Below are 70,572 nucleotides of genomic sequence, written 5' to 3' on the forward strand. Positions count from 1 at the left end.
ATAAGCTGCCCTAAAGACCGCCCTAAGCATTTTCTTTATTTGAATATTTAAATAACTACAAAAATTGGAAAAAAAACTTCATTTCATTTAAAATTAATACATTACAATACGAATAAAAAAATACGCATTCTCAACGACGATGGTTACGGTCCCAAATATTCGTATGGAAAGTGAGAGATGAGAGATGATCGAAATATTCGTATGAAAAGTGAGAGATGACAGAAATGTTCGTATGAAAAATAGAATGAGAAACGAGGTTTAAATAGACAAAAATTCAAAAAAAAATTAAAACGCGTTGCATCGTCCGCGTCGCCCACAGTGGGCGGACGATGGCGTGGACGATCTATAGGGTGCGGATGATGCATCGGGCATCGTCCGCACACCCACAGTGGTGGACGATGACACATCTGAGGCATCGGGCGACCTATCTTCCGCCCCATTACGGATGCCCTAAACATTATGAGCTACTTTGCTTCGCAATTTATTAAATTTGCATAATAAACAACACTAGTAAAACAATATATAACATTATGAGCTACTTTGCTTCGCAATTTATTTTGGAGCATCTCTAAGAGCATCTCCAATGGCGGACGTCCGCCATTGTGACGTTTCAACTCGGATACGGACGTCCCGTAAGGACGTCGGATGTCCTCAGACGTGCGGGCGACGGGCGGGCGGACGTCCGCCATTGTGGCGTGGGTCGGACGTCCGATATTTATTTATTTTTTTAAAAAACTCTATATATACGGCTCGTTGAACTTCATTTCATTCGCACCACTTGTGTTAACAAGTTTCTCTCTCTACATCTCTATTTTCAAGTATATCTAGAATGGCTAGTGACAGTGATAGCGAGGATGAATTGGAGGTCGTTGTGGAAGGTGCGATAGATAGGTTGCTACACCAGAGGGAGCAGCGGCGGCAGCAGGCGGCGGTACATCGGCCGATCCGTCGTCGAACTACAATACCCCGTGACCACATTGCAGCACATATTCAGTTGTATCAGGACTACTTCGCTCCGCAGCCGCGTTTTGGGGATGCCTTATTCCGGCGACGTTTTAGGATGCATCGTCTGCTGTTTATGCATATCGTGGGTGCTTTAGAGAGAAGATATCTGTATTTTAGGATCAGGGAGGATGCAGTTGGCAAACCCGAACTCACGCCCTTACAGAAGTGCACTGTCGCAATCAGACAACTGGCGTACGGAGGCGCGACCGACATGTTTGACGAGTACCTCCACATTGGCGAGTCGACAGTCGTCGAGTGTCTGCAGAATTTTTGCGCGGGCGTGAGAGCGATATTCGGGGAGCGGTATCTTCGGAGTTCGAGCCCCGAAGACTGCCAGAGGCTGATAGATATGCATGGGTCGGTGCACGGGTTCCCTGGGATGTTGGGCAGCATAGATTGTATGCATTGGGAGTGGAAGAACTGTCCCGCCGCCTGGAAGGGGATGTACACTACCGGCTTCAAAGCCAAGCATCCCACGATGATCATTGAAGCTGTAGCTGACTACCGGCTGTGGATATGGCATGCTTATTTTGGAGTCGCCGGGTCGAACAACGACATCAACGTTCTGCAGTCGTCGCCCCTGTTCAACGCTCAGTGCAATGGCGTTGGTCCCGCCATCAGTTTCGTCGCCAACGACAACCAGCACAATATGAGATACTATTTGGCGGATGTGATATACCCAAACTGGCCTGTCTTTGTGAAGACAATCAAGCATCCGCTCGGACAAACGAAGTCATACTTTACGAGCCGTCATGAAGCAGCGCGCAAGGATGTGGAGCGGGCATTTGGTGTGCTCCAGAGTAGATGGACAGTAGTAAAGGGTCCTGCACGGCAGTGGTATATTCCCAAAATCGGCGATGTCATGTACGCATGTATCATAATGCACAACATGATTGTCGAAAATGAAGCTGCGGAACTGACTCAGTGGACCAATGAAGATGATACGGGTGCAGGTCCAAGTCACGGCGTGACCACCGCGAATGTGAATATGGGGGTACCTCATGGAGAGGTCGAGCGGATGCGTGCATTTGCCGACATGCGGCAAACGGATGCCCATGTTCGACTTCAGCACGATATTATCGAAGAGGTTTGACGTTGATGTTATTACTTTTTATTTTATTTTATCACTATGTAATTTTTTTTTCAAATCATGTATGTTTTTTTAATGAAGTTGATAATTTTTCCCGTTCGTATTCGTGTTGAAATTTTATTTCCGTAACCGTAAATTGCTTTATTTGTGAATTTGTGATTTTTTTATTGCGGGAAGTCCTAGTGGGAAGGGCGATGGGAAGGGCGGATTGTGAAGGGGATGTCCTAGTGACGTGGCAGTGGGATGGGAAGTCCTAGTGACGTGGCAGGAGGTGTTTTTGGGAAGTTCTAGTGGATGTCTGAATGGGACATCCGTGCATTGGAGATGCTCTAAGTTACTTGCTCTATTTTTTTATGCCCACAATTTTGTACTACTTACTCAACTTTAATTTCTCATTTTTTTTCTTCTACCCTAATTTTTTCCCACTTTATTTTTATTCACTTAACCTTTAAATATCAATGGTCTTAAACCTTGTACCTAAAATAAATGCATCAACTAACACATAACTGACTGAATATATATGTTTTCATGGTATTACAAGATTACATCGGAGGACACTCAATTTAGAAACTCTAAAATACTCTTGGTAGTAAAAAAAAATGTAAAAAAGCTTCACACGCAATTATATACGAGTCCCCTCCTTACAAGTCGAGGCCGACTCCCAAGATCTACAGACTCAAGTCTCTCTAGACATGCATCTCTTGATCACATGAATTGCACGTAATTGTTGATTGATTATCTATCCTAATCATACATTTCTCAATGACGTAAATTGGACTAAGATGTATTCCAAGTTCCAGATACTGCGTACACACAAACTGCATAGTTAGAGATCATTTATTAAAAATTAATAAACTAAATATGTGACTTTTACTTATATAGTTATACACGCTCTTAAGTCTATTTCATAAATTTGATAGTAGATGAAATATTTGTTAATATAAATTTGATAAAATATGAGAAAGATATAGAAAAAAATAGATTATGACATTATGACCCACTTCATTAGATATATTATAAATAGAGAAACTTATAAAAAATGAAATGCCATTTATTTATATAATTAGCTTAAAATGCAAAAAATATAACTATCCCCTAATAGCTAATTATCCCCTTAAACTCTTAGCTAATACAACAAAACATAGTATTTCAAGTCATTTTTTTTAAAAAAAAGAATTGTTTTGAAGTAAATACTACTAATAGTATTAAATTCCCTCAGCTCGAAGCCAAAAACCACCTTTCTCTATTTAATGATATTAAAGTCCCCAGAGCTTATAGTAGTAAACTAAAAAGTGCCATGATACAAATATTCTTCTAAAATGGGACCATGAAATCTAGGAAAATATTAATTAAAAGGAAAAAAAAAGTAGTAAAAAAATACTCAAAAAAATTAAGGAAAAAAATTGGAGTCGCTTTGAATCTCTGTCATGGTCAGGCGTATCTTACCTGATCGACGCTTCTTCCCCAAATACAGACAACTCCATGATCTCTCTCTCTCCTCTCTCTCTTTGCGTGTTAATCTTTCCTTTTTCCAAATACTTTCTTCATTCAATTGATCATAAAAACTGGGGTTAACAAAATCCAATCGCCATCGGAAAACAATTGTTTTCCCCGTCAAATTTCTACCTCAAACCCTATACAGATTTAATCGGATGCTTATTCCCCTAATGCACTCAACTGCATGATATCTGTTTCTCTCTCTCCTCCCTCTGCATGCATCTATTATTCCCTTTGCATTAATTTTTAGGAAACTTCCTGTGATAATTTTGATAGAAAGGGAAATAATTGTTTTTTCCCTCTAATTTCTAGTTTTTTTTCCCTTACCTCAAACCCTTAGACTTAGAATTGATCAATTCTCTACTGTTCCACTTGCTTCATAATCCTCCTTGAAGATATAATTCATTACCCCTGTTAATTGAGCTCAATTCATCGGACATTGCAGCAATTTACTGTTGGATTGTTGTTTGAGGGGTCAAAGCCTTAGCTGAAATTGCATGATCCTGCTTGCATATTGGTCTTGTGTGTGTCAAGTGTTTCTAAGGGAACCGAATTCATACTGCATTATGGCGGTGATTGGCGCGGCAGTGAATATGTGACCACATTATGGTGCTAATCAGTGAATTATGGAGAACTTTTCGTTAATTGTGATTGGCGAGAACAGGATCCAGAGATTGGATTGGGAAAAGGAGTTTTGGATCCAATCAGGGATAAGACAGCGCCACTAGAATGGCGCTGTTTAGAAGGTTCTTCTACCGGAAGCCGCCGGATCGACTTCTGGAAATCGCTGAGAGGGTCTATGGTATGCTTCGAGTTAGTTTTTCTTGCCTTTCAATGGCATTATAGTTGATAATTTTGTGATGTGGTTAATGTAGTATAAGCTATGAGACTGAAATTGTGCAAAATCCTTGCTCAAGAGAACTATTTCTTGGCTTCTGCCCTATAATCTTGAAGTTTTTAAAATCCTGTGATGAATTTGCATTAAGACTGAACATGTTGCTGAGTAGAGCTGATCCATACTTTCATGTGAGGAGATAGGTGTAAACTGTGCGACTCAATGTTATGTGGTGTAACAAGTTGTTTAGGATATTTTGGTAGCTTGACAATGTTGTACTACCATGAAATGCTAGAAAAGTTTGCATTCCCGTCCTTTGGTTTTTTGTTTGGTTTTGGTATTATTTGAAATAAAGGATTGAATGACACGGTTGATCAATTTTGTTGCGGACGACCTTTAAAGTTTCTTCATGACATGTTCGTTGTTGAACTGTGATCTCACCTTTTGCATGCTGGAAACAGTTCACATTTGTGGATTTGCAAAATTTGGTATTAATGTTACTATGTAAATTACATGATGCCATTTGTTTTGTTCTCAATGCAGTGTTCGATTGCTGCTTCTCTACTCAAGTGCTTGATGATGACGAGTACAGGACATACATGAATGGGATTGTACCTCAGCTACAAAGTCACTACCCTGATGGCGCTTTCATGGTTTTCAATTTCAAAGAAGGGGACAGTAGAAGCCTATTATCTGATTTGTTAGCTCAGTATGATATGACAGTCATGGATTATCCTCAGCGGTATGAAAGGTGTCCACTGTTACCTATGGAGACAATAAATCACTTTTTGCTATCAAGTGGGAACTGGTTGTCGTTTGAGGGGCAACATAATATTCTTTTAATGCTTTGTGAAAAAGGAGGATGGCCTGTGCTTGCATTTATGCTAGCTAGCCTTCTTCTTTACAGTAAACAATATACTGGTGAGCAGAAGACACTTGAAATGGTATACAAACAAGCGCCCAAGGACCTTCTTTCCCTTTTGACTCCTTTGAATCCACAGCCGTCTCAGCTCAGGTATCTTCAATACATCAGTAGAAGTTCTCCGTTGGATTGGCCATCATCAGATGCGCCTTTGGCTTTGGATTGCATGATACTTCAAGCCCTTCCTCGATATGACAATGGACAAGGATGTCGACCAATAGTACGAGTATATGGTCATGAATCTTCTTCCAGATTGTCCAATATAACTACAAAGCTTTTGTTTTCATCTTCTAACATGTTAAAAGATATACCTTACTTTCAAAAGGTAATAACATATTAAATTTTAAAGTTACATTGGATTTGGCTACCACAACTATTTACTTTAATAATATCTTTGGTTCACTAGGCTTTGTTGATGATTATGATCTTTTGTTGCAGGAAGAGTGTGATCTAGTAACAATAGATATCCATTGCCGTGTTCAAGGAGATGTTGTCCTTGAGTGCACCCATTTGGAGGATGATCTAGTGAGCGAGAAAATGATTTTTCGAATTATGTTCCATACTGAATTTGTTCGAGCAAATGTTTTGATGCTGACCCGTAACGAAATAGATGTTCTTTGGGATGCAAATGACCTTATCTCGAGGGAATTCACAGCAGAGGTACAATTTTGCATTGCTTGTGCCAAGTTCCTCAGTTTCTGGTACCTTACTGGTTGAAAATCTACTTCTCTGTATCAGGTACGCTTCTCAGATGCAACTTCTCTCCTGTCAATCATCGCCACAGAAGCTGTGGACGAAGCTGTGGACAAAGCTGACGAAGATGACAATGAAACAGAAGTTGCCACTCCTGAAGAATTTTTTGAGGCAGATGAGATCTTTAGCAGTCTCGTTAATGCGCAGGATGGTAAGGTGGTATCGGATGACTATCCAATTGAAGTTAGTACCCATGTTGATGAAGCCCAGGTTGATGAATCCATGGTGGACGAAGCCCAGATGGATAGTTCTCTGGTTGATGAAGCCCAGGTGGATAAATCTCGGGTTGATGAAGCCCAGGTCGATGAATCCATGGTGGACGAAGTCCAGGTGGATAAATCTCTGGTTGATGAAGCCCAGGTGGATAAATCTCGGGTTGATGAAGTCCATGTTGATAAATCTCTGGTTGATGAACCCAATGTTGATAAATCTCTGGTTGATGAAGCCAATGTTGATAAATCTCTGGTTGATGAACCCAAGGTTGATAAATCTCTTGTTGATGAACCCAAGGTTGATAAATCTCTTGTAGATGAACCCAAGGTTGATAAATCTGTGGTTGATGAAGCTTGGGTTGATGAAGGTCGTCATGAAATGCCCTTGGAGGATGAACTGGAACGACAGGCATTTCAAGAGTGTACTATGGATGAGGCCAGCAGCATTCATGGCAGCCCGGATCCTCTTAGTAACTTGATGCAGATTGGGCAAGTCCAACAAGAGTCGAGGTATGTGTTTTCCGAGGTTGTCACCGATGCAGAAACCTTGTGCGAGAATGATGGTAAGCTCAACAAGTTTGGAGAAGAGGACAATAAACAAATAGAAGCAGTGCGCTTGATGGTGAAAAGTGAAAAGGAAGGTTCAAATGAGAAATTAGGTTTTGATAATAATGAGCACATGGGCCTTTCAATTGCCCATATGAAACAATCGGTGCACAGATCAAGATCTGATCCAGATGCAGTTGTTACCAGTAAGAAAAGTAAGAAGCAAGATTCACCGATAGCCAGAAAGGCTAAGCCAAATACTGTAACGAGGTGGATACCTTCTAACAAAGGTTCTTACATGAATTCAATGCATGTACATTATCCTCGGTCAAGACATAACAGTGCTCCAGAATTATTAGCTCTTTGCAAGGATTCTGTATCTGGAGGGAAAAAAAAGCCCCAATCTGCTCCTGTATCCCACACTGCTTCTCCATTGTTTCCAGATTTATCAGTAGCCGTAGCCAAACCGGCTCTTGCCCCAACTTCTCCCTCTAAAGCACAAGTCATACAAGAGCCCAATGAACTTAGTCTAATAGAGCTGCCCACTAAACATACTTCTTTATCTTCCATCTTCAATCCTGCATTGGAAGCACCTCCATCACAGTCGTTATCAGAAAAACTTGCTTCACCACCTACATCAATTTCTCAGGACGAAGAACTAAGCTTGTCGCTTCTGCCTCCACCTCCACCCCCACCCCCACCCCCACCTCAACTTATAGCCCTGTCTATATCTCCATCCCCACCAGTGCCTCCGTCTCAACCCACGACCACACCTATTTATGTGCCTCCCCCTCCCCCTTCATCCAAGCTTACAACCATTCCTCCGCCCGTGCCTCCCCCTCCACTTCCACCTCCATCTCAGCCCACTCCCATTCCCACAACTTCGCCTCCATCTCAGCCAATTTCCACCCCTGCACCCCCGCCCCCGCCCCCGCCTCCGCCTCCGCCCTTTCCATCTACTCACACAGTTACTTATTCATTGCCACCACCAGCGCCACCTGCACATGCATCACCTCCATCATTCCAGAATGCAACTTTTCAAGTATTATCTTCGTCTACCCATATGCCTTCAACTCCCTCACCATTGTATGTGGATTCTAGCTTAGCCATCAATTTGCAAGGGAACATAATTCCTCCTCAAATACCCATACCTCCTACCTCGTCTAGTGTGGAGAATACCAGTACGGTTATCCCACCACCCCCTCCACCTCCACCACCCCCTTGGTGTACTGTTGTTCTAGTATTAGCAAATTCTTCAACTACAGGTCAATTTCCATTTACTTGTTACTCTGCTTATCCATCACTACCTCCTAATCAGGGCGTTTATTATTTCCCTCCTAATCCTGGAATACCTCCCGGTGTTCCAGGATTTCCACATCCCCTTGCTTTGTTTGGAACACCTACTCAACCTTTTCCGTCTCCTTCTCCTGCAAGTGGTGTTACACTAACTCAGCCTCCACCTCCACCTCCCGCTAGTGATCCTTCTCCACCAATCCCACCATCTATTGTTTCTAAAGCAGCACCTCCACCACCACCACCACCACCAACGCCAACCTCTTCCGCTGCTGAAACATTAGCTCCTTCAACATCATGTGCTCCACCCCCCCCACCGCCACCCCCACCGACTCCTCCTTGTGCTACTGCACCTCCCCCACCCCCTCCACCTATTGGAGGAGCACCACCTCCCCCGCCCCCTCCACCTTTTGGAGGAGCGCCCCCTCCACCACCACCTCCGCCTGGAGGAGCACCACCTCCACCTCCCCCTCCTCCTGGAGGAGCACCACCTCCACCACCCCCTCCTCCTGGAGGAGGAGCACCACCACCACCCCCTCCGCCCGGAGGAGCTCCACCTCCACCACCTCTTCCTGGGGGTGGCCCTCCTCCGCCCCCTCCACCTATGGGAGGAGGCCCACCTCCACCACCCCCTCCTGGTGGTGGTCCACCCGGCCCACCACCGCCACCAGGTGCACCGGGAGGAGGAGGTCCACCACCGCCACCAGGTCCACGAGGGGGTCCACCGCCCCCACCTGGAGCAGGTAGAGGAATGGGTGCGGGTAGAGGGCAGGCACGCCCCGTAGTGAAAAAATCCAATTTAAAGCCACTTCACTGGAGCAAGGTGAGCCGGGCACTAAAAGGAAGCTTGTGGGAAGAATTACAAAAACAAGGAACCCCTCTAGTGTATTACTCTTCCTCTCTTTGTTAAATTTCTTAAGTTAGAGATGATCCATTAATTTTTTATCTTTTGTAATTTCTTTCAAGTTCTTATAAGGAATCAACTGAATAATCATCTTTTTAATGAATTTATTCCATTCTTGATTTCTTCAACTTACTTATGTACTGCCCTCTAATTCTACTGAATAATTATTTTATTTAGTCATCTATATGAACTATGCCCTGTTGCTTGGTTTTGAGATATTATACTGTGTGGATTTCATATCATCAATGAGCATGGAGTTTTAATGAATTTGCTGTTATCTCTCTTAATTATTTGAAGTTACTGATTTCTTGTCCACTAATTCTAGTGCACCAGAATTTGATGCGTCCGAACTTGAGACTCTTTTCTGTGCAACAGCCCCGGTAAAAGATAAAGGCAAAGGTGGGGGCAAGAAGGCTGCTGAAGCTAAGCCTACCAAAATCCAGCTGGTAATGTAGTAGTGTCAATCCACTAATTTGTTTTTCTTATTTTTGGGGGCATCTATTGCAAGTTTTTGAAAGTCTATCTGGTAATTTGTTTTCTTCAAAATACTCTTTTTGGGATAATCTTTGCAAGTATTTTCAAAATCTCCCAGAAACTATAGAAAAATGAAATAGAGGCTGGTATATATTCTTGTCACATTGTGTGTTTGGATAAGCTACTATATATATTTTCTTATTCTATAATCTCATGCCATCTTGTAGATTGACCTAAAGAGGGCCTATAATGTTGAAATCATGCTTACAAAAGTGAAAATGCCACTTCCTGACATGATGGTAAGCTAAACTAGTGCATCTTTTTCTGTCAATTGTTTGTTTTTGCATTGGTTAATATTAATAACAAATTTATATGTTCAAGCCATTTTTTGAATGAAATTTTGTGTGGCTACATTGGAAATTTCTTTTAATATACTGGACGGTTTGCTTTCACAGGCCGCGGCACTTGCTCTGGATGACACAATTCTGGATGCTGATCAAGTAGAAAATCTAATAAAATTTTGTCCAAAAAAGGAGGAGATGGAGCTTCTCAAGGTGAAATTTCAGAAAGACAAACTAACATATACTCAATTTATTTAGGGAATTTGTAATAACTGTTATACTATCACTTTAATTGATTTAGCATTATTTCTTTAGACGTACACAGGTGATCCAGAGATGTTGGGAAAGTGTGAACAGGTATTTTAATTTGTTTTCTAATAAAGTCACATGATTTTTCATTTTTTGTCTGAGACATTTTTCATGTATTAGTTTTTCCTAGAGCTGATGAAGGCACCACGAGTGGAGACTAAATTGAAGGTTTTCCTTTTCAAGATTCAATTCAACTCTCAGGTTTGGTTGATGTTAAGAATTACTACTTGATAAACTGTGCATAATTTTCTTGGATTTCACTTTCATTTTTTGTCCTCCCAGCTTTCTGATTTCAAAAAAAGCTTGGTTATCGTACACTCTGCCTGTGAAGAGGTAAACAGATAGATTCTAGTGAGTTTATGATTTACCCTTTTAGTTACTTAGAATAAATTTGACATCTTCAGGTCCGTAACTCCACCAAATTGAGAGAAATCTTGCAGAAAATATTAGTTCTTGGAAATACATTGAATGAGGGAACTGCTAAAGGTATGCATGTTTTGAGTAAATATTGTTTAAATTTAGGATATTTAATTTTAATGTCCTGTCATTTAGGTGCTGCCGTCGGATACAAACTGGATAGTCTTTTGAAACTGACGGATACACGGTCAACCACTTGCAGGATGACACTTATGCATTATCTTTGTAAGGTATCTGCATATACCATTTTTGACACTAGCAGAATTACTTCTTCCTTCAAGAAATCTCATTTACTAGTTACCTATGTTGATATTCATGTTTTCTGATTAATAGTACATTATACATCTTCCTTGAGTCCTACCGCATTTTTGATTTACAGGCACTTGGCGCGAAGAATCCAGATCTTCTAGACTTTTACAAAGATCTTCCTAACCTGGAAGCTTCCACCAAGGTTCTTATCTTAGCTACAATACAAGATTTATGACTTTTACAGCCTTTAATTGATTGGAAATGACTTCCTTTTCTGCAGATTCAACTAAAGTCATTGGCAGATGAAATGACATCTATTTCCAAGGGTTTAGAGAAGGTGAAGCAGGAAATGGATGCTTCGGAACATGATGGTCCTGTCTCCGAAATTTTTCACAGGGTACAAATTCTAGACCATCTTGTACATGCTAACACAATTTTCTGAACCAAAATTTTCGTGTCGCTGTGTTTGGCAGACGTTGAAGGAATTTGTTGGTACTGCTGAAAGTGAAGTGACTGCTGTGATGAATACATATTCTCTTGCGGTAAAATTCCACCTATTTTTTATTTCCTTTGGTAATGTGGTTATTATTCATGGTTTGAGCCATTTGGTAGGGTAAAAATGCTGAAGCAGTGGCTACATACTTTGGTGAAGATCCTAACCGAACCCCTCTCGAGCAAGGTAACTTGAAAATTCTGGGGTGTGCCATTCACATTTCAGACTGCTGAGCCAGTGTGTTTTAATTTATCCAGTCACTGCAACCCTCTCAACCTTCGTGAAGCTATTCCAAACAGCCTGCGATGAAAACATCAAGCAGGCTGAAGCAGACAAGAAGAAGGCTCAAAAGGAGGCTGAAGCTGCAGAGAACGCGTCCAAGAATTAAATATGAACAAAGAAAGGAAGAGAAACATTGGAGCACAGCCACTGCTGGATCAACCAGCAATGCGCATCCGGAAAAAAAGAAGAAGCCGGAAGGGCGCTGTTGAGGCTTTGCAAAACCTCAAGGTCTGCAAATGGAGCAGTTATGAGAGTGCCAGCGGCCCTTTCCTGGCTGCTTTAGATGACGCAGGCAGCTGATACGCTAGTCTCGGGGCTGTACTTAATGGAGAAGGGCTTATTCACAAACCAAGTCATCAGAGGCAGGGGCCGGAGCTGGGGGAGGCTCTAGCACCCCCAGCAATATTTTTTCTAAATTTATTTATTTTCGGAAAATTTTGGCTTCAACACATAAGTAGCTGGAATTTTTCGACTTTAGCTCCCTCCAAGCTCTATATAAATATGGTCCTGCTTCTGATCAGAGGTATGTTCGGTCGGCCCTCTCATCTATCTCCGAGATAAATGTTCAGCACAGGTGGAAATGATCGGGGGTGCTCGAGCTCTCATGTCCATGTCCGACCCACCCGTGTTCCGACATCAGCTACGCGAGGACATCCTGGAACTATAATGCAGATTGCTGATACGAAAATGCTTCATGTACAGAGAGCACTAACCATCTAGTTAGAGATTAACACTGATTCTTTGCTGTAGCATAGAAAATGGCTGGGTTCCTCCTTGTAGAGGGAAGAGAACCTTCCAAGAAATTTTGTTGTACAGCAGTTAAGGTAAATGGGATAGAGTTGATATAGAAAGTAGGATGTGTTAGTCAAATATAGATATAGTAACCTTTTTTACAGGAAGTTTTAGAATACATGATTCATTCATTAATGAAAAAGCATTCGTTTTATTGCGTTTTTATATTCTTGTTAATTGATAACTAGTGTTTTTTGTTATAGAGAAATATTGGATTTTGATGGATTATAGAATATTTCCTTTATGTTTTATTTTTTAGGGTATTGTAATTATAATTAAACTTGTCTATTCCTATGCCATTCTTTTTTTTAAAGGAAGTAGTCCTTTTATTTCTATGGAAGCCCACTCTTCACTGAACATAAGATCCTCTATTTTAAAGGAAACAATAATTTCTATATATGGAATGTTTCACTTCCAAGTTATTGATTTATTTTTGTTCATTATGTTTATATTAGGCTAATAACATGGCCCAATATGTCCAATTTCCTCATTATTGTAGGTTTTCTGTATCTCCCAATTCAGCCATGAGTAGAAGAACTTCATCTCTAACATAATCGACAGATCCAAGATGTGGATGAGAACCGTTGTCTATCTATGGAACACTCCGAGCTAGCTCAATCGTCAAATTACACCATCGGATAAGTGACAAAATTTTACATCTCAAGAGAGGGAACTTCGTTCGTCGATATACTACTAATTCTTAGCATGGCCCCATGATTGAACTTTGTTATAACACCATCTCCTTTGTCATGCAACATACAAATGAATGGCCTTCATCTCACATGCTTTGGGATTACTTAGACCAGTCCATCTTTTGTGACAGCAAAAAGTGAAAAATAATGCATGTGAGGGATGCATTACATATTCGGACACACATCCATTTCGTCACAACCTTTATGATCATATATAGAACTATCGAAGACTATTTAATCGACTTATTTGGCATGGTCCAATGTAGCTTCCAAGTAGAGAGATGGGAAAGATACCTAGCTAGTGTCAACTTTATCACAGAGAGTGCAATTTTTTCCCCATCTTATACGGCAACTTTTTTTATAATGTTATTCCAAACAAAAATGAAGTACGGAGTATCTTAAATTCTTAGTATTTCTTTCACTCTTTCTTCAATTCCATAAAATAAGTCTAATTAATAACTATGATTGATATATCCATCCACAGCTACATAATTATGAGTTACTATTATTTACTCCTTTACTTGTAATTGATCTCACAATTAATTAAGGTATATAGTCTTTAAGCTTTACTTTTTTAGTAATAAATGTCAATCAAAGATCATTAATAATAATTATAATAATAAATGCTATTAAAACAATAGAATTAACAGTATAACACGTAAAATTGTGTGACTAAGAATCGGACCTACCAGTTAAGATGATATAGCATTATAGCCCTAATTCCAGGTTAGCATTAACTAAAATGAAGCAATTAAATTATTTGCAGAAATGTGCTGGTAACAGAGAACTTAAGAGCTTGATCACAGAGTTTAAGGAAATACTAGTATTATTTGTATTTTCTTGATAAATAAACAATCCTAAACATTTGGTATTGCAATACAAAGCCGACTAAAATTTACTTATAATATCAAATTCATCATCTCAACTATCTCTCCAATCACCCAATTCCCATTTGGGAAAGCAATGAAGCTTTTGGCTAAGAATGAATTAAAATAACCAAGATTCAATTTTTTTCAAATGACTGCTAAAAATTTCCTCTCCCTTATCTCATCTTCAAAAAACAATCAAGATTTATCATATTTCCTCTGTTTCTCACCTTCACCACCTCTCATGTTGTCTGCATCTAGCAGCATTCAAGAATCCCATTTGATCACTAAGGAAAAAAAAAGAATTCAAGAAAGCAATCCCAAAACCTTGGCTTTTGCACAAAACTCATCTCCCATTACATGGATTTCGATGATGTGAGAGAATTCTTGATCAATATGGTGATCCCTTTTGCAGCTTCTCCAAAACAAGTAGCCAACAACTGTATCAAGAATGAGTGTCAAACCATACAAGTAGGCAATCAGTATTCCCTCAACAAGAATGGCTGACTGATTTAGGCCTTGATTATAGCCTTTAACAACTCTGTATTGAAAGAGGGCTTCAATGGCAGCCAATCCCAAGTTGATAGGCAGAGCCAACGACAATGCAGTTGCACTTCTGCCCTTGATCACGAGGCACGCCTTGATGATCGCCATGAATCCACCGCGCCTCTCCACTGCAGACGAGACCAAGGCCAGGTTGCAGATGATGTACGCGTGAGCAAGGATGATGGAGTAGAGCATGACCCCAACGGCCGAGAGGAGGATGGAGGAAGAGGGCGACGAGAGGCCTAAAAAGTCGAGGCAGTTGAAGAAGATGGCTATGAGGAAGAAGGATGTGGCATTTGATGCAATAATGAATAGTGTGTTGCATAGTTGGGTGATGAGGAGTGGTTTGAAGGGTGTGTTGTTGTTGATGTTGTTGTTTGGGTGTAGGGCTCGGATCACGGCTGCTTTGGCGAGGAGGAGGGACGAGTAAGAGAAAGGGGAGACGAAGAGGAGGGCGAGGATGGTTTGGGAGAGCTTGAGGTTGAGGAGGTTGAGAAGAGGTGGAGATGGAGGGAAGCCAGCCGCGAGGAAGAGGGCGGTGAGGCGGTTGTGAACTAGCGGGAGAAGGCGGGAGGAGGATACGAGGGCAGGGGCGAGGAGGGATGAGACGGCGAAGGGGAGGAGGAGGAGGGTTGGGGTGGAGGTGAGGTGTTGGTAGTTTTTGAGGAAGGTGAAGATTGATCTTCTTATGATTGTTTTTGCCATTTCTTGATGTGGGAATTTTGGTGGAGAGAAATGGGGAATGTGATATGTGATAGTTTGAAGGTGTTGATGTTTGGTTTTTATGGATAAAATGGATTGACCAACAACTAGAAGCATAGGTGGAGTTGTCTCATCTTTGTTTTCATCTATTCTTCTTGGTTTGGAGTCCTTTTGTATGTGTCTTTGTGATCATCTCCATTCACTATTATGATGTTTCATCTCTTATTTTTTTATGTGATGATAGGAAATGGCTATAAGGAAACTTTTTATTTCATCTAAGCCTTTAGACTTTAGTGGAATTAGATGAAACCTATGTGACTTAGAAGACATGAAAATAGATGAACTCATTACCTTATCTATGATGATATAAACTATGAGTTGTCTGTCAGCTAATGGAAAAGTATATACAACAGTTAGGTACAATGATTAGCATATGCTTACACATTATTATACATATCATATGCATATATTATTCTTGTGAGTGTGTGTGAGAGAGATGAATATATTTGGATGAAGAATTTTGGAACAAGTAATGTTACATGATAAAAGGTGAGAGAGCTTAGGAATTAAGGCAAGAGTTTTCAAGCATTGCTTCAGGTTGAAATTAAAAAGAGTAATAGAGATTCCTTGAAATAGACTCGTAGTATAAACTAGTATGATGATAGAATATTACAAGAATTCAAGGTTTTAATTTTTCAATCACATCATAATTACATAAAACTTTTGCTAAAAATAAGAATATCTCACAAAACTGCATGATGCCAATTGCCAGGTAATCGAGATGACATGGATTTCAACTTTCAATTATGTTGAAATTTCAAAAAATAATAATTTTCTGATAATTGAGGCCATCAAGGAAAATGATTCAATATTATTATTTCCTGTAATCAATTCATTAATTTTAAGTCCTGCGATATTTGAGAAACCAAAATTTGAATATAATTTTAGTTTTTCTTTATAACACAAAATTCATTTAATCTGAAAGAGGTGCTGTTTGATTTTTTGAATTTTAAAATTGCAATCAAAATTCAATAAGTAAATAACAGTTTATTGGTTTTTTTAGAGGACCGGTTTATTATAGTATCTTACAACTGAGGTGACTATATACAATTGCCATATGTTAAATTCAATTGAACCATTATTGGTGTTTCTATGATTATTACGTTGTTATAAAAAAACAAAATTATTGAAATATAGATTACAATTATCAGAAAGATACATAAAATGCATTATCAGAAGATGTATTATTATAAATAACATGGAATTGAAGGTTTCTATTTGATCATACATGCCCTATACTTATTGACAATAATTTGTGTGCATCTGGATATAGGGCGTCTCTCTCCTTATAAAATCCAATTAGATTCCAATGATCTCAAACAATGAAGTACTACTACATTTTTATCTCGATCACTTATAAAATCCAATAGGTTAGTAGGATCGAAGATGTATTTGAATTGTAAAATATAAAAAGTATAGTAATCTCAGTTAAAAGCCTTAAATAAAAATACATAAAATAATAATACTAATACTAATAATACTAATACTAATACTAATACTAATAATAATAATAATAATAATAATAATAATAATAATATTATTATTATTATTATTATTATTATTATTATTGGGTTGAGTTCTACGATTAACAAAAGAAATATTCTCCTACTTAGTAGTTTTAATGATAAACCCTTTTGGGAGTGAAGTGATGTAATATTTATAAGAAAAATACACTCATGTAGCTTCATAAATTAAAATAATGGTAGCTTTTAATTTAGTCTGAAATTTTAATAAACAAATTATTGAAGCCTGATAAATTATTTTTGGCATCGAAAAATTCATATGCCACTTGACAGTTGAATTTTATGTGTGATATTTCCATCCACACAAATTCAATAATGTAAAAAAATTGAGATGCATGTCATTGTCTGATCAAAACCACGTAGTTTTATTTGCATCCGATTGTTTTATTGCTTTTTTTGGTTATAACATAAAACCAACAAAAATTCTGGGATAATATTTCAGTTGATGTACAACTCATTTTGTTTGTGTAGGAGAAAGTCAAGACATAAAATAGCACACAACATTTGGATTATCCAACCAACTATTGAAATATACTGTATTCTGCTACATCATATCATAATAATCGCATAATCATCGATCTATGTTGATTTATTATAAGTATTCAATTGAATAATGCATATATATGATATATAATGCACAAATGATAAAACATTGAACATTCCACCAATTGGCTTTCAATTATTCTTGATTTTAGATAGAGCCCAAATTCAACTGTACATTATTCTGTATATTCAATTACTAATATGGGCAGACTGACACAAGTGGATGTGGGACGGCTCAAGTCCTTATTAAACTTGTTTTTTATAGTTGTTAAATTTGATGAAATTGTTACAAATTACTTTTAGCCCTCGCTAAATTATGCTGATGAACATCAAACTATTAGAGGTTGAGGATTATGAAACATTGAAGAAGTGGATTCAAAAGAAAATATTTGAATAATGAATAAAAAGTAAAGGAAACACTAAAATATTTTAAATTTTAAGTTAGGTTACCCGTCTTCGTCTTCAAAAGAGCTTCTCGCGAGCACCTTGCACAGAGTATGAATGAGAGAGTTATGACCAAATAAGCGAAGAGCTATGCTAAACCAGCGAGTCGGTGGATACGCACCCAACGATCAGTTGGCTCAGAACCTAGTCCAGTCCTAGCGACCCACTAGTACGCGAAGAGTCTTCGGGAGGGATTTTGAATTATTTTGAGTGTCTTTTCACCTCCCAATCCCCCCATCTATAGATATGGTTTTTGCTTCATTTGTAATATAAAAATAGTGGAGTTAAAAAGTGTTTCCATGGAGTGAGTCCCTCCCCATATTGGGTAAGATGAATGTTAAAAAACTCATAGTCAGACTATTGTTTGCTTTGTGGTTAGCTTAGAGTTAACCACTTGGTAAATTTCACGACAACATATAACCAATGGCGGAGCTTGAGGGGCGGAAAAGAGTATACATTTAGTGGCAGAGCTTAAACGAAAATGTACTCTAAGATTGTGTAGCTAGCAGGGGAGTTTGATAATAATGGTTATTTGTGGCCATTTGTTTACTCCCCCAATTTCTTCAATTTCGATTATTATGTCCATCCTTTTTGGTTTTTCTTTTTTTTTTTCGTGGAATCTATATAAACATGAATTTAGATCCTTCAACGCATTGATGTTGGTTTCTGGTGATTACAAGAGATAACAAAACCGGGCGTAATACAACCCAAAAGAAAGAAAAGGAGAAACTGAACTAAATGAAATTACAACGTAAGAATTCGAAACAAAGAACCGTGAACTAAGTTTAGCCGAGTCGAGGAGGCCTCTTCCCGCAAGACGAGATACGCCCCGGTAGTGCTCTTCGGTTTGGCGTGTCGTCCCCAAAGGTAAAACGGCTACGTCTCTATTGATGCAGCATCGCAATCACTAGAGCTCCGGCGAACTGGATGGAGGAGAGAGCAGAGCTTCGACAGAAAGACAATGCAGAGAGAGGGAGAGAGCTTATGCAGAGAATGCTTGTATGTGTTATATCCTAATGCAGTGGTATGGCTAGCCTATTTATAGGCCAAGCCACCATGCAGGGTCAACCAGCCATTGAAGGCTCATCATGGCCAATTCGTAACCGACGTCGGTTACAAGCGTAATTCGTAACCGACGTCGGTTACAGGCGTGTGGCAGGAGTGTGCCATCCGTGTGTGGAGCGTGTGGATTTCTCACGTGGCAGCCGTGACTGTGCCTCGCTTGACGACGTGTCAAGCCACTTGGATTGCTGACTCGGCGGTGGTCCAAAAAGAATAGTTTGGGCCAAGCCCCAAGCCCAAAGACCACCCAAAGACCAATTGCCAAGATCCAAGTCCAAGCCCAAGATCGAGATCGAGATCGAGATCGAGATCGAGATCGGGATCGGGATCGGGATCGGGATCGGGATCGGGCTCAGGCTCGGGCCCGGGACCGAGCCCACGCCCACGCCCACGAGCACGAGCACGGGCTCGGGCTCGGGCGGGGCGGGCGGCGGCGGCGCGCGCGTGTGGGCTTTTTCACCCATCTTGATCCACTATAATTATTAAGTAACATAAAGTCACTTAATTTAAACACATTAAAGATGTATTAATCTTCCAATGTGGGATAATTAACACTAGTTAATTATTCCCTAAGCACATGCTCCAAGCTTTAATTAAAAGCTAATTATGCCCAACTTTAATCCACTATTTCTCACTCACCGGAAATCGGATTTGAGAAAGTGAATATACTACATTTATCTACGTAAAATGTAGATCGAAGCTATATCATTTAATTTCACAAAATTAAATGTCTCGTCACATTTATTCTTTGGTCAAAACCATTGACCGGGCATATTTAATCCATGATTTTTACAATCCCCCACATGAGTGGAAATAGCCAAATGCATATGCATGCAGACATAAGCTCAACCCTCGAGAGGTATATAAGCATAAGGATAGGTAGTTGTTGACTTTGAACCCTCCATAGTCGACACCATCGGATACACAGGCGGCTTAGTAGCGCGATGCTTTGAACTAATCCCCCACGGCGTGCACCGAGACAATGGTGTTAACGCTTAAACACCTCAACCTCATCCGTTCTCACGTTTTGTGTCCATTGCGGTCTTGGACACCACTTTGGATTCATAAGTACGTTTTATGAAGCGACCACACTTCGCACTTACATAGGTGATTCTTAGTCAAGTACCTTGCCATACTTGGTCTCTTTGAGAACTCCATCTCTTTGAGATCTTTAAGAACCATTAAAAGTCATAGACTTAGCCTTTACCACTAGGCAAGCTCTCCAACACTCTATTGCTCTCTAGGGAATAGATATAGTTGAGTGTTTCTCATGAACTCTCATAGCTTAGTTGTCCTTTGAACCAAGTTCTTGGGATCTCCAGTCATCATGGTTGGGTTACCACTGTGATAGTTCTTTAGTTTGTGGATTTCAAGCCCATTCCCTCTAGCAACTTATTCATTTGATCACGGTTTAACCCTTTGGTTAGCGGATCCGCTAGATTATCTATTGACTTCACATAGTCAATTGTAATCACGCCAGTTGTGATCAAATGTCTCACGGTGTTATGTCGTCGACGTATATGTCGAGACTTACCATTATAGAAACCATTGTTTGCCCTTCCAATAGCCGCTTGGCTATCGCAGTGGATTAGCACTGGTGGCACTGGTTTAGACAGAAATGGAATATCTTCAAGGAAGTTCTTAAGCCACTCGGCTTCCTCACCAGCCTTATCCAAGGCAATGAACTCCGATTCCATTGTTGATCGGGCTATACATGTCTGTTTTGTGGATTTCCACGATACAGCACCACCCCCAATAGTAAAGACGTATCCACTTGTCGAAAGTGAGTCTCTATTATCAGATATCCAATTGGCATCACAGTACCCTTCAAGTACCGGGGGGTATCTCGAGAAGAGTAGCCCATGATTTTGAGTATGTTTTAGATATCTCAAAACCCTCACAAGAGCTCTCCAATGCTCTTTGCTTGGATTGCTCGTGTAACGACTTAACTTGTTCACGGCACAAGCAATGTCAGGTCGAGTGCAATTAGTCAAGTACATAATGCACCCGATGACCCGTGCATACTCTTCTTGAGCAACGGGCTCGCCTTTGTTTTTGCTCAAGTGAACGTCGAGTTCAATTGGAGTTTTAACCGGCGCGCCATCATAGGCTTTGAATTTATTCAATATCTTCTCAACATAATGAGATTGTGTTAAGATGATTCCATCATTCGTTCTTAGAATCTTCATTCCAAGAATTACATCGGCTAGACCCATGTCTTTCATGTCAAAGTTTCTCTTTAACATGGCCTTTGTATCGTTAATTACTTGAGTGTTGCTACCCAAGATTAACATATCATCAACGTAGAGACACACTATAACATGACCGTTATTAGTGCTCTTGATGTAGACACATTTGTCACACTCGTTGATTTTAAACCCATTTGATAACATCACATTATCAAACTTCAAGTGCCATTGCAATGGCGCTTGTTTCAATCCATAGAGGGATTTAACCAGTTTGCAGACCTTTTTCTCTTGTCCAGGTACTACAAACCCTTCAGGTTGTTCCATATAGATTTCATCTTCTAGTTCACCATTTAGAAACGCAGTCTTTACGTCAATTTGGTGAATCTCAAGATTGTGCAATGCAGCAATCGCGAGAAGCACGCGGATGGAAGTAATCCTCGTTACAGGTGAGTATGTATCGAAGAAGTCATGTCCTTCCTTTTGTTTAAAACCCTTTACTACTAGTCGGGCTTTATACTTATCCACTGTTCCATCGGCCTTAAATTTTCTTTTAAGTACCCATTTACAACCCAGAGGTTTCGCACCTTCAGGTAGATCAACCAACACCCACGTGTGGTTTAGCAAAATTGAATCAATTTCGCTTTGAACAGCTTCTTTCCAATGCAACCCGTCTGGGCCATCGAAAGCTACTTTTATAGATGTCGGTTCTTCATCTAGCATAAAAGCAATGTAGTCAGGACCAAATGTTTTTGGTGTTCTGACCCTATTACCACGTCTTAGTACTGTATCATTAGGATCGGGCCTTGCACGCTTGCGCGATTCAGGTTCCGCATCCGCTGATTTAGAACTAGTGGCTTCTTCTTCCACTGGTTTAGAACTAGTGGCTTCTTCTTCAATTCTTGTCTCAGAATTGGTTACGACCTTTTCTTTGTCTTTGCAAGGAAATGTATTTTCGAGAAATACGGCATTCCTTGACTCAATTGTTGTCCCCACTGTTATAGTCGATATTTCAGACTTGTGAACAACAAATCGATATGCACTACTGTTAAGTGCATATCCAATGAAGATGCAATCAACCGTCTTAGGTCCGATTGTAACTTCTTTGGGCGGAGGAACCATCACCTTTGCCAAACACCCCCACACTTTGAGGTATTTGTAGGATGACTTCCTTCCCTTCCACAACTCATAAGGAGTGACATCTTTTCCTTTGAGAGGGATCTTATTCAAGATATAGTTGGCTGTCAAAACAGCTTCCCCCCACATGTTATGTGGTAATCCTGAAGTTAGAAGCAGTGCATTCATCATCTCTTTTAGAGTTCGATTTTTGCGTTCTGCAACACCATTAGATTGTGGTGAATATGGAGCAGTTGTTTGATGAATTATACCACTTGCGTTGCATAACTCCTCAAACGGGGCTACATATTCTCCTCCTCTATCGCTTCGAATCATTTTGATTTTACAACCAAGTTGATTCTCAACTTCGTTCTTATAATTTTTGAACGCCTCTATTGCTTCATCTTCACTTCTTAAAAGATAAATGTAGCAATATCTTGTGCAATCATCTATGAAAGTGATAAAGTACTTTTTACCACCTCTAGTTTGCACCTTCTTTAAATCACATACATCCGTGTGAATTAATTCAAGGGGTTTTGTGCTTCGTTCAACCGAGTGAAACGGCAACTTAGTCATTTTTGCTTCAAGACAAATTTCACATTTATCTTGATTATCCACTTCATTAGCCTTTAGTAAATCTAAATTCACTAATCTTTTAATGGCTTTTGAATTTACATGTCCCAATCTACAATGCCACAAATTTGAAGACTCGGTCAAATAAGAGGAAGTAGATGCTTTATTATTATTGGCCAATGGCTTTGCAACACTGCGAGTTGCTACACTAAGCTTGAAAAGCCCGTCGGTTACATAACCTTTTCCGAGGGATTTTCCAAACTTATACAAGACAAACCTATCAGACTCAAATACAAGTTTAAACCCCTTATTAACTAGTATTGATCCTGACACTAGGTTCTTGCGGATGTCCGGGACATGCAGCACATCCTTCAACGTGATAGTTAGGCCAGACGTCATCATGAGAATCACGTTGCCAACGCCGAGGACTTCGGACGATGCTTGATTCCCCATGTTGATTTTCCTCCCTTCGACAGCAGTGTAGGAGGCAAACTTGCTCCTGTCGGAGCAAACATGTGCAGTAGCGCCGGTATCAATATACCAGCCACCATTGTTGTTGTTAACAAGGTTGACCTCTTCAGTGACCACAGCAATGAGGTCGTTTTCATCCCAGTCTTTGAACTCCTTCTCAACGACGTGGGCAGCCGGCTTCTTCTTCTTGCTGCGGCAGTCCTTTGCAAAGTGGCCTTGTTTGCCACACTTGTAGCAGTCGCCTTCAAACTTCTTTGAAGGCTGCTTTCCCTTCCCCTTGTCATTTGGACGGTGTGGGCGAGGGCGTTTGTTGGAGGGTCCGCCCCGCTCCAACATATTGGCCTTGGCTTCATTTGGGGTGAATCCCTTAGCCTTTTGATCACTTTTGCGCACGTCGGCCTCGATGCGCAACTTCACGATCAAGTCTTCAAGGGTCATCTGCTTTCGCTTGTGCTTGAGATAACTCTTGAAGTCCTTCCAACTTGGAGGGATCTTGTCAATGATCGTGCACCTTAGGAATTTGTCGGGCAAGGTCATCCCTTCAGCCACTAATGAGTGGATGATCATTTGGAGCTCTTGGACTTGCTCCATGACGGGTCGAGAGTCGACCATTTTGTAGTCCATAAATTTGGAAGCTACAACTTGCTCCGTCCCTGCAGCATTATCTATGCTATACTTCTTTTCTAGGTTTTCCCACATTTGTTTAGATGTGGTTACATTGGAGTATACATTGTACAAACTATCATCTAAAGCACTTAGAATGAAATATTTACAAAGGTAATCTCCTTTCCTCCAAGCTTCATAATCTGCCATGACTTCGAGCCTAGTCTCTTGGTCGCTTGGTGCGGGCGGCTCGTTCTCCGTGAGGAAGTTGGCGACGCCCAATGTTGTCAAGTAGAACAACATCTTCTGGTACCACCGCTTGAAGTCAGATCCTCCAAACTTTGGTGGCTTCTCGGCAGGTGGCATCATTCTTGGTGCCAAAGGTGCCGCGCTTGGTCCTTGGAAGGAACCAATTCCGTTGCCCCCGAAGGAGCCAACAACATGGTTGGGCATAGAGCCCCACCATTCATGTTGGGCATAGAGCCCGCCATGGTCGTACCAGCCCCGAAGGGACTAGCACCCGCATGAGACCCGAAGGCCCCAGCATTCGTGTGAGACCCGAAGGTCCCAACACCCGTGTGAGACCCGAAGGCCCCAGCACTCGATCCATTAAAGGACCCGAAGGAACCACTGAAAGTGGAACCAACCGAACCACCAAAGGTGGAACCAGTGGACGCCCCGTAAGGGTTGTCCCAAACCCAAGGGACAGTGGATGAAGCGGCTGGGAAGCCGGGAGTTGGCATCATCGAGGGAACCGATGAAGTGTTGATCGGTCCAGTGGTCGCCATGGTTGAGGGAATGGCGGCGGTGGCGTTGGCAGCAGCAGTGTTGGATTCCGTCGACATCTCCAGCAAAAGGTGTTAATGTTTCGAAAGTTCTTAGGTTCAGTTTAGAGTCCAAAATCCTGCAAAGGCAAGTTATCTCGTCTTGCGATTGTTGGTTTCTGGTGATTACAAGAGATAACAAAACCGGGCGTAATACAACCCAAAAGAAAGAAAAGGAGAAACTGAACTAAATGAAATTACAACGTAAGAATTCGAAACAAAGAACCGTGAACTAAGTTTAGCCGAGTCGAGGAGGCCTCTTCCCGCAAGACGAGATACGCCCCGGTAGTGCTCTTCGGTTTGGCGTGTCGTCCCCAAAGGTAAAACGGCTACGTCTATATTGATGCAGCACCGCAATCACTAGAGCTCCGGCGAACTGGATTGAGGAGAGCGCAGAGCTTCGACAGAAAGACAATGCAGAGAGAGGGATAGAGCTTATGCAGAGAATGCTTGTATGTGTTATATCCTAATGCAGTGGTATGGCTAGCCTATTTATAGGCCAAGCCACCATGCAGGGTCAACCAGCCATTGAAGGCTCATCATGGCCAATTCGTAACCGACGTCGGTTACAAGCGTGTGGCAGGAGTGTGCCATCCGTGTGGATTTCTCACGTGGCAGCCGTGACTGTGCCTCGCTTGACGACGTGTCAAGCCACTTGGATTGCTGACTCGGCGGTGGTCCAAAAAGAATAGTTTGGGCCAAGCCCCAAGCCCAAAGACCAAGATCCAAGTCCAAGTCCAAGTCCAAGTCCAGGGCTCGGGCTCGGGCCCGGGCTCGAGGCCCGAGGCCCGCGCCCACGCCCACGAGCACGGGCTCAGGCGGGCGGCGGCGGCGCGCGCGTGTGCGCGCGTGTGGGCTTTTTCACCCATCTTGATCCACTATAATTATTAAGTAACATAAAGTCACTTAATTTAAACACATTAAAGATGTATTAATCTTCCAATGTGGGATAATTAACTCTAGTTAATTATTCCCTAAGCACATGCTCCAAGCTTTAATTAAAAGCTAATTATGCCCAACTTTAATCCTCTATTTCTCACTCACCGGAAATCGGATTTGAGAAAGTGAATATATTACATTTATCTACGTAAAATGTAGATCGACGCTATATCATTTAATTTCACAAAATTAAATGTCTCGTCACATTTATTCTTTGGTCAAAACCATTGACCGGGCATATTTAATCCATGATTTTTACAATTGAATATTTATCAAATGTATATCATTGGATCCTTATAAAAGTTAGATCATTTAAAAAAATGAAATTCTACCATGCCCATCCAATTTCGTCCAAAACCTGCATTAATTAAAAAAAATGTTATATGCATTGGACAACAATACGTAGCATATGAATAACAAACACACCAATTTGAAAACCTAATAGCATCCATAGCGGCGCAGAGCACACGACTGTCCGTCCGTACCAGCGGCACGGTACCGCTGTCCGCCGCTGCGCTCTTGCTGCTGGCACGGCGCTGCTCTTAGCTAAGAGTACTTTCGTGCCAGCGAGCAGGGCAACGTGACGCGTTTCTATTGGTCGTTGGCATTTTAAAAAAAAATCAATAATAATACCAAAAATTAAAAAAATATATATTTTTGGATTCCCAAAAATATACAGAATTTATTACCATTCTTTTGAAATTTTTTTGAAATTTTTTAAAAAAATTAATCCCAAAATCATCTATAAATACACACATTCATCATCCATTTGCGCGAAATTCGACCACAAGTAGTGGGTTTTTTTAATTTTATGAATTTAATTATGTAATTTTTAATTTTTAGGATTTAAATTATGTAATTTTTAAGACGTTAATGAAGAAATTTTTAATTTTTAGGATTTTAATTATGTAATTTTTTTTTTTTTTTTGTAATTTGTAATATTATTCCAGTTATTTTTAATGCATTTTAATATTGTGGAAATATTTTTATTTAAATTGAATAATAGAACGGTGGGACCCTTGAGCATATCCTTGCGGAAGGGCATTCTTGCGGAAGAGCACGGATACGAGGGTTGTGCTCTTGCCTAAGAACAGAGAGTAAAAGTGGATCCGGGCCCACATCCGTGCTCGTTGGCAAGAGGACGGATGTGGATGCTCTAACCCAATTCCCCATTAACTCACCAAATTGAAATAATTTGATATGCAGTATGGACCATTCAAACAGCAATTCTGTCCCAAAATCTCGTTTTTTTTGACAAAATCCTAATTTTTCATTGGTGTTGAATTAAACTGTAAGAACCCCAATTCAGCAAGGAAAATTCGAGGTTGCTTTAGCAGCCACCGTCTTCTTCCTCCCCTCCGCCGCTGCCGTTGTTTTCACATGTACCCTTAAATTTTCCAACATTCCCAATTTTGAATCTGACTTTCCCTCTCTTCACCAGCACTTGTTCCACATCTTCATCATAGCATTCCCTTTTCAACTTCTTCATCTCACTGCTCCCCAAATTCACCGCTTCTTCCCTTTCCAAACTCTCATCCCACTTCACTTCCCCTCGCCTCTTCTCCTCCTCCTCCTCCTCCTCCTCTACGCGCACCTCCACCGCAGGCAGCCACCGCGGCACGTGCTTCAGTTTCCCCTCATTGTACCACAATCTATTATCCCTAGTATTCAACACTCTACCTACACCGGAGCAACTCATAATCGGCGGCGACGGCTGACCAAACGGAATTTGATCCATGTGCTTCACGCACTTCATCAAATCTCTAATCGCGGCTGACCTCCACACCGATCGTGATCGAACTCTCCACGAGCCGTCGAATCCTTGCACCGATGCCAAATCTTCGATCGCGGCGGCGATGTCGAAAAGGTTTGATTCAGTGCGCCCGCTCGAATTGGCGGATTCCGCGCTTAATTTGGCAATCGCTTTCAAATACCTGGTGGCGATGTCGGTTAGGGCTTCGAGTGCCGGCATCTCGGCTCCTTTGTAGCCTATCGATTGACAGATCTGCGCCACCGCCACTCGCGCTAGGGTAAATGAGAAGTCCGGCGCCGCTGTGACGGCGCAGATTTTGTCTTCTCGCTAGGGTAAATAAGGGGGAAACTAAATACTCCCTCAGTCCCGAGTCCCGGTCACTTTTACAACTTTTGCACTCCATTTTGTAAAAATCATACTCCCTCCGTCCCGCACTACTCGCACGTATTTCCTTTTTGGGCGTCCCAAGTTACTTGCACTCTTTCCATTTTTAGTAAAAAATTTCACCTACAGCCGTCATTTTTGACTTTCCTATACACTCATTCCTTAATCTCCGTGCCGAAAAGGAAATGAGCGAGTAGCTCGGGACGGAGGGAGTAATAAATAGTTAAGTGAAGAAATGGTAAAATAAGAGAGATTAAGACTCTTCTTAGTCTTATTCTTTCTTATTTTATCATTTTTACATTTTAACGATTTTTATAAAACGAGTATGCAAAAGTGACCGAGACACCTAAAATGGGAAGGAGGGAGTATATTGCAACCACTCCATCACAACGGGCGACGGTGGTGGAAGGCTTGATGGTTGCGGGAGAAAAACAATTAGAGGCGCTTTATAGTGGCGGCGGACGCGGTGGTGAATGTTATAGAGATGCAGAAAGGCGGTGGCGGCGGCCGCGGATTGGGCGGAATTTAGCGAGGCCGAGGGTTTCGGAGGCTGTTGCCTGCTGGGGAAACTTAGTATTTATTCGTATAATTAATTACAGTTTCGAGATTAAATAATTTAATTGGGGATTAATTTTTATTAAATAAAAAATCTTGAGTGATCACCTGAACCTCTTTTGGTTAATGAAAGATTGAAAGTTTGTGGCTGATTAGATTCAACTTTATTTTAGTTTGATATGCCAGGAGTGTGGGTGTTATGAAAAGTAAAAATGAGGTAGATTATTGTTCATATTCACATAAGAAAAAATGTCACGTAATACGATTTGGTTTTCTTTTCTTTCTCATCAGTTACAATATGGATCCATTATTTTTCATATCAAAATAAACGAAAACGAACGAAAGTGGAAAACTCATGTAATTCTCACTCTTGAAACATTTTCATTATCATACAAGGATATTATCACATTTTGATGATGTGGGATGAACTATATCGTTTTCTATTGATAGGCTAAAGTTATAAGGTGAAAAAATTGATTTCTTATCAAAGTTAAAATTATAAATTGAAAAAAATTAACATTCAGGCTATATAAAACAAAAATCAAAGCTATTACTATTATGAATTGAGAAAAGTTGAAATATATACCTGCCCTCTACTTGTCTACCATCAACCCCACAAAGAAACTGAAATAAATAGTCTTGACTAATTAGACCCTAACAAGGCCCATGCATGCAAAGCAAAACGCTAAATTTATTTCATGGGCTTTAGTCGATCATAGAAATTTATACACGCCAATGCTTCTACTTTCTACAGTTGCATTTCATCTACCTGACGGAAATAGTATTAAGACTTTCTTAAATTTGTGTCACCCTTATCTATTTGGATTCTTTGGGAAAATGGTCAATGTAAATGAAATTTACTATATATAAGTAGCAATTTTTCATCACACTGGAATAGTGAAATGTAGCATAAAGTGGTTTTCAAATACTTCAAATAACAAAATGGTTTTTTTTTTTTGCTTGGCAGCAGGAATCAAATAAAGTTAAGTTCTACTCAATACTTTTTTGAGCCGTTTTACTACTACTGTCACAGTAAAAAGAGTTTGTTATTTTGATTTTAGCATAAAGTGAATCCAGGGGAAGCTTAGGCACCCAAAAAATTACTCCTATTTTTATTTTAATGCAATAAAAACATTAGTAAGAAATTATCCCTACTTAAAATGATCATCATTTTCTGGCTTGTTCATTTATAGTGTACTCCTACCATTTTTGGATAATAGCAATCACTGTGGACAAAGATTCACCATGATTCAGGGAAAACGTTTTGGAAATTTTTGTTACAACGGTGATGTTTTCATATTGAGGAGCAGAATCGTACTTCATTTGCATTTTAGGAAGCCATATATGAATGCATGAGTCTCTCTCTTTGGAGCCACACCATAAAAACAAATTTATGTATCTGGAAACAATTTTTTGTATGAAAGCCTGTAGTTTTCTAGCTACTAGATCTTGCATTTATTTGCAATGCCCAGGTGCTGCCCCAACTCACGTGTATATAAGTAGGTAACAATTGTCTCTATGTTCATTGTTTTTAAGATGCTCTTACCAAAAAATAGGTGTTTTTTTAATAATCATTGTGGGTTACTAGAATTTTGATTTGTACATTGTAACATTTGATGTAGGGGTGAGTGTTTGGAGACAAAATGTCCGTTCCTATCAGAAAATCTGAAATTTTATAAAAAAAATGAATCCGATCCGATATAAATTATCCAAGACTCTGAATTTGAAAATCCAAAATTTGAATTATGAAATCTGATCCGAACAATACGAAATTACATAAAAATATAAAAATTTAATAATAAAATTCTGATAATTTAAAAATCTAATGTCAAAATCCAAAAATCTAATATTTGTACCCCATTAAATGTTCCAGATTTTCTTTTTTTGTTCTTCCTCCTATAAATGTCTTATTTTTACTTTTACCATTTATGATAGGTGGACTTCACATTCAATTAACTCATTTCATTCAACTAATAGTATTATAAAATTAATATACTCCTATTTCACTAACTTTTTTTTATCCACTTTCTTTTATAAAGTCAAGCAATTTTTTAAACTGCGAGTAGATAAAAAATGATGAGACATCTATTGTGGGACAGAGAAAGTACCAAATACCATTAGAATTGTTCACAAATGTTTCTTTTTTAATACAAGCTCTAACAAATGCATAGATGAGTAGGGAAATAGGTTATGCTTGATTTTTATGTACTTAAGTTGATAAAATGATGAGAAAACATAAGAATTATGAACCATTAATAATAGTAATACCTAAATCATACTAATACTATATAACTGCGATTACAAAGAGTCGTCGAGACATATTATCAACCAATAATACCCAATTCCCGGCATCGAATGTGGCTCTTTGTCCTCAATAAATTTGAGATTACACCATAGAAGATGAAACCTAACAAGTCAAATCATAAACTAATCCTTTATCTCTTCCCAGCTGGATACGCGTTTGAATTTCTCAATTTCCATATATTCCATTCTAGTAGTATATGCAATCCAATAAACTGTCTTTGATTCCTTCATAACAGAAAGTCTTCTCTTGAAATAAAACAACCCTTGTTTTGTGATTACAAGATTGCACGTTCTCCCCAACATGCTCCCAACAATCATTCTCACCTCTAAAAAACACTCCCATTTCTACTTTCTCATAAACTAAACCAACTCTTTTCACACCACCGCCGAAATGGGCCGCCCTCCTCCCATTCCCCTCCTCCTCCTCCTCCTCCTCATCCTCACCAACGCCGCCGCCTTCACCCCCGCCGATAACTACCTCATCAACTGCGGATCACCGGATTCCACCCCTCTCGACGACGGCAGAGCCTTCAAATCCGACCCTCAATCCTCCCCCTACCTATCCACCGATGAAGACATTCTAGCTTCTCTTCCCAATATCTCTTCGCCGTCGTTGTACGCCACCGCGAGAATCTTCCACCACCTCTCCATGTACAGGTTCCTGATTTCAAATCCCGGCCTCCATTGGATCCGCCTCCACTTCTACCCCCTCCCCCACCCCACCTACAACCTCACCTCCGCCACCTTCACCGTCACCACCGACGACACCGTCCTTTTGCATGGCTTCTCCGCCGCCACCTCCAAAACCATCATCAAAGAATACCTCATCAACGCCACCTCCGACAAGCTCACCCTCAAATTCTCCCCCATGAAAAACTCCGCCGCCTTCATCAACGCCATCGAGCTCGTCTCCGCCCCGGACGACCTCATCCCCGACACCACCGCCTCCGTGTCTCCTGCCGGCGAACTCTCCGGCGTCAGCAAACACTCCTTAGAAGTCTCCTACCGCCTCAACGTCGGCGGCCCCCTCGTCACCCCCAAAAACGACACCCTCTCCCGGACTTGGCTCCCCTCAGACGCGTACCTCGCCCTCCCGGAGGGCGCCAGGAACGTGTCGGTCCCCACCGACATGATCACCTACCCCATGGGCGGCGCCACCCCTCTCACCGCCCCGTATTCCGTCTACGCGACGGCGGATCAGATGGCGGACTCCTCCACCGCCGATCCGAATTTCAACCTGACTTGGAAAATGAGCGTTGATCCAAGCTTCTCGTATTTGATCAGACTCCATTTCTGCGATATAGTGAGCAAAGGCCTCAACGAGCTCTACTTTAACGTGTACATAAATGGAATCACCGGCGCTGCCAATTTAGACCTCTCCGCTCTCACATCCGGCTTAGCAATACCTTACTACAAGGACTTCGTGCTCAACGCCTCCGCCATCACCAACGGGAGCGTCGTAGTCCAGGTGGGGCCCACCTCCAACGTCATCTCCGCCCTCCCCAACGCCATTTTAAACGGCCTCGAGGTGATGAAGATGAGCAACTCCGCCGGCAGTCTCGACGGACTTTTTTCTGCGGATGGGAAGAAACACGGGCAGAGCTCCGTGATGAGAGTCGCGGCGGGAGTCGGGCTAGCGCTAGGTGCGGTAGCGTCGCTTCTGCTCCTTTTTGCCTCTTTGAGATGGTGCAGGAAGCCGAGAGGGTACGAGAAGCAGAAGACTTTCTCGTCGTGGCTGCTCCCGCTCAACTCCAGCCAATGCAGTTTCATGTCGAGCAAGAGCAAGAGCACGACCTTCTCCACCATCTCCGGCGGCCTCAACCAGCTCGGGAGATTCTTTAGCTTGAACGAGCTCAAGGAGGCAACCAAGAATTTTGACGAGAAATCAGTCGTTGGAGTTGGTGGTTTCGGAAAGGTATACCTAGGCGAGATCGACGGCGGAGCCACCAAGCTCGCCATAAAAAGGGGCAATCCGTCTTCCGCTCAAGGGATCAACGAGTTCCAGACAGAGATCCAGCTTTTGTCGAAGCTGAGGCACAGGCATTTAGTATCTCTCATTGGCTACTGCGACGAGCAGTCAGAGATGATTCTTGTCTACGAGTACATGTCCAACGGCCCGCTGCGGGACCACCTGTATGGCCCCGCGGCTCTGCCTCCACTGACGTGGAGGCAGAGGCTGGAGGTATGCATAGGCGCAGCGAAAGGCCTGCATTACCTCCACACTGGGTCAACCCAAGGAGTCATTCATCGCGACGTCAAGACTACAAACATTCTTCTAGATGAAAATCTGCTGGCTAAGGTGTCCGATTTCGGGCTGTCGAAGGTGGGGCCGGCGTCGCTGGACCAGACGCATGTTAGCACGGCGGTCAAAGGGAGCTTTGGGTACCTGGACCCGGAGTACTTCAGGAGGCAGCAGCTGACGGAGAAGTCGGACGTGTACTCGTTCGGGGTGGTGCTGTTCGAGGTGCTGTGCGCGAGGGCGGCGCTGGACCCGGCGCTGCCGCGAGAGCAGGTGAATCTGGCGGAGTGGGCGAAGCAGCAGCACGCGAAGGGGGCGACGGAGAAGATCGTGGATCCGGTGATTGCGGGGACGATTGGGAAGGACTCGCTGATCAAGTATGTGGAGACGGCGGAGAAGTGTCTTGCGGAGTATGGGGTGGACCGGCCGTCGATGGGGGATGTGCTGTGGAATATTGAGTACGCGCTGCAGCTGCAGGGGGCGGCGGAGGTTGGTGGTGGGGAGAAGAAGAGTGGTGGTGGAGAGGAGGGGGAGGTGGTGGTGGGGATGATGAGTGATGATTCGGGGGTGGTTGGGGCTTCTCCTGTGTTTCTTGAGAGTTGTCATGCAAGATGAGGTGTAGTTTGGTTTGGGATTCATGCAATCTTCTTCACCTCATCCTCATGTGTTTTTTCTTTGTTTAACATAGGATGTATCTTTGGAGTTTCTAATTACTATGTAATTTCATGCAATCTTCTTCAAATGTTCCAATAGAGACCACTTGCATGACATGACTCAGTCACAATTGATGTGATACTGTCTTTCTTTTGCTAGAGTGTGCTTCATGTTTTTTTTATCCTTCATTCCTCGATCACTATATATCACGAGTAGTGATCCGAATGCGCTAGCGCATGTCTCGTATGTTAGTACGTACGTGGCTGTACAAGTTGTTCCTTTATGCAAATTAAATGCGAGCCACTAAATAAGGTTGTATTTCTATTGAGCTCATATGTAAAATTGCAACTCTAAAGGTATGTAGTCATTTATTTTAAAATTATTCGATTCAGTCATGCATTGGAAATCGATCATCCAAAATGAAGAATGATAAGTCAGATAAAGTGAAGATAGCATACTACTCCGATTGTTTAGTAAGTAGTATCATAGACTACGTCTACAAACATTGTTCCTCTTAAATAACCCCAAAAACAAGAAGAGAAATGCCATTTTCCCTTTCTTACACAACACTCAAGGTTGATTGAAAATCCAATGATAAACTATGATTACATTTTACACGACGGCTTGAAATATATTGCAGGTCAATTAGTCAACCTTTATTACCGCGCAAAGAATTTCGAATACCAAACTTATCTACATCCGCCAAAGGTGTAACACTCTCATTTCTAACCCGCTTAACATTAGTGCTCACCAATCCCCGATGCCTAAAACCGTAGAGATTCAACACCTGATTATCCGCAAAGTTATAAGCCATCTCCATGCTCTTCAAGCACCTCTCCACCGGGTAATCCCCATTTCTCTCGCATGTCCGACACCCCACGAAATGTGTCACTAACGGCCACCTCTCGTCCCCAAAACACCCGGCCGGTACTTCTCCATCATCTCCTTGTATCGGTCCACCAAACTCTCCCAGAACCCGTGTAAACAATACGAACTCTCAATCGACACCATTTTCATCCACAGCTCCTTCTGGGAGATAAGTAGGTATATCAGTGCAGACTGGTCATCCGCCTCCAACGCAGGCCGCCCTTTTAGACTACTTGTTAGGATTTTTCCAGCCTCCTCACGAGGCCGGCCTCTGGGCCCCATCTGGGCCCAGACGTCCAATAAGTCCAACGACCACTGGCTGTTTCTTAACAGAAAACTGCCAGTGTTCAGGGCTATCCACGACTTCTCTTTAAAGAGCATGTCTGGGTAGCCATGTATGATCATATTCGAACTCCGGTATCTATGAAAAGGTATCTCGAAGACCATATCCGTAAAAAGCGCATCGCTATCCATCCACCATATCCACTCGGCCTCCGGGTGCGCCACCATCAGCTGCCGAATCTGGAGCAGTTTCCCCCAGTGGCCGGACATCTCCTTATCCAAATGCGCGGTGTTGTAAACGAGCTCGATCCCGTGGATCCTGCAGTAATCGATCTTGTTTTTGAGAAACTTAAGGAGGTAGTGGTCGCCGATGGAGTTCTCGCACGGGCTCGGTGGCGAGCCGGTGACGAGGTAGATTTTGGGGCGGCCGTTGATGAAGTACGGGAACTGAGGGTTCCGGCGACGCCATAGCTTCTTGTCTAGGTCCCAATTTTTGATTTTAGGGCCTAAGTTGAAGGTTGAGCTGGAATTGGGGGAATTTTGGGAGGAAGCGTCGTCGGAATCGGGTGGATCGTCGTCGGAGCGGATTGTGGTGACGATTCGGTTGGTTTCCTCGATTAGGTATTGGCTCTCGGCGTCGGCTTCGAGGGAGACGAGGTTGCTGAGTCCGATTGTGCCGCGGAGGACGAGAATGGTGACGAATCCGCAGAGGATTGTTATTCTGATGTTGCTATATTTTCGATCGCCGCGCCGTCCCTTCGGGAGGTGGCGGCCGCGGGAGCCGGCGCCGTCGCTGTCGTCGGAGGTAGTTTGGGGGAGAATTGTGAAGCTCCGCTTCTGAGCGGAATGCGTGGGATCCGCAGCCATTGGCTGGGAAGAATCAACACCAATTCAACGCCGGTATGTTTGTTGTTTGTGTAGAAATGGCAATGCAGGAAATCATGAATGCAGAAACATAGAAATTCAGATCGCATGAATGTGTAGTGATTGGGAATTTGGGGAATGAAGGGTGGCTTTTTGAGGGTTTGTTGTGAAAATTGAATGATGATGGAGAGGATTGAGCGCGGGTTGTTTGAATTGATAATTGATTCTCAGCTTAATAAAATACAATTTATACCTTAATAAATAGTGCCATCTACAATACTATGAAAATTATTCTAGTCAATGTTGTTTGTGCATCCGACGTGGAGCGTTAAAGGGTACTTTCGTCTTTTCATATTTGACGTGGCAATGACTTCCACATTTAGATTGTTCCATCAAATTCCACAGTGCTTTCTGCGGTCATTGCCTGCTATTTTCCGGCGATCCGATCAACCTAAGGTAAATCGTCTCGATTGATCCAAATTTAATGCCGCTCCTCATTTCACATTCTCGTTTTCCGAATGATTGATATCTTATGTCGATCGAATCAGTGATGCGAGCGATATCTGAAAATTGACGGGCAGGATTGGTTGATAGTGGTATTGACGGAATTAGTGAGGAGTAAAATTTTAAGAAACTAGAATTAGTTATAATGGCTATTGATCGGATGTCTGTGGAAATATTTGAAATGAGAATCAGTGTGGCGTAGGATTATTTTTGGAATTGAGCATTGTTGTTGTGGATTGCAGGAGATTGTTGAGGGGTCAAAAGATGAGTCTCGTATTTGAAGGATATGAGCGGCAATACTGTGAGATATCTGCTAATCTTTCGAAAAAGATTACTGCAGCTAGTGTCCTTAATGGAGGTGAGACACACTACTTCCAGTCATCTTTGAGTTTCTTGTTAGATTTTCCATTCAGTTTTGTCAGTTAGATTGTTATGCCATGATAACCAGTGATACCCTGTGCATCTCTACGATGAAAGGCATATAGCACACCATTTTTTCAGAGGACAGCTGCTTCTAGGTGAATGTAGGATGATAATCACATTGCCAATTTGATATAACTATGTGACTGGACTCACTTATGAAATATTACAAAAGAAAATGAATCAGAACGCTATAATATGTGATGGTACACCTAAAGAACACTATGTGACTGGACTCACTTATCACAAATGCAGGATAGTTGATTCAAGGTGTTTAAGATTGACTTTATCAAGGTGTATTATTATCATGATGATTGGGTGGTTCTTAACTTCATCTAGGGGGAAAATGCTATTGGGGAGTGTTTGAGGATGTGGATCAGGATGCCTGTAATTGTCACTTTCTTAATTATGATCACCAAGAGGCAGAAGTAGAGAGGCTACTCAGATGAGATCCATTTGCCGATTTTTGGATTTTACTTAACGTTGCAATTATTTGAGTAGAATCATTTTGTATAGAGAACTCATTAACCTGCTTGAATAGTTGAGCATAGGAAAGGAAAAAATGGAAATATCATGTGCACAATTTTATGATGATCTTTTTTTTAGACAAGCTGATGAATGATAGCTGCAAAAAGTATCTAGAAACATTGGTTGCTTCAGTATTCTATTACATACAGTGAAATTACCATTCAAGTATTCCAGTATTTGTATCATATTTGGGAATCCTCAGTTGACAATCTCAAGCTAATTTGGACAAGGACTGATGTAGCTTTGTAAATTGTTTTTAGTTTTCTTTCAGTGTCAAAACCACATGCTAGACTGTCCTTGAAGCTTTTATAACTTAGGAGGTGTCACAAACAATTAGCCATCACTTCACAAATGATGGGCTTATCTCTTGTTTAAGACACTCGACTATAGTTCTTTTAAAGCATGTAATTCATTTTCACTTCCATTTGCTGCTGATATTGGTTTAACGTCCCCGATCACAGAACAAAAGAAACAGAAAGTATCCGAAGTTGCAGGAGGATTAGAAGATGCTGATGCACTGGTAATTGGTTCACTTCATATGAATAATGATCCTTATGCCCTTTGACTCTATACTAATGTCCAACTTGTGCTTAACATCCAAGATACATAAAATGGATCTAGAAGCTAGGAGCTTGTCCGCAAGTGTGAAAGCCATGCTTCTTGTCAAGCTGAGAGAGTACAAAACAGATTTGAACAATTTAAAATCAGAAGTGAAAAGGATCACGTTGGGTAATGCCAACCAAGGAGCTCGGGATGACTTGTTGGAATCAGGAATGGCAGACACATTGACGGTACTGATCTTTCCATCGTTCTTCTAGTATTGCTAAAGGAGCATTCAAAATTATGTCCGAGTTAGCTTATATCGGTATTCAGCCGGCGTATGTAATTGCGTTCTAATTTATTGCTCGATTATCCAGGCGTCAGCAGATCAACGAGCAAGGCTACTGATGACAACTGAAAGATTAGGCAAGTCAAGCGACAGGATCAGGGAAGGTCGGAAAACAATGCTTGAAACTGAGGAGCTCGGAGTCTCAATTCTTCATGATTTGCACCAGCAACGCCAATCCCTCCTACAGGCACATAACACCGTAAGGCTCGTGTTCGTGTCTGGTCTGCCTCCTTTAGGTGAAACTGTCTAGTCGAGATAAATTGATGTATGACTACTTTTTGCAGCTTCACGGGGTGGATGATAACATCGGGCGGAGCAAAAAGATTCTGACCAACATATCAAGAAGAATGAGCAGAAATAAATATATCATCGGCACTATCATTATGCTCTTAGTAATCGCCATATTTGTGATTCTCTACTTCAAGTTGACACGCCGCTCTTCATGATTTCAAGAGTATGTATGCTTTGGTTATCATCTCTACGCTGAGGTGTGGATTATTGTGTGTTTTATTTTTATCGCAAAATTGATCTGATTGTATATCTCATCCTCCAAGTTGTTTTGATGGACAATAAATCAGTACTCTTCATTTATTTTGCATTTTCACTTTTAAACATTTCAATAACTACTTCATTTTTTTAATTTGTAGCGATTTCGACTCTTAATAGTATTTCTTTGTAAAATGACGATGTTTCAAAAAGTGATGGACTTATTTGGCCGCGAACAAAAAACTTGGTTAGCAAAGTAGGAGTACTACTTTGTTTTGAAACAAATAAGACTTACTACCTCTAGTTTCTTCCTAAAAATATGAACTTTAGAAACAACACGGATTTTAATGCAAAATCGATAAAGTAAGAACGAAAGAGGAAAAATGGGTAAAGCAAGCGAGAAGAGGAGAAAAGTAATGGAATTAGAGCTAGGGGATTGTAAGGTTCATTTCCTAAAATGAAAAGTTTCTATTTCTAGGAAACATACCAAAAAAAGAAAGAATTTATATTTTTAGGAAACGGAACGAGTATAAATTAAAGGCAGCTCGGTTGGTAAGACGCTTTCTTCTAACCAATAGGCTAGAAGTTCAAGTCATCACGGGATAAATGGGGAACCATCAATAAAAGAAGGGAAAAAAACAAGAAACAACTAACAGTTGAAGCTCTAAAATTTTGAAACTAGAGTTGAAGAGACACTAAAGTGTATGTGAATGACTTCCGTATGCAGAGGTACAATTATATCAAAATTAGCATCCTCGATTTCGTGCTGATTCTTGCATGCACTCCTAACCAGTTACGGATGAATAAAACCATCTACATACAGTATATAAATAAATAAACAAAGAGAAAGACCAACTAAATGATAAACCTATCTAATTAGGGACGTTTGGTAGGGGAGATAGATAAGGTAAAACATGATAAGAACACACATTTTAGGTCTAAGAAGGAAAAATAGAAGTGTCATCTACCCTAGCAAACTGACAGTAGCACATGAAGTTGCATCAACATTATAATGGGAGTCTTGACTCTTGACAGCCTGTAGGGTATGTAGCTCTCTACTATATAGAATATCTTATTCTGTATCAACCATATCAAAACATATGTAGCAAACAAACACAACACAAAATTTTGTTATATTTAGAAACAAGTCATGTAAAAGGGAAGTCATAGCTAGATTCTCACGGTAAAGATACCATTAGCACTTCAGAAATGGGTCTTATATATCATGCACTGTGGGTAGGATGGCAATAGTTTCAGCTAAAATATAAGCGGTCTGTAAGTGCCGCTGTTGGAAATTAATCCAGATATGATATATCTAACTTTACCTTTTTCCTCAATCTCGAGAATCCAATGAGAGACAGTTAAAGAACTTGCAGAAATCCACAAATCGTCTCCTCAGCCCAGCCCCAACGAGAATCTCCAAGAATAGCTCTACGTACTCCTACTTTCATGTCCAGAGATATTTATCTTTTATGATCACATGTGGCAGATCTCAAAGACGAATGCAAAACCATTTGGTGATGATCGGAGAGGATCTGCCACATGTTATCTGTACTAATCAACAGTGAGCAACAAGACCCGCATGCTTTCTGTTTCTGCAGGCTGCATCACAAAGTGATTAAATACGCAAGTGAATGATAAGATGAGAATATGTAATGGCAAGAGCGAGAAAACCATTACAATTTACAAACCGAGTACCTTCATTGGGTAAGGATCATTATTGGCACATGGACACACCATCCTCGTGTGAAAGTTCCATATTAGCAGTTTGATCATCTTCATCATATTCTTCCCCTTCTTCCTCATCATCTTCAGGTTGGCCATTAAGATCCACGTCAACACCATTTACCTTCCTCACAAACTGGCCCCTTACACGAGGTCTACGCTCTGCTAGTTTTTTCCTATTCACATACCTGATCTTCTTGTCGAAGCATCTTTCCTTCCGTTTCTGCCTGAACTTCAACAGTGCCGCCTCTCTACGGTCGACTTTACTTAACTTCACTTCACTGGACTTAGAATTTCCAAATGATGGCCATTGATGTGGACTAGGCATTTGACCTGGTTGTAAGCATACACCATACGGGTAGTAAGGATAAGATGCCATTCCAGGGATGTGAGGAGGACATTGTGGAACATGATTGTACTGAGGAATCAAAGCAGAATTAGCATGGTTGCTTATATCGTGGAAGTTCTTAGGATACATAGATGCTGATGACATGGGCACTTGATTTGCTACTCCGGACATGTAATAAGGATATGGGTAAGATCCAGTCACATCATTAGGAGAATCATTTCCTAAATGCATATGCTCCTGAGAGAACTCCTTTGAGTTCCTCTGTTGAGATATATCCAGTGATTTAGGAGGAGTGCAGGACCTGTCCACAATAAACGATTCAGGAGCACTACTACTGCTTGGTTGTTCATCTGGCGGCAACTGGTTTTCGAGGGTCTCATGAGTTTTTTCTCCTTGGACGCTCAAACCCACTTCACCATTCAGTATGGTTTTTTCTGCTTCGATGCTAAAACCAACTTCACCATTCAGTATTTGATTCTCCACAAAGCTCACATGCTGAGCTGTATTTTCAGGAACAGAAGAAGACCCCTGGTTTGTGCTTTTGGAAATGCTGGATTTGACATAGGTGAAGAAAGCAGATGATTCACCTATCTTGAATTCATTCTTCCTTAAAAAAGGTAAAATTTGTCCTGAAGAAATTTTAAAGCACATTTAGGCTAATGTCATATGGGAACAGGAAAACTCAACAAAAGCTTGCTCTGGTCAAGCCTTAATCTTTTAAAATCTCAGTAAGATACTCAAGAAATAACTCAAAAGAATACAATGTGCTGCACCCAGAAGAAATCAATGAATGATAGCTCATATGCTAAACTTGCTGTGAAAACTATCAAAGAGGGGAAAGAACCAGAAGTTAAGCTCAATTAAAGCTGTTCATGACTGAAATAGAATAAAGAAACTAAAAATTACAGTTCTACTTCCCTAGCATGTAAATGGAGTTGCATAAATTGCTGGAAAACTTTATTCAGAATCATAATAGCATATGAAAATTGATGGAGGAGCAAAAGCCAAAAACCCTTAGGTGAAACAAAGAGAGAGATTCTAAGTTGAAGCAGCTTTGACAGGATTTGCTTTCATGAGCATAAAAACTTTATTGTATTTGAAGCTATAACACATCAACAGCCTCTGCTTCTTGAACAAGAACATGAGTTTCATATTCTTGTGAAGGACTGAAACACATCCATAACTTATGATCTACACAGGAAACTTCAGAAACATCAGTTTGGCCACATCCAGAGGACCAGAATATGTATGATAGCAAAGCATCTTCAGATTTTTCAGCAGTCCGGAAATAAAATGATTTAAGGTTTAAGATCCCCCTAAAGGGGGAACAAGGGTTGGGAAAGCCTGTGATACTGCTTAGTTATGAAAAGGCAAGCAGCAAAAGTCGCAGACAAATCTTCCAGTTTCATTTGGACTGCCAGATCGCTGTCATATGATCATGGCAATGCCAGTATCCTACAAAAATGAGGTCCCCAGAAAGTTGGGACCAGAGGGATCCACAATTTTCCTGGTCTACATATCAAATCCAGCTTTTAGTTAACAGTCAGATAGGATTCATATGCGCAAATAACCCAAGGAAAAAACACTTTTGACTTCATTCTTGAAATACACACACATACACATGTGGACAAGATTAGCAGCTTGAACGAGTCACAAAATGATTAAATCATGTGATCAGTTCACCTATCCTCATTTCATATGTACGCCTGTCACTTATTCCTGGCACATCAGGCTGACATTCCCGCCGAGCCTCATCTACAGTAGCTATAGGAGCAGTTGTGGTGGTATCTATCTGAAAATATAGATAAAAAAGACAAATCAAATGCATATAATTGAATCTGCAAGTAATGTTGATATAGTATTAGGCTCTGATAATTTTAAGCTCTTCATGACATGATCATATTGGATAGACCACAATAATCTCCCCTCAAGATCACTACTCCTCAGTTATAGCTAAAGAAGTTCCCTGCTAATTTGTCCCACTAGAAAAACTACAAGTTGCGAATTGTATACTTTAAGGGTGATTTCAATACATTAAATCAAATTCACCTCATCTTCTTGGTGAGTTGAGACACACATCTCTGGGTTAGTACTCTTTCGGGACTTGTCATCTGTGTCATCCGAAAATAAGGTAGTGCTATTGGTGTTAGCATCATCACTGTGGTCTGACACCACCAGATCAAAATCATAACTTATGATGTTCTTCTCCACAAGTCCAAGCTGTAGATGAAAAAGTTAGACAGATACAATCATAGTTTAAATACTACATTATGGAATGCATTGCTAATGTACACTCTCAAAGAAAACACAATCTATGCACACAACACCCCACATAGGAAATTTGACAATATGACTACGACACCTTGCTTCAAGGTAGCCTGGGTGCAAAGAAAGAGAGTGATTTTAAACACGATACATGAATGGTAGCACGATAAGTCCTACAAATGCCTAAAAATGATGGCAAATTAGTTCTATAAACATGGTTTGCATGATGAAGTTTACACTTGACAACCATCTTTCTAAATCCTAATCCCTATCTAAGAGTTTATTCTTGTAGTATGTGAAGGGTAACTGATGCACACCAAGGATCCAACAAAGAAGAAGTGGCACTAGCTGGTGTGGACCCATCATGAGCCAAGATAGTAAAACCTTGGAATTTACGCTTCATTTGTTCAGTATATCACTTTATAGGGGAAAGTTTTCTAGATGACTAAGAACAGGGGCAGAGCCAGGAATTGATGTGAGGAGGGGCAAAAATATATTATAAACAAATTTTATAGTAATGAGAAGGGGCATTTAAAGGAGAATTTAAAATAAATTTTTAAATTTAAAGAAAAATAACATTGGCATAAACTTTTGAGGAGGGGCAAATGCCCCACCAACACACCATGTAGATCCGCCCATGACTAAGAATAAAAGAGTCATGCACAGCTGTTAATGTAAAATCTGTTGAAATTTTGAAAAGTATAAATAGTACTTTATGTGAAGCAGATTGTAATGTACCATTCTCCTTCTTCTCCACATATGAGTCCACAAGTTCAACAGCTCATTTGTACGTAATGGCTTCACTAGATAGTCAGCTGCTCCAAATTTCAGGCACTTGACAACAAGGGGAACCTCATCTTGAGCTGACATCACTAGCAAAACATAAGCAGCAAAATAATTAAATTTGATTTGAATATTTATATTTTAAAAGCTCTGAGAGTAACAAAAAGAGTGAATACTTACTTATCACAGGAATTCGTCTCAACTCTTTGTCCCTCATAATATATTTTAACATTTTCAGTCCTTTAGACATTGGAAGGTCTACCTCAGAAAGAATAATATCTATATCAGGCCCCTCTGCATTCAGTGCATCAATCACCTGTCTTGGTGACTTTACAGCAGTCACTGAAAATAAAGATTCATTACATTTAGCACCCAAAATTCGCAGATGTTTGAATGCATGATATTAATAAATTAAAAATCAAATCAACTTTACAAAATCAGTAACTAGATCCTTGCTTTTTTTCTCAAGTTTGTCAGACTCTTATCTGGCAACTGTTCCAAAATTCAAAACTAATAAGTTCCTCCAAGCTCTTAAGACAGATTGTGAACATTTCTTCATTCTTTCTCTTAAGTTACTAAAATTCACTAAGATCACAGTACGACATCAGAGAAACTGGCACCAATTACACTAATAACCCCTTTCAGGGTACAAAAGAATCCGATAATATAAGAACTTGCAGCACATTTTCTACTCAAACAATCACCAAATTGAATTAATTTTCCGACGTGTCTGATGGGAACTTTATAGACAATAAAAAAGAACAGAAACCCTTACTGCAGATACGATTCAGAAATTTTCCAGAATGTAGTACTAAAGCAACCGATTGTAGAGATGCGCAGTACTGCATATACACGGAGTTGAATGAACTCCTATATCTTCGTCAACTGATTAAGTGACAAATGATGTAAAAGTTAATTAGAATGAGTTCTACGTAAACAATTCCAATATTTTCCATGTGAATTGTTATGACAAAGATGAAAGTGATAAAAGTAAGGAGGAGCTCTGTAAGGTTGATATAGCTAACAGCTGGGCTCATGTTTCAGCACATGGAATCAGTTGGGACAGCTCATATCCAGTTACGGAAGTAAAGTTGAGATCTAGCCGGCCAGGAAGTTATACTGAAGTACTGAAACTTAAGGAATGCAGTTAGACTTATTCCAACTACTTACTCATTGGGTCTAATCAAGTATTCCCAGAGGAATTCAATGCATTTTCCATTTAAAATCTTTACAAAATTGACTTAGAACAACTCAGGCTTCTAAATGCAGTAACCTACATCCTTGACTAAATCTACATCACTTCATATTGGCAATTAAGCCAATTTTCTATAAGAGCGAAACTACCCTGGTAAAGCCGTTAAAGGAGCTGCATATGCTTCTTAATCCACAATAAACTCCAGCTTCGTTAATCCATTGGATCCATGAAAGATAGGTATCACCAACTATAGATCATTAAAAAACTTTACAACTTCATAAATAGCAGTACATATACTCCAAACAAGAATCATCAGTATAATAAATGACTTACTAAACAACACAAAAAGCAACTTTCGTTAATCCATTGGATCCATGAAAGATAGGTATCACCAAAGTATAGATCATTAAAACACTATACAACTTCATAAATAGCAGTACACATAATCCAAACAAGAATAATCTGTATATAATCTAAACAGCACATAAAAAAATCTTCAACCAATAAGGAAATCAACTAATTCCAAATAAAGAAGAAGAATAGCATATCAAAACCTTGATAAGAACATTTACACAAAAGTGTAAAAACCTCCTCCGAACTTTTCACATCATTATCACACAACAAAATCCTCACTTTTCTCCGATCAATAAACCCATCCCCGGTCTTCCCCATCTCACTCTTCTCCATCACTCTTATCAGCCTCAATAACGAACTAGGGTTGAAATGGACCCCCTAAAACAATAAGCGCTAGAGTAACTCCATCTCACACCTCAAAAACCCCAATCAATAAACCGCCGACAAAAAAAAAGTCAAAATTACTCCAATCCAATACAGTACACCACCAAAATCCACCACAAACTTCGATTTCTCCAGATCGTCACAAACCAAACCAACACCTCCGACGTCAAAAAATCAAATAGGCAGCTGCGTCAATTCATCAACTAGTTGACAATTCTCGCACTCCATAAACGGCAATCAATCATGGCAAGGAAGCTCCGCGAGCAGCTGAAAAAGGCAACCCCAATACAACGGTACCCAAGCCGCCACGTCAGCACCGTCTCCAATCCGGCGCACTTTAGCCCCCCACCAATCTATCCAGTACCTACACTTCTATATCATTTCCTTCGCACATAAATTACTTATATGTAAAGTGACAGTGAATTTTCTTCGCTTGTTGCCGAAAAGCTCAGAATAATAAAGTACCAAAAAAGGAAGATAGGGATATTTTATTGGCGCTTTTTTTCTCTAACTGCTAGTGCTGGGTGCTAAAATAAGCGGCCCGATTTGGCGTGACGGCAGCCGTCTTGATTTGGAATAGAATAGAGGGCGGAGATCGTGCGCATTCGGCGCATGTTAGGAAAAGGGATGACGTGGAATTTTAGGAAAGGCCCGGTGTGAAAAGTGGAAAAGAGAGATATTATAGAGATAGAAAGATGCCACGTCAGCCGAGAGATCTAAAGGAAATGAGCTGTGACTGTGTCTGTGTATCAAGATAGACTCGAGCAAGCATTTCGTTTTTTTTGGTGGGGCCTTATGGTCCGTTTTGCAAATCTGATTGGTCATCAATTTTTGTGTCCACAAATATTATTTTATTACCAAAATTGAATTTAATGTTGTGTAGCCCCAGTTATGCCACTAGATATTTTTTGCTCTTTTTTGATTGGTGTGTCACTAGATATTTTAGGATCTTTTTAAATCATGATAGATTGTTTTGGGACAAAATGGGTACCGAGTTTATCTTTCATTATTAAATGGTATTCATTATTTTAAGTGTAGATACCAAAGTTGTCCCACAGATTTCATGTCTTCAAAGATATTCGAACCTTGAAAATATCTGGTTCTAAAATGATGACATGGCAAGTTGAGTTTAAAGGGAATATATTATATATATGGCTTTTTAAAAGGTTTATATATATATGGTTCGACCTTTTAAATATATGTAAAGATCATGGCCCTCCAAGAAAGTTGCATAGATGGCATAGATCTGCACTTTTTTGGGTTGGAAATATGACATGGAAGCCTAAAGTTGTACATGTATATTCTAGTTTATTTTGAGAAATTATACGAAAGAATAAAAAATGAAAATTTTTTATTAAATGGTTCACAATTCGCATATTTGAAGAATCGGATTTGAACTCTAGAATATGCAGAATTACCTCTATCGCTATATATATATTAAAAGACTTATTCCTAGGCGCTTGAAAACTTTAACTATCTTTAATTTATTTAACTTTGGCCGAATCAACTCCGTCACATAAATCTTGTGTGACAACTTAAATTAAGATTATATGACAGCTAGATCTTAACTCAGTCAGTTAATCTCCATTGAGAATAACTAGAGATTAAGATTGATCATAAATATTAGTAGTATATTGATAGTGGGATTGGCCAAGTTGGTGGGGACAATTAAAACTTCACTGATTAAGACTAGGAGAATGAGATAACTCAAAGCATAATCAATCATTGGCAAGAAGAAAGATCTCATGGAAAAAACAAAAATATAATTCGAATTGAGGGATAAGTTGTTTGTTTACACAGTGTAATAAATTACTAAAATCTAGAAATTTAGACATATGACATACAGTACTTGTCAATTTATAGGATGTTATTGTTACCCATCTAGTAGACTCTGATTTTGCCTAAACGTATTTCAGTGAATCTACAATTTAATGAGAATGTCTTAGTTGTAAGTAACATACTTTGTGACTATGATTGGGTGATTATAAAACTTCAATTGAAAACAAAAAGTTATCTGGTATCTTGCTTCAAAGTTGGACCTGTCTTGAGCTTCCAAAATTAATCAGGGTAAAAGTTTGGATGATTCGATAATATTCAATGCCTTTTCCATTTGTCAAATTGCTTTCTCCAACCATATTATCTTATTCAAATATTGAGTTGATTCCTTTTATAGCAAGACTGAATTAAACTATGTAACCACAAAGATAGGTTAAATAAGTAAAGGGGTGGCTTTAGAAAAAGGTGTAGACAGGTTGAACGCATTCCATTGAGAAAAATAACATTCTATCATTTGATCTTTTTAACATATATACAGACCCTAGGATAATTAATCATAACAAAAGGCTTGCATACATTACTTCAAGTCTTACCATAATAAGAAAGAACATGCTTTAAGATTTATCCAATTAAGTTCAGCAACCTTTTTCAGTTGTTCACGTGATAACTGGAAATGAGAAACAATGGCAAAGATATGAGAATCAAATAATTCAAATAAAAATGCTAGTTTAGCAAATTGGGAAGATAGTCGAGGCTGCGGCTCCAATTCTCAACGCCTTCACACTCACTCACACCTCATTGCGTTGTTCCTCAACAAAGCTCAAAGCCTCAAACTTATTTTCTAAGTTACTCCTTCCGTCCCACAAAGATTGTTTCACTTTGACCGAGCACGGATTTTAAGAAATATAATTAAAAGTGAGTTGAAAAAAAAATAGTGGAATATGAGTCCTACTTTTATATATTAGTTTTATACTACCTCTATCCCACAAATAAGTGTCACATTTTGTCATTTCGGTCCGTCTCATAATAATTCACATTTCACTTTTACCATTAATAGTAAATAGACTCCACATTCCACCAACCAATTCTACTCACATTTTATTATAAAACTAATACGTATAAGTGGGACCCATAATCCACTAACTTATTCAACCCACTTTTCTTTACATTTCTTAAAACTCGTGCCCACATGAAATGTGACACTTAATGTGGGACGGATGTGGTAATAAAATATGAGTAAGAATGAGTTAGTGAAATATGAGGCTCACTACCAAAAATGGTAAAAAGTGAAATGGGACAAATTTTATGGGACATGCGGAAATGAAAAAATGGGACAATCTTTGTAGGACCGAGGGAGTACTACTTTTCACATAAAACAATAATCTTATTACAATCCACAAACTCAAAGCTAGGATCATCTCCAACCCTAAGATTAAAGTCTCATAATGATTAGTGTGTGTGTAAAAAGTGAAACGCCAATGCATTTCTATAATTCTCTCTTTACATCCGTGTGTAATTATATACTAATTGTCCCACCACTAATACAAATGCAAGAACCATCTAAAGAAGTGTATATTCTTACAAATTTAATGAATCTATGAGTTTATGACCTTCTTCTTATAAATTTTAGGATAATTTAATAATACAATTAGTATATGTAGTACTGGGGAGACAAATTGAGATGAATATCAGTATATGAAAATATTTATTTTTAACAAAGACAAAAGTCCATATGTATCACAATAGAATCCTAAACTTAGATGGTGGAGGTGGTTATGACAGTCTTGTCATACCCAGAATGTGAATGTGATGCAAGAATCTGAGCTCTTAAGCAGGGTAATCTGTCCTAACAGATTTCAAAATTTTGTTTTTCCCAACTACCACTAATAGTAATAATACCATGGTGTGTTTACAAGCATGGTGTGTTTATAAGGATAGTGAGTTTATATGTGGGAAGCAAGATTTATATTTATCCACGGCCTGCTTACAAGTGGCCCATTAGCTCAGTTGGTTAGAGCGTGGTGCTAATAACGCCAAGGTCGCAGGTTCGAGACCTGCATGGGCCAATTTGTTTTTGTTTTTATTTTTATTCTCTCTTTATTTTGGGTTATGCTATAAATTTTGGGCTAAATGGGATTTAGAATGTAAGTTTAAGGCCCAGGCCCACAGTGAGAAGATGTCCATGATCATAAATTATAGTACTATCACATATAGTATTTGTCATTGTAATTATTCAATATAGATGTATATAAATATACTACTAGTAATTACTATTAAAACTGGGGGGAGGAGACCTGAGCTCCCTGATCCTAACGTGGCTTCGTGAATTGAACGAATGTTTCTTTTTTCAAAATAAAAAGTAGAGTACTATGTATTTGTAAATTTGAAATAAAGGCTTTTCAAATTTAGAATATTAAATTAAATTTAGGGTGTTAGTAGGCTAAACCTTACGGATATAAAAAATGATTTACAATGGGAATAAACTACAAGATGGTGGTTTGTGGAGCTTATAATAATTTAAAACTGCGTCGTTAATGTGAAAGTCTTGAACTTATAGCTTAATTTACTATGAGATAATCCTTCAATTTATAACTAACCAAAAAATGAGGTCGAAGTTATATTTGTCAAGCCGAAATTGATTGTCTAAGTGGAAGTTCAGTGTAATTTTTTCATTTGTTGTGTGACTTGTGTCTTCGAATTCGTATCAAGTCGAACTCAAACCTTTCTTATTCATTTTTTCCCTAGTTTCTCTGAAACCCTTCCAAAATAACCAATCAAACATAACTCACAGAATAATGAAATAAAAGGTATCTAACGTATTCTAAATTTGATTTTGTCTCACATTTATCATTCATTATAGGGTGTGTTATATTGTTAACTTAAACCTAAATTGTTAACTACAATCAAATGATAGACATTGGATCATGAAATCAAGGCAAAAGATCGTCCATGAATATCAATATAATGCACATAAAATGTCAATTAGGGGTACTTATGTAATTGACCAAAAGTTAGTTATAACCAACTTTAAAAAAACATCCAAAAACTTTAAATGATTATAACTATCTCAATTTAAATTATTTTTTTACACAACTTATATCAAATTAAAATTTTTTTATAAAGATTCTAACGAGATCTCACTTGCATATGTTTCGATGTCAAAATTTGAAAAAAAATCTTGAATTTTCGTATTTTTTTGGTAGCAGATCAATGTCAATAGAACTATCATAATATGTTAATATAATAGTACATATAATATGTCAATGCTAAATTGTGTTGACATATTAAATGAATCGTGTTGATATATTTAATACACTATATTGACATTTTGATCAAAACCCCCTAATTTTGGTGGTTTTTTTATCTTTTTAAATTTAAATAATAATAAAACGAAATTACACATGACAATTTGTAGACCACTAGATCTCTACTAATCTTATGATTTTAAATTAATTGTCAATAGCAATTAAAGGTTGAGTTAGCGATTGATCACACCCCTATCATTATATACTACTAACCTATCATTATATACATACTAGTACTACTATGTAATAAACAAAACACATGTTTCTCACCACGTGACATGTCTATTAATATCATAAGGTATCGTTTTAAGCATTAATAATTAATTGTGTTAAATTTGTATATCTACCTATAAAATCATATACTTCACTTTTTCATAATTAAAAATTTTAATAGAACAAATCCATGTTTTATAAAAAAAAATCTTAAGGCGATCGATACATAGTTCATGATGAACGAAACCACACATACACTAGTGTTTTCCTAATTAAATTTAAAAGTGAAAGAAATGTGACAACCGCAAAATAAGCAGGACAACTTTAGAACACATATACTAATTCTCAAGTCAAATCTTTAAAGAAATTTGGTAGGCTGTATAATGTGGCTACTTGCCATCCATACATCTCCGAAAAGAATGGAGAGTTACATATATTTCTTATATTTCAATAGGCCACGTATGGTCGTCTGACCTCACACAGTCACTTGCTATTATAGGCAATAATATTTATTAAACCTATTTTAAATTACTTTACCAATCTAGTTATATTCGTGACATGCAACATGATACTAGATGAGAGTTGAAATATATTTCTTACAAATTATAGTTTATATATAAGAGTTGGTGACAATCACTGATGTGGTTGTGGAAGATCAATGCCAATAATCTATAGCCTTATCAATCGAGTGGATTCGAATTTAATCAGAATTAAAAATCTTCTTATAGAATATTGATATTGTAAAACAATGTGATGAAGAGTTGACGAATACTTAAGAGATGTGACACAAAAACAGTTTAAGATTTGTAAGACGGCCTTAATATTTGGGTCCAAACATATATTTACTGCCTAACCCATTACCTTACTCATAAATCCCTTAACTAATTCGAATACCTTATTCCTAAACCTTTGGAACTTAATCTTTAGATAGAAATTATGGATCACACATTAAATTTAAAATTGGGTTAAAGTATAATATAATACTGTTGGGGTATTATTACAATTTGGAATTAGTCTTGATCCGTTAAATCTTCTTGATTGAAATTATACAAAGCATGCACTTATATACATCTAGATACATGATACATCCACCTTAATTAGAGTTACAAATTTTATTAGTAATCTTCAATTTATATTTCTGAGTCCACAGTTATAATTTATTAACCAAAATTAGCATCGTAGTTGAGATATTTATTTTGAGCACGAATTAATTAATTAGTGTTTAGTGAGTTAAATCGATAGATAATACAATATGAGACATAATATAATTGAAGAAAAAAATAAAGGAAACAAGATTATAAAACAAGACAAATTAAATTTGTTAATTTTTACAGAAGAAAATGACCCAACTACAATAACTGACCAAAAGAAATGCGACTCAAGTCACTCAACTACTACGATGAAACATAATTAATGATCAATCTTTTGGTGTCTTAGAAAGAATTGCCATACTTCATAATTTCTTTCATTTTATGTCAAATTTTAGCAATCCAAATTTCAAACTTAAAAGTTGAACGTCTCATGTCGAACATTAATAAATCAAAACAGATAGAATATATGGTCCTAATATTTAATCATTCCAAAAGTCAGGCACCTAAATTTGGTCAATCATTTCGATAATCCCTTTGAATAATTGTCTGAAAAGCAAATAAAAAATGAATTATCTTGACATCACCTGATTCTGTTTCTAGCAGCTACTGAGTATAAATTATTAAAGCTCGTAATTCAACCAAAGGGCTATGGTGTTTCCGCCACGTGTGCACATCTCTCTCTTTATGTTAACATTTTTAAAACAAAACGTAGGGCCATCATTGCCAGCTCTCCCTAATCCACAATTAGTAGTCAACCCTTGTGTTAATTAACTTAATCATGGTTGAGTTGAATGCTTCTTATTTTGATGCAAATTAATGGCCAATTGAAAAGTGGCGTGATCTTGATTTGGATTGATGATATCGTTTGTGGCGGCACTGTCAATTTCATTTTGGTGATAATTTGTGTGTTAGATACCAAACATTGACCACTTTGGATTAGATTAATTATATTTGATTAATTATATTTGTGATTAAGTATTTGAATCTAATACGCGTCGTTTGCTTTGTTGTGGGAAACATACGAAACAGATCATGGAATATTCGAGGAATATAGGTGTAACTTTGATAGCATAATGTTTTTCAAGGAATACAGTATATGTTATACTCACAAAGTTTTTTTTTTAATTAAAATTTTGAAAAGAGAACAATTTTATTTAGTTTGAATGAATTGAGAGAAGCTTACAAAAAAAGTATTAAAAATAAATAAAATGGCATATTAAATAAAAAAAAGTAAAATAGCATATTAAAGAAAAACTGAAAGGAGGGAGTACAATTCTACGGCTTAAAGAAATATAGCCATTACTTCCTTTTGTTTACAAAACAATATTATAACTAGCCGATTTTTAAGTAATTAGGTGTTATAATTTTTTGCTTAATTTTACTCAATTAGGAGTACATTTTAAAGATTTGCTGGAAAATATAATCTGTTGAATTTAATTTATTTCGATCGGTGTTATTTGACCGACCATTAATTAGCATTTTATCACAAAATTGTCATTAACCCATTTGTTTGCAAATTAAAAACTCCCTCTCCTAATATTAATATACATAGTAGTATTATTTAAGATTGGCAAACTTTATATTGTATGGATCCTCTTGTAACGTTATTTCCAGCATGGTACATTAAAATCAAATCTAATTTCAAATCTATGTTGTTTTTCATATCATATCATGAGTAAGAGGCTGGGAAATTAATAAAAATAAAGAGCCACATGTACCAAGTAAAACTGTAAATGAATTAAATAGTTAAATATATATACTACAAACTATTCCCCTTTTTAGAAAAATGAATACACAGTAGGAAATACATCACCGGCCAGAAAAACTTTTGGTACCAAAAAGGTGAGATCGATCAAATAAATAACCCAACAAGATTAAAAAATTAATTATGGTTTAAAATATAATACGAGAGAATAGTGAAGTTTGATTTCAAAATATTCATATTACATAAAGTCACATGGTTTAGTGTCGCTGAGGTGTCGTTTTAAATCAATTCTTACAATACTACTTTTCATAATTTCATTTTATATGAATACCATCTCTGTTTGAATGCGGATATTTGATAACAAAACAAAAAAAATTATACTCCCTCCGTCCCAAGTTACTTGAGTCGTATTCCTTTTTGGGTTGTCACAAGTTACTTGAGTCATTTCCTTTTTGGCTAAAAACAAAACATCTAATCACACATATTTTTATTTTTTCTCTTACTTTACTTTCTCTCATCTCTCTTACTTTATTATCTCTCCTACTTTATTTGACTTTATTTAACTCATTAAACACAACTTTTTTAAATCCTGTGACGAAAAGAACGCCTCAAGTAACATGGGACGGATGGAGTATCTCCAAATTAAAACCATGGATTTTGGGCAATGAGTGGTAAAAGCCAAATCTCTCAAAATTAATCAATAATTTTATATAGTATTGACAAACCATCATTTATTAATAATTAATTATCACTATGCAATATTCTAGCATATCATCATTTCATTTTCACGAACATCTTTTTATCAGCATCACAGCGATTATTAGCATCGCAGGCGTACAATATCTTAATTTCAAAATAAAAAATCACTATCACTTTAAAGCTTTGGACGATTCCATAAATATGAGTACTACTATGAAACAAACATTTTTTTTTCTATATAAATTATCTAATGATTTGTGGTGTACATGTGTCATCTCTTAAACTCGACAGCGTGGAGATTTTGCGCTGGTGACTGTCCAATCTCTATCTATCGTTTCATAGTGTCATAATCCAATTCTCTTTTCTAATTAAGCAGCAAAATATGTATTAAGGGTAAAATGGTCTTTTCAACTGGATAAAATGGGACTCCAGCCACATATAAATCCACTTTTGTACTATATTCAGACAGCTGTTTTTTACATACAAAGGATGTTTGAGGCTATTTTGGTCATTAGCACATGATTCAATGAACCATTATTCCATTAACCTCAGTTATTAGTCATAAATGCAACTTTGAACTGTTCTTGGTCTAAAATACTCCTATGTAATTATTTTCAAACCATCATCCTTAATTGTAGATTTGTAGTCAAGCAAATAAACCTTTTTTCGTCGTAGATTAATCGATATATTAATAACTAGTGATATATATTAACCTCAAGAAAAGAGGGAGGGGGATTGCAGCTAATAATAATTAATTTATGCAATACAATATGACTATTCAATTAATTCATTTTCTTTTTCTTGAAGGAGTTTGCTCAACTAATATAGTTTAAGACTTTAAGCAGAGTGATGAGAATTTAACTAAAAGCTTGTTATAAATTTAAATATCTAATATGCATAATTTCTAACTAAATTTATAAATGAGCTAAATTTATTTAAATCGATTTTTAGTTGGAAAAATACCACCAATTTAAAATATAATCTTATATAGTAAAAGTGACTGAAAAATACGCCATAACATCAAAGAAAAAGATCGTGACCGGCTACATCCCGTTGCACAAAAGGGCGGCAAGAGGCTTCAACTTATTAGTCTTTAAGGCAATTTTCCTTTATTTCATTCATGGCAAATATAATTACTATCATTAGAACACGCGTCGCTCTTCTAAACCTAATACTCCCTCCGTTCCAAGGTAGTTGAGGCATTTCTTTTGGACACGAGAATTAAGAAATTGAGGTGTTAAAATTAAAGGGAGAGAATAAAGTAAGAGAAAGGAATAGAGTGTAAAGTAAGACAGAAGATGTAGCTTTTGCAAAAAAATGAAATAAATGGCTGACAAATCGTGCGGATTGGGTCGCTATCGAGTCAACCCAATATCGTCCCAACCCAATAAGGTCAAACCAACCCAACCCAAAATCATCGTTTTCTTATCAGGTCCCAATCCAACAGATTTGTGTCGGATTCGTGTAAATTTCGTGTCATCCAAAAAAATATCGGCCATCTTTTAATAATAGTAAGTTACTATACAATATAGCTTAACGCTACACGATAACGACCGAAACATGATATTATACAATTAAAATTTGATATTACACGATAAAATAAGATATTACAAAATTAGAATAATTGATTTAAATAATTTTTAAATCCAAATAATAAAATTAAAGTATATTAAAATTAAATCTAAATAATTAAGTTAAAATAATTAAAATAATTATTTTTTAATAAAATTTAAGTATGCAGTAATATTTTTTTATTATGAAAAATAATTAATAATAGTATTAATCATATTTTTACTAATACAATTAAAGTGTAATAGTACTATTTTTAATTAATAAAAATAATTAAAATTAAAGTTTAATATACTATTATTTTAATTAATAAAAATAATAAAAATATTTTTTTTTCTTAAGGGTAACCTAACCCGACCCAAATCCGACCCAACCCAACCCAAAATTTTTGGGTTCTTATTGGGTCGACCTTATAAGGACTCAAATCCTAAACGTGCGTGTTCGTGTCAGGTTAACTTCGTGCGTATTCGTGTCGGATTATCTCGTCGGATCAAAAATTGTCAGCCCTTACTCAACTACTTTGGGACAAACAAAAGAAGAACATAACTCAGCTACGTTGGGACGAAGGGAATATTTAAGAGCGAAAGTGCATCCATTCAATTAAATTTAAAATTATGTAATTTTAAAAACAATTTATTAAATTGGTCAACTATACTCTATATCCGAACTTACTACTCCGACCCTTTTATAAAAAGGGGAAAAGAAAATTTACGCCAAATAACAAACTTTCAATAATCGACAAATTCTAGCCAACAAACTAAAAAAAGAATAACACTTTCGTAGGCGCGCGTTCTCGCTACGCATTGCCATTAACTCAGGAATTCAATCACTAATTAAGAAAAATAAGTTTTAAAAAGAGTAATCAAGTGTTATTTCAGCTTGTTAAATGCAATTTTTGGTACGTCCACAAATAGAAGCGTGTACAATAGAATAACCCTCATGTAAAAATACATTGGACCTGAATATATCTCTCATCAATATGCTTGACCATTATATCCTTCCTGAGATGAGATGTACTAGGTCAAAGTGTGAAAAAGCATGGACAACAAAAGTGAACTCCCCAAAATAACCTCCATTCATATTCTTTGGTATCATATCACGTTTATCTCACCCCTGCTTCTCCTATTTAATGGTCCATCTCCCCATCACCTTTCACACCCAAAAATTTCCCATTTCTTCTTCATTTCTGTTTTCCCTAAATTCTCTCAAATATCATTTGTTTGCCGAATTTGGAATTCCATTAAAACTTTATTTCTTCTTCTTCTTCCACCTTCTGCAGCTTGCAAATATGTTCACATCACCGATTAATTTCGAATTTGGAGATTACGACGACAATCATCACATAGACATGCCTCCTGGTTTTCGGTTCCATCCCAGCGACGAAGAGCTCATCACTCACTACTTGTCGAAGAAGGCTCTCAATCCTCTCTTCTCCTGCTACGCCATTACCGACGTCGACATTAACAAAGTCGAGCCGTGGGACCTGCCTTGTGAGTATATTTATTCTCACGATTTTGTAATGGTACTGAATTTTGACTGATTTCGAGATGTGAATTTTGCGAAGGGAAAGCGAAAACGGGGGAGAAGGAATGGTACTTCTTCTGCGTTAGAGATTTGAAGTACCCAACCGGGATGCGGGCGAACCGAGCCACTCCCGCCGGCTACTGGAAAGCCACCGGAAAAGACCGGGAAATTCTCCGAGGAGAAAAGCTGGTGGGCATGAAGAAAACCTTGGTGTTCTACCAGGGGAGAGCCCCCAAGGGGGTGAAGTCAAACTGGGTCGCGCACGAGTTCCGATTGGACGAGAGCTTCAAGCTACCCGCGGTAAGATTCTTTTTAAGTTAAGCTCTCTTGGACGACACGAGAGTATCGCATAATAATCAAGTCCTTGTGTTTCAGACTGAATTTGTGATCTCCAGAGTGTTTCAGAAGGCAAAGGGAGGGAAGAAAGTCAACATTTCCGAGATGACGAGAGTCGAACCGGAATTCAGAGCTCCACCAATGGCCGATTCGATGAAGCTCGAACCGGGGAAGGAGCACGTGCACTGCTTCTCCAGTGGCGTCCACAACAGCAGCAGCAACAATCCCATTGTCCCAAATAATGGGGAATCTTCTTCATTGTTGCCCAAATCTGAGTTTGCGCCTGGTCAATGTGATGATGGCTTCATCTTCCCTGATTTCTATTCCTCGGGAGAATACTACCCTTTTTGTGATGGTCTATGAATTCAAAATGTTAGAAACAAAGGAAAGAGGGGATTTGGGTTTTGATTTCTACAGTAGAAGATTTTGATGTGTTTCGAGTAACTAGAGAAAAAAATGTGTGTGCAAATTAGTGCACACTTTTTGTATTTTGATTTTTGTTTTTTCTTATGACATTAGAATCAATAGAGAATGATTGTATGTACATAGGAATTGTGAAAGTCATTATTAAAAGCGACTTCAATATATTACAACCATGGTTATTTGAGTTTTATTATGTATTTTTTGTTGGTAGAGTATAATTTTGAATTGGTAGAGTTGAACTCTGATTCAGTTGGTGTTTAATATATCTACTTTCATTATTTTATTCGGTCTTTTTATATGATAAATATTTTTTTTAAGGAGCGAAAATTGGATCTTTCTTCTGGTCCTTACATTCTTTAACTAGAGTTACTTTTCTGATTATAATATAGTGATTCTATATGAAGGATAGATATTATTAATATGTTATTATATTGAATTCATAACAACAAGGCTCCTGGGATATATTAAAGAGAAAATATAATCCGAAGTCAACTTATTTGATAGAAATTAAGGGACTTGAATCAATATATAATATTTTGATCCTGACCTCGTCAAATATACCCAAATTATAGTTTTTGAAATTGGAGAATCATGTTGGATATATCCTTTTCAGGCCAAACATAAATAGTACTCCATGGTATGATTCCAAAATTCTTAGTTGAGTCATGGTTATGGCGCAAGGGTATTTTTGAAAGAAAAGGAAAGATTTCATTTTGCTGAAAGAAAACTCAAGGCTGAATAGGCTAAAATATAGTATTTTTCATTCAATGCAATTTGTCATACATTGATTACTGATTATATAGCCACTCTAAGTGAGACATGGATAACCAAGCTACACATGAATACATACCAAAACATCTAACAAATTATGAAACAGGCTCTGCAGTAAGTTTACTCTTTCCAGCTTGCACCACAACATCGCGCCAGCTGCGTTTGTGGTCCCTCACACTTGCTGGAATGCTCTCCACGTTACCACGGCCTATATCCGTTGCATCCTTGTGTGTGCTACCCTTGACTTGGCTCGAGCATGATGATGTGGCGAATTTTTGATGGGAATAAATGCAAGTAATAAATGATCACAACACGGGAAATTACGTGGTTCGATTTACTGAGGTAAATCTACGTCCACGGGAAGAAGAGAGGGCAAATTTGTATTGCTTGGTCTCGCTTACAGATTACAATACTGATTTGCTATAAGATTCAGGATCTAGAGAGCTTAACCCCTGTCTATCTGATCTAGGTTCTATTTATACATTGAACTAAGATCGTGGTTTGCAGCACCACTCACTAGATCGTGGATGGTTGATAACTGCTTAACACCACTAAATAGATCGTGGGTGTAATGGAGGTCGTGGAGATCCTGCATGGGTCCACTATCTCCTTGTTCGGTCGAACACTGAGACCGAACTGCTGAACTTTGCCGATTAGCTTTTGCCGATCTGAGAGTAGAGCTTGATTGGTTGGCTTTTACCGAGCTGTAGGCTGCGACCGAACTCTTTGGTTGTGCCGAACCGGACTCTTTGGTCATGCCGAACTGATACTCTTTCTTGGGTTTTGAGAGTAGAGCTTGATTGGTTGGCTTTTACCGAGCTGTAGGCTGCGACCGAACTCTTTGGTTGTGCCGAACCGAACTCTTTGGTCATGCCGAACTGATACTCTTTCTTGGGTTTTGGGCTGATGGGCCGTCACTGTTATTGGGCTCGCAACTAGGGTTTAGTTGTTTAGTTCGTACCCCATCACCACCCCCCCCGAAAAGCGAAGTGAATCACTTCGGCATTTTGGATAAATGTAAGGGGGAGGCTGACGTCAGGGGACGTGCCATGCGCGTGTCTGCATTAAATGTGACAGTGAATCCGGCCGTTGAATCCAGAAAAAGTGGGATTTGAAACGGCGCGACGGATTTGAAATGCCTTTGCGAATCCGATAAATATTTCCTTTCTTCATCATTGGAAACACTTTTGCGATTATTTCTTCTGTATTCTCTCCCTTTTTCGAAAAATTTTCTTCCGCTTCTTCAAGACTTTCTTCAGACTTTCGACCATCAGAGAGTAAGAATCATGTCTTCTTCTTCTGAATCTGTTTCTGAATCAGGTAGCGGTAGGAAGGGGGGTGAGGGGTCTTCTGGCCGGAAAAGGTCCGGGGAGAAGACGGTAGAATATTTTCACAGCATTTTGAGTAAGGATACTGTGATATCCTTACACCGAAAATATTTTCTTCCTGGGGGGTTAGTGGTGATTCCCGACGACATTCATAGGGCTAACTCGCCGCCGGAGGGTTATGCCACCGTTTACGAAGCCTGCTTAGAATGCGAGCTTCGTTTCCCTCTTCCCCCTGCCTTTGTAGAGCTTCTTGATTTTTTTCAACTTCCTTTAGGTCAGGTGACTCCAAATTCTTGGAGGCACTTATCGGCCTTTGCTGCCGAGCTGCGTAGACTAGAAAAGGATCTGTCTTTGAGGGCAATCCTTAATTTCTTTCAGTTTAAGAGAAAGGGATCCTGGTTTTACTTGATCCCTTTACAGCCCTTCAGAGCATTCTGTAAAACCAAATGGCCGAAGTGGCAAAATCGTTTCTTTTTTTACAATAGGACAGCGGCTCCGGACTTTTCCTGGAGAGGGCCGAAGTCCGTAATTCCTCATCCTCGGGTAGAACCATTGGACGAGCTCGGGGGCGAGCTCAATAAGATTCCCATGATTAGGAAACAGTATTCGGAATCTGAGCTCGTCAAGGGCGACTTCGTGTTCGATTCATCGTCTTCGGACGAAGAGACTGAGGGTGAGGATTTCTTTTTTATGCTTTACTGCTTTAACGACGAAGACTAACCTTGTTTTCTTGCTTTTTGGCAGTGAACATGCTAAACAAGCTCGGTCGCAAATCCTCCGAATCTAATGAGCCGGAGAGACAGAAAGCCACCGGCTCGGCGTCTGATACCGAGAAGAATCCGAAAAGGCAGAAGACCTCTTCTTCGGATCCAAAAAAGTCGGGGTCGACTTCGGCAAAGGGGAAGGGGAAGATTTAGAAACCCCCAAGAGCGCCGGAGAAAGACATTGTCTTGGCGGCCCCTTCGAAACATGTCTGTGAGCCTTTTGCATGGCCAACGGACTTTGTAGAGGTGAATTCTCTTCTTGATTTTCTGGCCTTGCTTTTTTCCTATATTTTTTGTGGCCCCTCTGTTGACTTTTTCCTTTTTTCATTTTCAGAGGAACAATATGCTCTCCAAGCTCGTCGCCGTTGAACTCTCCAAAGCGTCCAACGATTATGCTGAGATGCAGAGGAAGTTGAATGCTGCTCGTCACCAGGCCGAACAGGCTCGGGCAGACTTTGAGAAGGCAAGGGCCGCTAGGATCTCGGCTCAGGATGAAGCTCAGCGTGCCAAAAACCAGCTCATCATCCAGAGAGAGCAATCTAAACAGAGGGAGGCTGCCGCCGTGGTTGCTCAGGGGGAGGCTCTCCGTGTTTTCGCGGAGAAACTCTTTTTGAGCAATCAATTTTCGGCCTTTATCGGTGATCTGCTGAAATTGATGACCGATAACGCTGAGCAGGGACCCGAAGTCGTCCTGCCGCTGTATGGCCGAGAGATTGCAGCTCGTCTCCAGAGTCTGCCGCTCCTTGAGGAGCTTGCTTCTTCCTCGGTCCTGCTCTCTGCTGAAAGAGTCCGTAACTGCCGCGCTGACCGGGACGAGAACATGGAGGCCATCTTTGCCTCCTTGGGACCTGTTTCACCCGCTTCAATCTTTAACGAAGAGGGTGGGCAGGAAAACGAGGCCGGCAAGGAGACCGAGCAGACGGATCAGCAGGCCGGCGACGGGCATGCCGAGCAGGAGGTGCAGCAGATCGGCGATGTGGGCACCGAGCAGGCTGGAGGGAGTAGGGAGGCCGAGGCTGAAGCCGAAGTAGACAAGGAGAAGGAGGCTGAAACCCACAGAGGAGCCGGAGACGAAACTGGCGGAGTATGATTTCGTCTCCCTTCTCTTAGTTTAGTTTCTTTCTCTCCTTGTAAAATGGCCTTGAAGCCCTCCTTGTGTAAAATTTTTTTCTTGTGAATGAAAAGATTCTTCTTTCTACACTCGTGTCTTCTTTATAGCTTTTCGTAATCTCTTTTACTCCTGTTGTGGTTTACTGCCTGCTCGGTAAACTGAAATGCCGAACTGACATAGCTGCTTTGTATTCTTAACTCTAAGGAGCTGGAGGTACTTCACTGGAAGCGGCTATACTCTTCGGCTTTAAACGAAGCTGAGAAAAAAGCCATAGATGACCAGGTGAAGTATGACGAACTCTTGGCTCGGTTAGTGGAGCTGGAGTCCAACAATAAGGACTTAAAGTCCATAAAGAAAGATCTGGAGGCCGAGCTGAACACTGTCATCGCTGAGAGGACTGCATATGAGGATTTCATCTGCGGGCGCGGGGGAATGACCATATCTGAAGTTCAGAATCAAGTTGATGAACTGTGGGAGGAGCTTCATGTACTCCGGAAGAACAATGCGCTGGAGAGCTCGGCTTGCCAACAAGTTGTGAAGTCATTGCGGCGCTTGGCTTCTCGGTACGACATCATTCTTTCCCGGCGTCCCTCAATCGAGAGATTCCTTAGGCGTTTCCCGCCAACAGATGCTCACACTCCAACTCAAACCTCTAATCCACTTGCTCAAGATTCTACTCCAAACCAACAACGGACTCAGGATGAACCGGAAACGTCAAGACGAGAACGTACTCCAAGTCAGCAACGGACTCCGGAGCAACCGGAAATGTCAAGACGAGAACGCCCTGAAGTTCGTAGAGGAGTTGTGATTATGAGTGAGCAAGATCAGCGGATGCTTCGTGAAGAGACTCTTCGCCGCCGAGGTGCTAGAACTTCCCGGACTCAGGGAAGGGGCGGTAGGTCGATCAGAGCATCTCGTCGACCTACTTATTCTTCAACTGTTCGGAACACCCGAACTCAGCATCATGAGGATTTTTTGGATAGGTGGCTCAACTTTAGCAACCGTGGACAGTAGAATAGTCCTTTGTAATGGTGTAACGCCTTCTCGTAGGGCAGCGAAATTGTATGCCGAACAAGACTTAATAAATGAAATTTTTTCATTTCGCTTCTATCACTGCGTATTTACAGTTCAGCGATTTTTTATTTCATTTATTGTACTCGTCCGCGGTCTTATGAAGAAAACTCTTCTTTGGCCGGACTCGTCCTCAGTCTTATGAAGAAAACTCTTCTTTGACCGGACTCGTCTTCGGTCTTATGAAGAAAACTCTTCTTTGGCCGGACTCGTCTTCGGTCTTATGAAGTAAATTCTTCTTTGACCGGACTCGTCCTTAGTCTTATGAAGTAAACTCTTCTTTGGCCGGACTCGTCCTTGGTCTTATGAAGTAAACTCTTCTTTGGCCGGACTTAGTTTGTGTCCTAATTTGGCGAGTTTTATCGCTTGGATTGGACTTTCCCTTTGTGTCCTAATTTGGCGAGTTTTATCGCTTGGATTGGACTTTCCTTTTGTGTCCTAATTTGGCGAGTTTTATCGCTTGGATTGGACTTTCCTTTTGTGTCCTAATTTGGCGAGTTTTATCGCTTGGATTGGACTTTCCCTGGTTGACCGAAGTGGTTTTCGGCTTATTGCAGTCCGTTTCAGACGAACTGCTTGTTTCTTAAGCTGAATTGTGGTCTTGTATCTTCCTTAGAAGCTTGGACTCACAATTGTCTTTAATACATGATCTAAAAAGGGGATCAGCCTTTAAAGATCAATATACCTCAGTAATATTTATAAGAGACAAAACGCACATAAAGACAAATAAAAAAGACGAAAAAGATTTTAAACTTTTATAAAACGACCAACATAAAGGACAAATAGAAACATGAAAGCACATATCCCTAGGACCGAACTAGATACAAGACTGACCGGACCTTGTCTCTTACAAATGGAACTTCTTGAGGTTGGAAATATGCCATGTTCGGGTTACTTGTTCTCCTGACATGTGAGTCAATTTATAAGACCCTTTTCCCAGGACTTCTGACACCCGATACGGACCTTCCCATGTGGGTTCAAGTTTGCCCAGCTTTTCTGCTCGGCTTACTTCATTGTTTCTCAATACGAGATCTCCCACTTGAAACTGCAGCTTTTTCACCCTTTGGTTATAATACCGGGTTACTTGCTCCTTGTACTTGGCTGCTTTTATGCATGCCAGTTCTCTTCTTTCTTCGGCAAGATCTAGTTCGGCTCTCAGTCCGTCATCATTCAGTTCTGTTGAGAAATTGAGTGTTCGGGGGCTGGGTATGCCGATCTCAACCGGAATTACGGCTTCAGTGCCGTACACTAGACTATACGGAGTTTCACCGTTGGAGGTTTTTGGTGTAGTTCGGTAAGACCATAGGACTTGAGGAAGATTTTCTACCCATTGTCCTTTGGCTTGTTCTAACCGAGCTTTTAATCCTTTAACCAAAATACGGTTTGTTACTTCCGTTTGTCCGTTTGCTTGTGGGTGAGAGACCGAAGTGAACCGCTGTTGAATATTCAACTCTTGGCACCAATTCTTGAATGTCTTGTCGGTGAACTGAGTCCCATTATCCGAAATGAGGATATGGGGTATGCCAAATCGGCAAACTATGTTCTTCCAAACAAAATCCAATGCCTTCGAGCTCGTTATCGTAGCTAATGGTTCAGCCTCCACCCACTTTGTGAAGTAGTCCACGGCAACGATCAAGAATTTCATTTGCCGAGGAGCTTGTGGTAGTGGTCCTACTATGTCTATGCCCCATTGCATAAAAGGCCAAGGGCTTTGCATAGCACATAGATCGGTCTACGGCCTCCTTGGGATATTTGCATGGATTTGGCACTTCGTACATTTCTTAACGAGCTGTACTGCTTCTTGTACCATAGTTGGCCAATAATATCCCCATATCAGAACTTTTTTAGCTAAAGCTCTAGCTCCGATGTGGCTGCCGCACGATCCTTCATGAACTTCTCTAAGGATGTAGTCCGTCTCTTCTGGTCCTACACATCGCAATAACGGTTGAAGGTAGGACTTTCTATATAGGACTCCTTCATGAAGTTCATACCGAAGTGCTCGGCATGTGATTTTCCGAGCTTCTCTCTTATCCTCGGGCAGTTGTCCTTGATCTAGATACTTTGATATTGGCGTCATCCAGTTCGGCGAGCTGGTTACTGAAAGTACCTCAGCATCATCAATGCTTCTGTGCGGTAATTCCTCCACTTTTGAGCTCGGATATGAGGCCAACTTGCTTAAAGTATCTGCTCGGCCATTTTCCGCTCTGGGAATGCGGATTATCCGAAAATAAGAGAAACTTCGGCTAATGCTTTGCGCTTTGTCCAAGTATTTTTTCATCCTTTCATCTCGGGCTTCACTTGTACCCAACATGTGATTCACTATGACTTGTGAATCACAATGGATTTTGAGAGATTTGATAAATAGACTTTGCGCTAACCGAAGTCCGGCAAGAAGGGCTTCGTATTCAGCTTCGTTATTAGTGGTTGGGAATAAGAACCGAAGTGAATAAGTTACCTCGTGTCCGTCGGGAGCGATAAGTAGAATACCAGCTCCACTTCCCGTCTTATTCGAAGCTCCATCTACGAATCCAATCCAACAGTCCGGCGGCTCTACTTCGGGTTCCTGGGGCTGTGTTGGTTCATCATTGGTAGGGCTTTTCTGTTCGGCAATAATAGGGATTGCTTGATCGAACTTTGCCTCTACCAGAAAATCTGCCAAGGCTTGTCCCTTGATGGCTTTCCGAGGTAGATATTCTATTGAATGTTCTCCCAACTCTATGGCCCACTTGGCAATTCTGCCTGATGTTTCAGGCTTAGTCAAAACTTGCCGAAGTGGAAGATCGGTTAAGACGCATACCTTGTGAGCATAGAAATATGGCCGCAGTCTCCTTGCTGCATTTACTAATGCCAGAGCAATTTTTTCCAGAGGTTGATACCTTGTTTCGGGACCTCTTAATGCTCGGCTTGTAAAGTAGATAGGACGCTGCTTTAGGCCTTCTTCTCGTACAAGTACCGCGCTAATGGTTTGATCTGATGCCGCTAAATATAAGAATATCACTTCGGCATCTGTTGGAGCAGAGAGAATAGGGAGTTCGGCTAAATAACTTTTGAGTTCGTCAAAAGCCTTTTTCTGTTCGGCTCCCCACTCAAACTTTGGTGCCTTCTTCAAAACATTGAAGAACGGCAGTTGCTTTTCGGCTGCTTGGGAAAGGAATCTATTCAGTGCGGCTAGACATCCAGTTAGCCTTTGCACATCATGTATGGACTTCGGCATTGCCATGTTCTGAACAACTTGAACCTTTAGGGGATTTGCCTTGAGTCCGTCCTTTGAAACCCAACAACCCAGAAACTTTCCCGAATCTACCAAAAAGGTACATTTTTGGGGATTGAGTTTGAGGTTGGCTTTTTTGAGCACGTCGAGAGTTGATTTGAGATTGTCTTCGTAATCCGAAGTGCTTCTACTTTTAACAACTATGTCGTCAACATAGACTTCAACCTCTTTTCCGATCAGGTGCCGAAATAGCTTGTCTACCATCCTTTGATATGTGGCTCCGGCATTCTTTAAACCGAATGGCATCTTTTTATAAGCAAAAATGCCGAAGTCAGTAATGAAAGCCGTTTTTGAAGCATCATTCTCATCCATTAAAACTTGGTGGTATCCTTTATACAAATCAAGAAAACAGAAAATTTCGAAGCCTATCAAAGCTTCTACTTTTTTATCTATGTTCGGAAGGCGGTAGCAATCTTTAGGACAGTGCTTATTTAGATCGGTAAAATCTATGCACATCCGCCATCCTCCTTCTTTTTTCTTGATCATCACAGGATTGGCCACCCAAGAAGGATATTTTACTTCGAATAATACATCCGCTTTCAGTAATTGGCGGACTTCGTCATGGATGACTTGATTTCTTTCTGCCGCAAAGAGTCTTTGCTTCTGTTTTATAGGCCGGACTGAAGGATCAATATTTAACCGATGTGTAATTACCTCGGAAGACACTCCGGTCATGTCCAACGGAGACCACGCAAAGACATCTTTGTACTCTTTGAGGAGCTGGATGGTCTTTTCCCGGAGCAGAGGTGTTCCCGCGAAACCGATCTTGACCGTTCTGGATGGATCATCTTCGTATAACTGAACTGTCATCGAGTTCGGCTCCGGTGTGACTTCGGTCATTTCGCCTGCCTCTGACTCCGGCTGCTGTGATTGCTATGCTTGATGGTGCCGATCTGATTGCTCGACACTTTTAAGCGCAATCTGCAAACATTCTTTTGCTCTCTTTTGATCACCTCGGATGACTGCAATCCCTCCTTTAGTGGGGATCTTGATTGTGAGGTGATAAGTAGAGCAAATGGCCCGAACTGTGTTGAGCCAGTCTCTTCCCAGGATGATGTTATACGGGGACCGAGCTTTTACCACAAAAAACTCGATCATCGTACTGGAGCTAGTAGGCGCTCTTCCCACCGTAATCGGAAGGCTGATAGTACCTTCAGGGCGGGTGTCTTCCTGGGCGAAACTTTTCAGAGGAAGTGGGGCCGGACTGAGCCGAGCTGGATCCACTTCCAGTTTATCAAAACATTCTTTAAAAAGAATGCTAACCGACGCTCCTGTATCCACAAACACTCTGTGGATCAGTTTGTTTGCCACTCCGGCCTGAATGACAATCGCGTCTTGATGAGGAGAAATGGCCGGGACGGGATCTGCATCTGAAAACGTGATTACTTCCTCCTTCTTCAGCCTTTTATGCATAGGCTCCTCTCGATTGACGCCTCTGCGTTCTGCTTTTAGAGACGACTTAGTCTTCCCGGCTGGGAGAGCGTCAATAATCTGGATTACTCCGTCAAATTGCGGCTCGTCATCGTCTTCGGGATCCTGTTGCCTTTTAGGATCCTGAGGAGCGCAGTTCGCACCTCTCTGTTTCTTATTCTTCTTCGGCAGCTTGCTTTGGTATTTTTTTAACGTCCCTGCTTTCACAAGAACATCAATACCTGCTGCCAAATTTCGGCACTCCTCGGTATCGTGACCGTGGTCTTGATGGTAGGAGCAGTACGTATCCTGACTTCGGCGCGTGGCTGATTTCGTCATCCACTTTGGTTTTTCGAACATATCAGAATGCAGTTCGAAAATTTCCGCTCTCGACTTGTTCAATGGTACGAACTGAGCGGGCGGTTTCTCAAGATCGAGACGTGGTCCCAATCTGCCTTGTACCGGTGCCCTTTGAATTCTTTCAAAAGGAGTTCGGCGAGGAAGCCCCTGATCGCTATGATCGGGCTTCTTTTTGTCTCCTCTGGATGAGCTGTCTAAAGACCGTTTTCGACGGTCTGCCTCATCGGCACGAGAAAACTGGTCCGCAATGTCCCACATCTCTTGAGCTGTTTGCGGACTGCACTCAACGAGCTTTCTGTAGAGAGCTCCGGGCAGAATTCCATTTTGGAATGCCGAAATGACAAGTAGATCATTGAGATCATCTACTTGTAGGCATTCCTTGTGGAATCTCGTCATGAAGTCGCTAATTTTTTCATCGCGACCTTGACGTATAGAAAGCAGCTGAGCCGAAGTGATTCGGGCTTCCGCTTTCTGGAAGAATCTCCTGTGAAAAGCATCCATTAGATCTCTGTAAGATCTAATGCTCCCTTGAGGGAGGCTGTCAAACCACCTTCTTGCGTTCCCGATAAGCAGCTCGGGAAACAGCTTACACATGTGAACCTCATTGAGACCTTGGTTCGCCATATTATACTGATAGCGTCCCAGGAAATCATGAGGATCCACTAACCCGTCATAAGTCATTGACGGAGTTCGGTAATTCTGTGGCAATGGAGTTCTGGTGATATCATCCGAGAATGGAGTCTTCAGCGCTCCATACATAGCGAATCCGACATCTCTCCGGTATGGTGGAGATGGGGTTCTCCTGTGATTTCGGTAGCAAGGAGGAGAAGGAACATGTCGGTGGTGAGGATTCTTTCTCCTGGAAGGTGCGACACTACTGCGGTAGTGACTTTCATGTCTGGAGGGGGAGGGAGAATCCGCTGTTTTCTTCTCCGGCTTCTGGCTCTTTTGCAGGAATGTTAAGAACTCATCCTGCTTCTCAGCCAAGAACGACTTGACAGCCTCATTCAAAGCGAGCTGCTGGGGAGGCTCGGTGCGATGACTTTTTGAGTGGTTTGTTCTTTTACCGTGAGAACTGGAGGCAGATTTCTCCCGAGGCTGTTTTCCAGACCTGCGGGCTGGACTAGCTTCCTCACCTTCATCACGGACGGAAGTACGGGTATTATGTGATCTGGTATGCATTTTTTTTGGTGGAAAAGGATCAAAAACTCGCTTTTATCACAGTTTTGGTTCTCTGGTTCCCACAGACGGCGCCAGTGATGATGTGGCGAATTTTTGATGGGAATAAATGCAAGTAATAAATGATCACAACACGGGAAATTACGTGGTTCGATTTACTGAGGTAAATCTACGTCCACGGGAAGAAGAGAGGGCAAATTTGTATTGCTTGGTCTCGCTTACAGATTACAATACTGATTTGCTATAAGATTCAGGATCTAGAGAGCTTAACCCCTGTCTATCTGATCTAGGTTCTATTTATACATTGAACTAAGATCGTGGTTTGCAGCACCACTCACTAGATCGTGGATGGTTGATAACTGCTTAACACCACTAAATAGATCGTGGGTGTAATGGAGGTCGTGGAGATCCTGCATGGGTCCACTATCTCCTTGTTCGGTCGAACACTGAGACCGAACTGCTGAACTTTGCCGATTAGCTTTTGCCGATCTGAGAGTAGAGCTTGATTGGTTCTTTTGCCGATCTGAGAGTAGAGCTTGATTGGTTGGCTTTTACCGAGCTGTAGGCTGCGACCGAACTCTTTGGTTGTGCCGAACCGGACTCTTTGGTCATGCCGAACTGATACTCTTTCTTGGGTTTTGAGAGTAGAGCTTGATTGGTTGGCTTTTACCGAGCTGTAGGCTGCGACCGAACTCTTTGGTTGTGCCGAACCGAACTCTTTGGTCATGCCGAACTGATACTCTTTCTTGGGTTTTGGGCTGATGGGCCGTCACTGTTATTGGGCTCGCAACTAGGGTTTAGTTGTTTAGTTCGTACCCCATCAGCTCGAGCATGATTCGCTAACATGCCCCCTCAAACCGAGTGCAGATTGAGATACCAGCCCGAGCTTATCACGCAATCGCAGGAAGGTTTGTCGAGACAAAGGCTTTGTTAGTATATCAGCAACCTGATTTACAGTAGGGACATGCCTAAGCTCAATCTCTTTTGCCAGTACCTTGTCTCGGACAAAATGAACATCAATTTCAATATGTTTGGTTCTAGCATGCAAAACTGGATTCGATGCTAAAGCCATTGCACTCTGATTATCGACCCATACTACTGCAGGATCATTTTCTGTTACCTTTACCTCCCCAAGAAGAGAATTCATCCATGTTACTTCAGAAACAATGTGAGCAAGGCTTCGGTACTCCGCCTCGGTACTGGATCGTGCCACAACTGACTGCTTCTTTGCGCACCATGCTATCAAATTGTTCCCATGATACGCACAATATCCACTCGTAGATCTTCTATTGTAATAATGGAGTGCTCATTTCAGTTG

At 40.0% G+C, this 70,572-nt stretch overlaps 7 protein-coding genes, 1 non-coding gene and 1 pseudogene across 11 annotated transcripts; 5 read left to right on the forward strand and 4 right to left on the reverse strand.

The window, feature by feature from the left end:
* Nucleotides 1–3,541: 3,541 nt before the first annotated feature.
* LOC121748205 (formin-like protein 20) lies at nt 3,542–12,579 on the forward strand. Of its 2 annotated transcripts, XM_042142434.1 has the most exons (17): nt 3,542–4,394; nt 4,971–5,674; nt 5,788–6,009; nt 6,088–9,038; nt 9,383–9,503; nt 9,759–9,830; nt 9,987–10,085; nt 10,188–10,229; nt 10,302–10,382; nt 10,464–10,514; nt 10,586–10,667; nt 10,734–10,828; nt 10,978–11,049; nt 11,128–11,244; nt 11,321–11,389; nt 11,460–11,526; nt 11,598–12,579. In XM_042142434.1, exons 1-17 carry the CDS (start codon nt 4,322–4,324, stop codon nt 11,726–11,728), a joined length of 5,049 nt encoding a protein of 1,682 aa, XP_041998368.1. In that variant the 5' UTR covers nt 3,542–4,321; the 3' UTR covers nt 11,729–12,579. The 2 variants fall into 2 exon arrangements, with proteins under 2 accessions (XP_041998368.1, XP_041998367.1); XM_042142433.1 differs by having other exon boundaries at nt 10,586–10,828.
* Nucleotides 12,580–13,925: 1,346 nt separating this feature from the next.
* Nucleotides 13,926–15,342, reverse strand: LOC121748206. Its single transcript, XM_042142435.1, has one exon. It carries the CDS (start codon nt 15,335–15,337, stop codon nt 14,279–14,281), a length of 1,059 nt encoding a protein of 352 aa, XP_041998369.1. The 5' UTR covers nt 15,338–15,342; the 3' UTR covers nt 13,926–14,278.
* An 11,552-nt stretch (nt 15,343–26,894) lies between these two features.
* LOC121749115 (transcription initiation factor TFIID subunit 8-like) lies at nt 26,895–27,536 on the reverse strand. Its single transcript, XM_042143718.1, has one exon. The coding sequence runs from the start codon at nt 27,534–27,536 to the stop codon at nt 26,895–26,897; it is 642 nt and encodes a 213-aa protein (XP_041999652.1).
* Nucleotides 27,537–30,951: 3,415 nt separating this feature from the next.
* LOC121749116 (probable receptor-like protein kinase At5g61350) lies at nt 30,952–33,414 on the forward strand. Its single transcript, XM_042143719.1, has one exon. It carries the CDS (start codon nt 30,952–30,954, stop codon nt 33,412–33,414), a length of 2,463 nt encoding a protein of 820 aa, XP_041999653.1.
* A 688-nt stretch (nt 33,415–34,102) lies between these two features.
* Nucleotides 34,103–35,469, reverse strand: LOC121749117 (annotated as a pseudogene).
* Nucleotides 35,470–35,869: 400 nt separating this feature from the next.
* On the forward strand, nt 35,870–38,398 carry LOC121746739 (vesicle transport v-SNARE 13-like). The gene is made up of 6 exons (XM_042140664.1): nt 35,870–35,922; nt 36,213–36,328; nt 37,380–37,438; nt 37,521–37,709; nt 37,836–38,006; nt 38,092–38,398. Exons 2-6 carry the CDS (start codon nt 36,235–36,237, stop codon nt 38,251–38,253), a joined length of 675 nt encoding a protein of 224 aa, XP_041996598.1. The 5' UTR covers nt 35,870–35,922; nt 36,213–36,234; the 3' UTR covers nt 38,254–38,398.
* A 379-nt stretch (nt 38,399–38,777) lies between these two features.
* LOC121746738 (two-component response regulator-like APRR1) lies at nt 38,778–45,954 on the reverse strand. Of its 2 annotated transcripts, XR_006039069.1 has the most exons (8): nt 45,165–45,954; nt 43,596–43,757; nt 43,371–43,504; nt 42,417–42,587; nt 42,051–42,159; nt 39,992–40,996; nt 39,619–39,895; nt 38,778–39,106 (listed from the first exon to the last, which is right to left on the reverse strand). XR_006039069.1 is itself a non-coding variant. In XM_042140663.1 (7 exons), the coding sequence occupies exons 1-6, from the start codon at nt 45,295–45,297 to the stop codon at nt 40,011–40,013; spliced, it is 1,695 nt and encodes a 564-aa protein (XP_041996597.1). In that variant the 5' UTR covers nt 45,298–45,954; the 3' UTR covers nt 39,322–39,895; nt 39,992–40,010. The 2 variants fall into 2 exon arrangements, 1 of the variants encoding a protein (XP_041996597.1); XM_042140663.1 differs by lacking the exon at nt 38,778–39,106 and having other exon boundaries at nt 39,322–39,895.
* Nucleotides 45,955–49,116: 3,162 nt separating this feature from the next.
* TRNAI-AAU lies at nt 49,117–49,190 on the forward strand. Its single transcript has one exon. It is a non-coding gene; the product is annotated as a tRNA-Ile (tRNA).
* A 7,693-nt stretch (nt 49,191–56,883) lies between these two features.
* Nucleotides 56,884–58,054, forward strand: LOC121747427 (NAC domain-containing protein 59-like). 2 transcript variants are annotated; one of them, XM_042141460.1, is made up of 3 exons: nt 56,884–57,196; nt 57,271–57,530; nt 57,606–58,054. In XM_042141460.1, exons 1-3 carry the CDS (start codon nt 56,995–56,997, stop codon nt 57,927–57,929), a joined length of 786 nt encoding a protein of 261 aa, XP_041997394.1. In that variant the 5' UTR covers nt 56,884–56,994; the 3' UTR covers nt 57,930–58,054. The 2 variants fall into 2 exon arrangements, with proteins under 2 accessions (XP_041997394.1, XP_041997395.1); XM_042141461.1 differs by having other exon boundaries at nt 57,626–57,937.
* Nucleotides 58,055–70,572: the final 12,518 nt, after the last annotated feature.

The sequence above is a fragment of the Salvia splendens genome, chromosome 9, assembly GCF_004379255.2.
Source record: "Salvia splendens isolate huo1 chromosome 9, SspV2, whole genome shotgun sequence".
Lineage (NCBI taxonomy): Eukaryota > Viridiplantae > Streptophyta > Magnoliopsida > Lamiales > Lamiaceae > Salvia > Salvia splendens.

Bases quoted from the DNA above. Each gene is read 5' to 3' on its own strand.
- LOC121748205 (XM_042142433.1), top strand. From the start codon at position 4,322: ATGGCGCTGTTTAGAAGGTTCTTCTACCGGAAGCCGCCGGATCGACTT. The intron at 9,039-9,382 runs GTATTACTCTTC...CACTAATTCTAG, and splicing joins AAACAAGGAACCCCTCTAGT to TGCACCAGAATTTGATGCGT. The intron at 11,390-11,459 runs GTAAAATTCCAC...GCCATTTGGTAG, and splicing joins TGAATACATATTCTCTTGCG to GGTAAAAATGCTGAAGCAGT.
- LOC121746739 (XM_042140664.1), top strand. From the start codon at position 36,235: ATGAGTCTCGTATTTGAAGGATATGAGCGGCAATACTGTGAGATATCT. The intron at 37,710-37,835 runs GTACTGATCTTT...TCGATTATCCAG, and splicing joins GAATGGCAGACACATTGACG to GCGTCAGCAGATCAACGAGC. The intron at 38,007-38,091 runs GTAAGGCTCGTG...TACTTTTTGCAG, and splicing joins TCCTACAGGCACATAACACC to CTTCACGGGGTGGATGATAA.
- LOC121748206 (XM_042142435.1), bottom strand. From the start codon at position 15,337: ATGCTTCTAGTTGTTGGTCAATCCATTTTATCCATAAAAACCAAACAT.
- LOC121747427 (XM_042141460.1), top strand. From the start codon at position 56,995: ATGTTCACATCACCGATTAATTTCGAATTTGGAGATTACGACGACAAT. The intron at 57,197-57,270 runs GTGAGTATATTT...AATTTTGCGAAG, and splicing joins CGAGCCGTGGGACCTGCCTT to GGAAAGCGAAAACGGGGGAG. The intron at 57,531-57,605 runs GTAAGATTCTTT...CTTGTGTTTCAG, and splicing joins AGAGCTTCAAGCTACCCGCG to ACTGAATTTGTGATCTCCAG.
- LOC121749115 (XM_042143718.1), bottom strand. From the start codon at position 27,536: ATGCCGGCACTCGAAGCCCTAACCGACATCGCCACCAGGTATTTGAAA.
- LOC121746738 (XM_042140663.1), bottom strand. From the start codon at position 45,297: ATGGAGAAGAGTGAGATGGGGAAGACCGGGGATGGGTTTATTGATCGG. The intron at 43,505-43,595 runs GTAAGTATTCAC...ATGTTTTGCTAG, and splicing joins GAGACGAATTCCTGTGATAA to TGATGTCAGCTCAAGATGAG. The intron at 42,588-43,370 runs GTACATTACAAT...TTTCATCTACAG, and splicing joins TGTGGAGAAGAAGGAGAATG to CTTGGACTTGTGGAGAAGAA.
- LOC121749116 (XM_042143719.1), top strand. From the start codon at position 30,952: ATGGGCCGCCCTCCTCCCATTCCCCTCCTCCTCCTCCTCCTCCTCATC.